At 38.6% G+C, this 62,363-nt stretch overlaps 9 protein-coding genes across 17 annotated transcripts in view; 3 read left to right on the forward strand and 6 right to left on the reverse strand.

The window, feature by feature from the left end:
* Window positions 1-8,343: 8,343 nt before the first annotated feature.
* On the reverse strand, window positions 8,344-9,682 carry LOC116195247. Of its 3 annotated transcripts, none has more exons than XM_031524270.1 (2): window positions 9,424-9,682; window positions 8,344-9,291 (listed from the first exon to the last, which is right to left on the reverse strand). In XM_031524270.1, the coding sequence occupies exon 2, from the start codon at window positions 8,976-8,978 to the stop codon at window positions 8,616-8,618; it is 363 nt and encodes a 120-aa protein (XP_031380130.1). In that variant the 5' UTR covers window positions 8,979-9,291; window positions 9,424-9,682; the 3' UTR covers window positions 8,344-8,615. The 3 variants fall into 3 exon arrangements, with proteins under 3 accessions (XP_031380130.1, XP_031380140.1, XP_031380122.1); XM_031524280.1 differs by having other exon boundaries at window positions 8,344-9,294; XM_031524262.1 differs by having other exon boundaries at window positions 8,344-9,423; window positions 9,546-9,676.
* A 2,446-nt stretch (window positions 9,683-12,128) lies between these two features.
* On the forward strand, window positions 12,129-16,146 carry LOC116192550 (polyadenylate-binding protein-interacting protein 9-like). The gene is made up of 10 exons (XM_031521122.1): window positions 12,129-12,858; window positions 13,817-13,927; window positions 14,042-14,086; window positions 14,511-14,583; window positions 14,838-14,950; window positions 15,044-15,103; window positions 15,203-15,250; window positions 15,368-15,436; window positions 15,722-15,783; window positions 15,869-16,146. The coding sequence occupies exons 1-10, from the start codon at window positions 12,583-12,585 to the stop codon at window positions 15,924-15,926; spliced, it is 915 nt and encodes a 304-aa protein (XP_031376982.1). The 5' UTR covers window positions 12,129-12,582; the 3' UTR covers window positions 15,927-16,146.
* A 160-nt stretch (window positions 16,147-16,306) lies between these two features.
* LOC116192551 (agamous-like MADS-box protein AGL62) lies at window positions 16,307-17,293 on the reverse strand. The gene has a single exon (XM_031521123.1). The coding sequence runs from the start codon at window positions 17,026-17,028 to the stop codon at window positions 16,450-16,452; it is 579 nt and encodes a 192-aa protein (XP_031376983.1). The 5' UTR covers window positions 17,029-17,293; the 3' UTR covers window positions 16,307-16,449.
* Window positions 17,294-24,100: 6,807 nt separating this feature from the next.
* On the forward strand, window positions 24,101-28,580 carry LOC116187961 (E3 ubiquitin-protein ligase DA2). The gene is made up of 9 exons (XM_031517023.1): window positions 24,101-24,594; window positions 24,688-25,153; window positions 25,504-25,555; window positions 25,642-25,687; window positions 25,807-25,888; window positions 25,978-26,122; window positions 26,411-26,510; window positions 26,909-26,975; window positions 27,701-28,580. Exons 2-9 carry the CDS (start codon window positions 24,962-24,964, stop codon window positions 28,259-28,261), a joined length of 1,245 nt encoding a protein of 414 aa, XP_031372883.1. The 5' UTR covers window positions 24,101-24,594; window positions 24,688-24,961; the 3' UTR covers window positions 28,262-28,580.
* Window positions 28,581-32,784: 4,204 nt separating this feature from the next.
* On the forward strand, window positions 32,785-35,869 carry LOC116214013 (interactor of constitutive active ROPs 4-like). Of its 4 annotated transcripts, none has more exons than XM_031549243.1 (3): window positions 32,785-33,016; window positions 34,224-34,312; window positions 34,569-35,869. In XM_031549243.1, exons 2-3 carry the CDS (start codon window positions 34,299-34,301, stop codon window positions 35,701-35,703), a joined length of 1,149 nt encoding a protein of 382 aa, XP_031405103.1. In that variant the 5' UTR covers window positions 32,785-33,016; window positions 34,224-34,298; the 3' UTR covers window positions 35,704-35,869. The 4 variants fall into 4 exon arrangements, with proteins under 4 accessions (XP_031405103.1, XP_031405087.1, XP_031405112.1 ...); XM_031549227.1 differs by having other exon boundaries at window positions 32,786-33,016; window positions 34,238-34,312; XM_031549252.1 differs by lacking the exon at window positions 32,785-33,016 and adding an exon at window positions 33,281-33,304 and having other exon boundaries at window positions 34,238-34,312.
* On the reverse strand, window positions 35,844-38,917 carry LOC116214039 (splicing factor YJU2). Of its 4 annotated transcripts, none has more exons than XM_031549281.1 (9): window positions 38,382-38,917; window positions 38,063-38,212; window positions 37,799-37,933; window positions 37,639-37,704; window positions 37,372-37,425; window positions 37,135-37,236; window positions 36,843-36,939; window positions 36,314-36,536; window positions 35,844-36,038 (listed from the first exon to the last, which is right to left on the reverse strand). In XM_031549281.1, exons 1-9 carry the CDS (start codon window positions 38,577-38,579, stop codon window positions 36,032-36,034), a joined length of 1,032 nt encoding a protein of 343 aa, XP_031405141.1. In that variant the 5' UTR covers window positions 38,580-38,917; the 3' UTR covers window positions 35,844-36,031. The 4 variants fall into 4 exon arrangements, with proteins under 4 accessions (XP_031405141.1, XP_031405133.1, XP_031405125.1 ...); XM_031549273.1 differs by lacking the exon at window positions 35,844-36,038 and adding an exon at window positions 36,046-36,192 and having other exon boundaries at window positions 36,314-36,533; XM_031549265.1 differs by lacking the exon at window positions 35,844-36,038 and adding an exon at window positions 36,046-36,192.
* Window positions 38,918-40,620: 1,703 nt separating this feature from the next.
* Window positions 40,621-42,655, reverse strand: LOC116193110 (gibberellin 2-beta-dioxygenase 1). The gene is made up of 3 exons (XM_031521879.1): window positions 42,130-42,655; window positions 41,663-42,026; window positions 40,621-41,162 (listed from the first exon to the last, which is right to left on the reverse strand). Exons 1-3 carry the CDS (start codon window positions 42,642-42,644, stop codon window positions 40,914-40,916), a joined length of 1,128 nt encoding a protein of 375 aa, XP_031377739.1. The 5' UTR covers window positions 42,645-42,655; the 3' UTR covers window positions 40,621-40,913.
* Window positions 42,656-56,992: 14,337 nt separating this feature from the next.
* LOC116213423 (cationic amino acid transporter 8, vacuolar-like) lies at window positions 56,993-60,183 on the reverse strand. Its single transcript, XM_031548387.1, has 2 exons — window positions 59,498-60,183; window positions 56,993-58,596 (listed from the first exon to the last, which is right to left on the reverse strand). Exons 1-2 carry the CDS (start codon window positions 59,847-59,849, stop codon window positions 57,203-57,205), a joined length of 1,746 nt encoding a protein of 581 aa, XP_031404247.1. The 5' UTR covers window positions 59,850-60,183; the 3' UTR covers window positions 56,993-57,202.
* Window positions 60,184-60,811: 628 nt separating this feature from the next.
* Window positions 60,812-62,363, reverse strand: part of LOC116192942 (cationic amino acid transporter 8, vacuolar-like) — a 2,502-nt gene continuing 950 nt past the window's right edge. The window contains exon 2 of the mRNA XM_031521652.1: window positions 60,812-62,363. This exon is cut by the window's right edge and continues 10 nt beyond it. Within this exon, the coding sequence (XP_031377512.1) occupies window positions 60,980-62,363 (1,384 nt within the window). The 3' untranslated portion in view covers window positions 60,812-60,979.

Here is a 62,363-nt window from a genome sequence, read left to right on the forward strand (position 1 = left end):
TGGGAGCGAGTTTCGTAAAGAATTTCCATTAATTTCCTGACTGAAAGGTCGCTCTCCCGCGCCTTAACAATCTGCCATAATATCTTCTTATCAATCTTCCGAGGCAAAGCTCTTTTCTTTTTTCATGATCGATTGCTTAATTTTAAACATTTTCAGATTGAGGAGACAAATATCCCACATGAACATGTTGAAAAGCTACCGGCACTGATTGAGGAGACTCTGCATTTTTGTGTTGATTATGCCCTTCTGGACCGACCAAAGAAACTCATCTGTTGGGCTTAAGATTTAGATATGTGTGTGTGTGTGTGTGTGTGTACGTAAATTATTATGGCTTATTTTTTTTCCATGCAGATAATAAAGCTAGGGGGTTATAATGCTTTAATTTGATGGGAAGTTTTCTTTGGACTTTTAAGCCTCCACCACTCCATTATCTGAATCTACCTGATGATCCTTTTGGACTTGGACTGGACTACTGCCATCTAAACTTTGAAGAGGAGGGGGGGAGAAGGAAAGAAAGAAGGTTTTTTGCGGAACCGAAACTCGAGCCATCTGTGATCCTCTATGCTACAACGCCCCAATCCTTGTGTTTCCACTTACTTTATAGTGGGATTAGTTCACGGGAGTACGCTTAACGACAAAGAACGATGTTTCTTGATCTCCCAAGGCAATACGGGGTTAAGAAAAATTTGAAAGTGTCTTCCTTACCATCATGATATAATGGTGCATACGAGGTTTATGATTTGGTGAGGGTTGAGGGACTCCAAGATTGAACTTGTATTTTCAACAAAAATATCTTTCCATGTTTCCTTCTATGTTGGCTTACAATGTGCCAAAGTTGTAGTAATAAGAATGAACCATGTTAAGCCCTTTGTCACTGTTGGTAGTCAAATCGCTTGTGTTAGATCCAGCATGTACAGCCAGGGGCGGAGTCAGGATTTTCATTTAGGGAGGCAAAAATGTTACTTGATATAAATAGTACATAAATATTTTTTTCGGGTGGACAAAATACTAATTTTACATTAAAAAAAACTCATAAATAAACGTACTTTTGGGGTAAAATTTTAAAAAATTCAAAGTTTAGGGAGGGCAATTGTCGCCCCTGTGTACAGCCGTTGAGTTTGAACTGTTCACGAAGCAACAAGGCACACGAGGACCGCAACCCCTTCTGACAAAGGAAACATATATCGATCATTTCCGAAAGATTTCATCTATAATGAGATTCACCCATTTTCATTATGGTTAATTACCTAAAAAAACACGAACTTTACATTATTTTTTTTCTAAATATAGCATGACCTTTAGAAAATACCAATAAATGCACGACCTTTGTATTTTTTCTAAATATAGTATAACCTTTTGAGAGAAACACAAAAATGTATGACCTTTGCATTTTCTCTTCTAAATATAGCATAACCTTTAAAAATAACACAAAAGGCACGACTTTCAGGTTTAGTTGCGCATCTAGTACGATGTTAATTGTTCTGTTAGATTGTAAAGATAATAGCTAATGGGGAGTCAACAATGCTACGTGGCTTAGCATGACTGGACGAGTAGATTCACAGATTTTTATTTAATTAAAAAAATAAAAATAATAAAAGAAAAGAAAGGGTGATTCAACTTAATAAGAGGAATGGGGGAGGGTGCCGACAGTGGTGGTTACGTCGGTGGCTACCATTTCCCAATTGAGGTCGTCGGCCGCAGCAAGATCCCAATTATGTGGGTAATGGCCGTAACTGGAGCACTCACCGCCAAAATCGAAAGAACCCTGAAATTTGGGGCTTTTTCATTTTGGCAGTAGGGGCTCGATTGTGCTACACATTGTGCTACGAGGCGTCGATAGTTGTTATCGTCATATTTGACGAATAAATGACGTCGCACTAGAATCGCAGCTAAACTTGAAAGTCGTGCCATGCTATTTTTTAAAGATATTGATATATTTAGGAAAAAAAAAACAAAGATAACGCATTTTTGTGCTACTCTCCAAAAGTCGTGTTATATTTAAGAAAATTACAAAGGTCGTGCATTTATGTGTTCTTTTATATAGGTCGTGTTATATTTTAAAAAAACACGACAATAATTGTTCTTTTCTGAGTAATTAACCCTATTACTATGGTTTCTAACAGGGAGATCTGATGATTGCTAACGCATGTTCCGCAAAGGGAACGGATGTTTCAAATGATCCAGTCATTTCCAATAATTGTATGTGGGCCGTGAAGAATTGAGCTTAGGCCCAATTGGGCCCTTTTTCTTAAAGATTGAATTCCCTTGGATTTTCGATGTAATTGGGCCATAAATTGGGCCCATCTGCTCCAATTTCTGGACCCGGCTAGCTTTGGGCCGTATCGTAAGTTGGTTCCACACCAAGCCTTGGTTTGGGAGTGCTGTTGCTGATGGAAAAGTACTAAAATAAAATTACAGAAAAATAGGTGCTGATTTCAGAATAAATTAAGTGTTTGGAAGAAACTAATTTAAAACTATTGAAAGTAAAAAAGACAATTATTAATATTTGAAACAGAATAAGAAGAAAGCTGATTTCATAAGTACCTATTAATCTAATTGAGAAAATCATGTTCGTAACAGTAATTTTGGCCCAAACCGTCGCTTCAAAAGCCCTCAACAAACACCAAATCTGCTTAAAACTACTAGAAAAAGTGATAATGGAACCTCCCACCGTACTCCAAACGAACTCAAAGACATGGATCACCCTTTGTTCGTCTAATCATCGGTGCGATAACATGTAGATGGTTTAAGGAAACAATGGGGAACTTCTAAAGCGACCATCATCGAAAAGTCCTTACAGCAGCCCATGCATTGTGCTTTGCACGATTAGAGCGGATCGTGCAGCTTCCACTTGCAAGTAATGGTCACTGTAATGTGACAATGGGATATATCGTAATACTGATATCATGGATATAATCAAAGGATTGAACTTGAGCCAGTTCGATTTCTTCGCAGATCGACGCGGCCTAGTGGTTGGTGCAGGCTAAGCATAGACATTGCTATTTTTAATTCCAAATATTTGCGTATTACAAGTAATATAACGATTAGTTCAACCAAATCCCAATTAAAAAGTATATATATATATATATATATATATATAGCACGAGTCTAGAAAGAATTTAATTTTGGAAAGACAGTTTAACTGAAGAAGCAAACGATTGCTTCTCCACGGGAAAGTTTGAGAAGAAGACTTTGAGCTAATTAACCATTTCCCAATCCAAGTACCTCTAAAACATATTATTATATGCCACATGTAAAACGTGAATTAATGGAAACATCAAATTGATGAAGACAAGAGGTACGTAGTTCACGTAGGGTCCAATCCAACAATCAATCGTAGGGCACGGAGCGAGCGGAGTAAACATCACCTGATATTAATAACGAAAAATCTACATCTTCTCTGAAAATTAAGTTGGACCACATTATACTTTGACAGGATTCGTGGAAAATATAGCACGAGTTTCTTATGAAGTTCAACTAATGTTTTAAGATGTTTGTTATTGAACAATGTGGAATGAGACCCTCGATCTACTATACATGTGTAAGGGAATTCACGCCATCAGTTTCAGTATTCAAACTTAATGTATCGGCTCGTATTCAAACCTCTAACCTCACCGACGACTACATACAAAACGAAAACTAACGGTGAAGCAACGAGTCTAATTGGAATGAAGATATATCAATTAATGTTCCGAAGTACTTCTGATTGTTTTTTTGTTGAAGACCATTATCTGAGTGTTTTTCATCTAGTCACTTGAAATAACCAATGTATAAATCATGATTCCTAATTTGGAAGAAATTAATATTAAAGCATATACATATATGATTGGCTTTGGGACCGATGGAAGATTGCATCTGACTATAGCCACAGAGAGGACACGAAAGTACATGATTAAGACATCTATTGGCTTTCAATGGAAGTTGGATTCTTCTTTTTAATCATTGGCTCTATTATTATTAATTTCCTTTTTCCCACAATCGCATTGATTCAATTGAATGTATAATGAGCATTTGCTTGCTTTAGTTAGTGATAATTAATTTTCTATTGATTGGTGCCCCAAAATATAATTAAAAGGGAGCATCTCGGAGGAAGACACTGACATTTGGGATCTATATTGCTTTCTCATGAATAGAATACCCCGGCATAACTCGGTCGAGAGCTTGTCCGAGCCCTTTAAAACACCATTATGACTTGTTGCATAAAATATTTTTGCGGTGAAATTCGCGTTAAAGAAAAAAAAAGGAAATCTTTCGTGACCATGTACGAGTATAAGAGAGACGGTTTCTTATATATATATATTACAAATACTCGTTCAATTTTAGATTCAAATATATATATATATATATATTATATTTAGTGAGAGAAACTGAAATGCCCTAAATATCTTATTTATAATAATTATGTAGAATCACGAAGCCAGCTGAATTTATCGCTTTTTCCTTTTCTGTGAGAATTTATTCCATATTATAACACTTTGATTGTAAAGCGAACGCTTTCGCCTGATAACTAAAAAGATTATAGGTTCACTATTTAATTGAGTGGGACTTTACATATCTTTTTATTAAATATTTAAAATTCATATTTTATTATACTAGGCTTATTAACATACCTTGTAATCGAAAAAAAAATCAGCATGTAAAGGAGAAACTTGCAAATAATGGTGAGATTCCAAATTCACTAGAACCACTTTTCCAAAAGCAGGAGTCTTCCATCTCCCACAAATTTGCTCTGACCATAACCCTATTCTTTTAAAATTGTGGATGGACTCCTCGCAAAAACCTAAACCCTTTCGTTTTGAAGAAGCCTGGACACGGGACACTTCAAGCAAGAACATTATTAAAAATGCCTGGAACACTTTTGTGAAGGGATCAAAGGCTTTCCAACTTTCCTCAAAAATCAAATTGGTAAAAAGAGATCTTAGGAAATGGAATAGAAAGGTGTTCGGCTTTTGCGATACTAACCTTGCAGGGATCATGGGAAAAATTGATGAAATCCAAAGAAAGTCCCCAACGGTGGAGACAAAGGAGCTAGAAGAAAAGCTCTTACTAGAGTTAGAAGAAAACCTCACCAGGAAAGATCTTATATGGCGCCAAAAATCAAGGGAACTATGGCTTAAGGAAGGAGACAGAAACTCGAAATTCTTCCACCTTTCAACAGTCATCCGTCGAAGTTCGAATCATATAGCTGCCATTAAAGACAACAATGGAGAGTGGACTCAAGATCATCAAGGAATTGGAAATTACTTCCTCAGAAACTTCCAAGAGTTGTTCAACACCTCCCATCCTGACATCCTGGATGATTTAGAGGAGCTTGTCAGCCAAGTCATCACGCAATCTGAAAACGATAGCTTAACCCGAACCCCAGAAGACCAGGAAATTCTCACGGCCCTAAATTCAATTCTGAATCTTAAAGCCCCGGGACCGGACGGACTCCCATCTCTCTTCTACAAGCACTATGGAGAGACTGTTAAGCCACTCTTGATATCAGCAGTTAAGAGCTTCTTTCATACAAATCACATTCTCAAATAGTGGAACAACACCTTCATCTGTCTTATCCCAAAGCGTCAAGGAGCAGCTACCTTCAAGGATTTTAGACCCATCAGCCTTTGCAATGTGAGCTACAAAGTTATTTCAAAAATCATTGCAAATCGGCTCAAGCCGCTACTCCACAAGATCATCTCCCCCAACCAAACCGCCTTCATCGAAGGAAGATGGATCAACGAGAATGGCCTTCTAGCCCAGGAGATTCTCCACACGATGCGAAAAACAAAAGCTCGAAGAGGGTGGATTGGAATGAAAATAGACTTTATGAAAGCTTTCGACAAGCTTGAATGGAACTTCATCATCAAAGTTCTACAACAATTGGGTTTTCATCCAACATTTATTTCTTGGATCTATCAGTGCATCTCCACCTCATCCTTCTCCATCTTACTCAACGGATCTCCGCACGGCCACTTCTCACCTTCAAGAGGCCTAAGGCAGGGTGACCTTATCTCGCCTTACCTCTTTGTGATATCAATGGAAATCCTCTCTCGGCTACTATACAAGGCAGAAATGAACAGAGAGATTAAAGGAATTCAAATAAGCAGGGGAGGCTGGCAGATCTCCCATCTAATGTTTGCCGACGACCTTCATATCCTCACAAAAGCAACAGAAGTAAACATAAGGAACACCAGAAGTGTCCTGGATAAATGCTGTGCGTGGTCGGGTCAAGAGGTGAATCATGCTAAATCGGGCCTTTTCTTTTCCAAGAACGCCTCAGTCGGCACGAAAAGATCGGCAAAATCAATTCTCGGCACAAGGAAGCTAAAAGAAGATGCAAGGTACCTAGGCAATCCTTTCTTCATCAAAAGGAAAAAGAGAGAATCATTCCAATTCCTCGTTGACAAGATCAAGAACAAGTTGGCATCTTGGAAATCAAAGGCACTTTCTTGGGCCGGAAGAGCTACACTGATCAAATCAGTTATCAATAGTACTCCAATCTACACCATGTCCTTGTTCCGGTTGCCAAAATCCACATTAAGCAATATCGACAGGATTACAAAACGCTTTTGGTGGGGTACAAGCAAGGAGGTTGGCAACTACTATGCACCGAAGAGTTGGGATTCCATTTGCCAACCAAAACCTATGGGTGGCCTGGGTTTTCGAAGAGCTGAAGATTCAAACAAGGCAATGCTTTCCAAAACTGCATGGCCCTTGACTACATCGAATAACAGTCTTGCGGGCAAGGCCTTCAAAGCTAAATATGGTAACTTTCTCAATTCTTCCAATCGCTCCTGCGCATCTCCAATCTGGAAAGGCCTCCAATGGTGCAAAGATATCGTCCAGAATAGCACGTGCTTCTCAATCGGAAACGGCACATCCATCTCGGTTTGGCACGACCCTTGGATTCCAGGCCTAAATGACCACAAACCATCCCCAAGTGTTGATACACCCAGGGATCCAAACCTGAAGGTCAACGATCTGATGTTGGACCAGCCAAGAAGATGGAACTCACCGCTCCTTTCAAGTCTTTTCGAGCAAGAGACTGTGCGAAATATCCTCAGGATCCACCTCGCCCAAGGCAACCTCGAAGACTCGGCTCACTGGACCCCGAACTCATCAGGGAAGCATTCTGTTAAATCCTTCTACCTCATATATCAGCAGCACAGATTCCAAAATCACAGCGGATCACTGTGGACAAACATCTGGAATCTTAAAATTCACGATCGCCTCAAACTCCACTTGTGGAGAACAGCAAGTGAATGCCTCCCCTGGTTCAGCGAAGAGAACTCCCCCTGTCCTCTTTGCTAAACCAGCTCCGATAAACTAGATCATCTCTACGGAGAGTGTATCTTTTATCGTGTTACTTGGAGGGAATCACCTTGGAATTTCCATTCCAACTCCTTCCCTAACAGCAATGCTGTGGAGCTAATAAATTTTGTTACCCTTCCCCCTTCATCTCTTATGCCAAACGCTCAGGATAGAACCAAGTTTTCGCTATATGCAGCATTAACTCTTTACCATCTATGGATCTCACGAAATAATGCTTTGCATGCAGGTAAATCAACTGATCTTCACGAAACCATCAAGAGGTCTTTTATGGAGCATAGCAGGAGTGGAAGCAGCGATAATCAGAATGGAGGCTCCTGGCCGATACATCCACTGCAGCTTTCAGCTGATCAAGTTCCCACTGGACCAGATTGGAGCATCATTAGCACGGACGCAGCGTGGAACAGTAACAGAGCTTGCCTCTCAGGAATCTTCCAACGACCAGATTGCCCACCGTTTCAATCTTGGTTCCAGATCTCCTCGGAGGAAAAGCCACTCCAAGCAGAAGCTCGAGCCGCCCTCTTAGCCCTCTCAATTGCTGCTGGAAAAGGATTGTCCAAGATTTGGCTGAGAAGCGACGCCTTAATTTTGGTAGATGCCATCTTGCACCCACATAACTCGCCGTGGGAAATTAGAACCTTAGTTGCGGATATTATTTCTAGTCTTAGCCTTTTTTTCGAATTGGTTGTGTTCCTGGATCCCTAGGGAAGAAAATACCCTTGCTTACGACCTATGCCATTTCGGTTCAAAGTCAAATTTTCATTCTCTTTGTATTTTTGAAGGGTATCCCCTGATAGAACCAGTTGACATTGTACCCCCTTTACCTTTTAATGAATTATCTTATTTATCAAAAAAAGAGATTCCAAATTCACTTCTGTAAATAGAGCAAGAATAAAGGAAGCAAAACACAGTATCTTTGACAAAAAGTTTAAAGAAAAGAGAATATGATTCTCCTAATTTCCGGTGATATATAATTGATATATAAACATACAAAGATATATATATATATATATATATATATACACGCGCGCGTATATAAAAAAAATGACTCAAATAATCACAAATTTTACACTTTTCTACATTTTATCACAAACTTTTTGTCTGTAAAAAATACATGAACTCCTCAATCGTCCCATCTGTTCTGTCATACTTGGTGATAGAGCAAACGGAGCTGAGTAGGCTAACAGAGGCTTATGTCCGTTTGTATGTATGAGTGAGTTGGCTTGGTGGGACCCGATAAGACGAAATGACTCGCTCGCCCTCATTCCACCTCTTCCTATCTTGTCCATTTGGGGACAAAATCGTTAACTTGCTCCACCCCCTCTTCGTCTTCTTCCTCCTCCTTTCTCCGACGCCAACTCCCCTGCCGCCAGCATAATCTGGTCGAGGTCGCAGGCGGGATTTCCAGCGCGATCAACCCACTGGCCGTTGTTGTCGCGGAAGAAAGCGCGATCTGCAGTGACGCGGTAGGGGATGGGGATGGCCTGGTTGATGGCGGATGATGATCCGAGATCGATGTCGGGGTCGGAGAGGTTGGAGTTGGAGACGGAGAAGGCGTCAGAAGGGTCGATGAGCTCCCACTGGGAGAAGAGGAGCTCAAAGCCGAAGTCATTGTCTTCTTCCCCGGGGAAGAAGAGTTCCACTGATGATGATGACTTGATCGCCATTGAGGATGATCTCTCTCTTGCTTTGCTTGGTTCTCTGCCTCTTTGAGAAGGGAATGGGAACGGGATGGAAGTTTTCTCTATGGGAGAGGAGTGGGGAGACGAGAAATGGCGGATTTAAGCCAAATCCGCAGGGAAGGGAAGGGAAGGATACGCTCTGAAGTCTGAACCTCGAGTTTGTACAAACTCCCTCTTTCTCTACCTCTGCCCCTTCCTCCCCTTACTTTTTCTTCTTCCTCCTCTGCCTCCCCTGCTAATGTGAAAGCTCGAAGCAGAGCAGCTCGGAGACAGAGCTTCTGGAATTTGATCTAGGAACCTGCTAAAGGACATGCACGCGAGAAGAACGTTGGAGAATCAGAACCAAATCTAGGAATCTGCTAAAGGCCTCACCTTCAGGGTAATCATCCTGCAGGAGGTCAAGATACGGGTCCCATTTGTTCCCAATTACCTTTACAAAAAACACCCACAAGCCGATGAGGCAGAAGTCAACGACAAGGCACAATCTCCCCAGCTAAAACACCAGAGAGTTTCGTTAAAACACCCAAATACTTTGGCCTCCAGCAGCAGTACCTCCAGGGGAAGCCCGACGCCCAAATACTTTCGGGGAGAACAATCCCGAGGCTAAAGAGACGATGGGACAATTGCCGAAGCTCCGAGCAATGGAGAGAGAGGGGGCGGCATGTACAAAGCTTTGTTTTTCTTTTTTCTTTTTCGTTTTTGTTTTTTTTTTCAATTTTCAATTTTTTAAAATTTTTAGAATTATTTTGTAAATAATCGGGGCCACTCGGCTTGTCTTCATAAGCCAACTCAGCTCTATAAGCCGCTATTAGCCAACCGAGCTCCGTCAGTTTGCTACTTCAGGAAATGTGACGGAATGATGGTCGGATGGTAGATGGTGTAATGATTAAGAGTGCGCTTGGATTGAGTTGAGTTTTGATTTTAATTGGTTTGTAATGATTGTATTGTTAAATTATGAGAAAAAAATATGAAAAAGTAATGAATAGTTAAGAGAAAGTAATGATTAAGTAATGATTTTGTTGTTGAATTGTGAAAAAGTAATGAATGATTGAGATAATTTAATATTAAAAATTGAATTGAATAGTATTTTAACAATGAAAAAAAGTAATGTTAAGTTGAACAAAACTTTATAGGGCCTGTTTGGTTTCGCGATAATATTTTAGAATCACAATTCTAACTTAATTATACTCACTACAAAACAAAATAACTCATACAAAGTTAAAAAGTGGGTCCCATTTATATTACTTTTTCCCACAACAAAACAACATAACTCATACAAAGTCAAAGGGTGGGCCACATTTATACCACTCAAAATCAAAATCTGATTTTAAAATTTTACTATGAAACCAAACGCAACCTATGTTTCTGGAAGTTGAACAAAACTTGCTAATGTTAAACTGCATTAATCGAAATTAAATGTGACGTTGCTTATATTAGGACATGTAATCCAAAAAGTATAATCTGGCTTTGTTTGTTCATGACACAGAATTCGACGACAACTCATTCTAGTCTATCTTCTTCTTTTTCTTTTTTTTTTTTTAAATAAAGAGGGGTTTTCAGTTTCGTCCCATAATCCCGCTGTGTACGTGAATATCCAGTAAGTCCGTGAAATAGGTCAGTCTGAACACACAAGCCGTGCAAATGGTCCAATATGAAGTATTTCCCTGCACGATTCATGAGATGATTTGATCTTGAAACTTTCTTAAAAAAGTCACATTTTTTAACTATCATACCAACCATTTTGAACTTTTAATCTATCTTTTTAAGGCATGGGAATAGACAAAACCTATTGCTCAATTTAAGGATTAATGATTAAATGGAGCAAAGTTCTTGAAGTGTTCTCTATCAACTGCATCAAGAACTTATAATAGTAGTATGGAAAAAGGGTTCCTTGTGGTTGGTTCTAATGAGAAACACATCGATTTTTGTTAGAACAAAATTGGGTTTCTTGTCTCATTGAATAATTTGGTCAATATGTAGCTCAAGGGGAATTAGCTGGAATGAGTGAATGTAGTCAACAAATAAATGATACCCTAAGCTATAAGCGGGGTCGTTTGGCACATCGAATTCTCGCCGATTACTACGCCTGGCCTGATGATGCATCAAAGATGTACGTTGTGTTTTGTACAAATTTGTATATTTCTCATAAAATTAGTAATGTTATTCAACATGACTAACCTTTTTTGCCCACTAATTCGTTAATTCGGCAATAATAATAAAAATAAAAAGAGCACTCATGTATGTACAATAATAACGAAGAAAAACAATTGAGATCGCGATTGCAATGCCTCACAAACTCAATTTCTTGGGAAATATAAAATGGCTGCATTTATCATGCAGCCAATAAATATAATAAAATGTATAAATTATTGATAAATATTAAAAATGTATTATTAAAAAAAAACTCGTGACTTGTGAGTGAACGCAGTGGAGAAACGGATGCCTCATCCATATTAAAAAGGCATATCAAAAGCACGCTCCGATGGATTGCAATGAGTAGTAAATTTTTAAAGAGCAAAAAGAGTTTATTTAATAAAAAAGGAAAAAAGAAGTGAGAAAAGGTTAAATAGTACGTGAGATAATAATAGTTAAATATCGGGAAAATGGATGAACAATGGTGAACTAGGGAGAAAGCGCGTGTGTGTCAAATTATCCCAACAAACCCCCGGAGAAATTGCAATTATACGAGTGACCATAACAATTAATTAAGCCCATGAAAAATGAATGGAAAAAGTTTCTCCACATCTCAGTAAATTGAAACGCTTAGCCGACGTGTAATCAAACAAGTCATGGTGATTCTATAATGTTTGCTATATTGTTTATTGAGCGGCACGCGCGATAGATGTAATGCCGGTGCATACGATACTATGAGCACGATATAAATTACTCAGAAAACGGGTGAACTAAATAATTAATAACAAAAAAAAAAAAGAGAGGGAGAGGATGATCAAATGGGGACATCAAGGTCATGGGCTTCGACTTTCACATCACTATTCATCTTCCATATTCGTTCATTCGTGGCACTGGTCATGCCCGTGGAGGGGGGGAGAGAGAGAGTTTCCCTCTGCTTATGTCATATTTACGTTGAACGGAACCAAAAAAAAAATGCCCCTCTCGCCTCTCTCTCTCTCTCTCTCTCTAGACTGTCTCTCGCTCTCTCTCTAGAACTCCACGCGCACTCTCAAAGCCAAAAGCCAAAAAGAAGGGTAGAGAAGGCCAAAGCCGAGCAGCCCACCTGTTCTTCTTCAACGCCCCCGCCCCCCCCCCCCCCCCTCTCCCTCTCTCTCTCTGTGATCATCTCTCTCTCTCTCTCTCTCTCTGCACCCAAAAACCCTACTCTCTCTCATACCATCTCGATACCTCTCCCTCAGCTCTTCTCCATTTGATGGGCATTTACTAGCATTCCTTTTCTGGACAGTGTCACTCCTGCCCAGCTCGAAATTTTGATCCTTTTCGTCCTCCACCCTGTTGCCAATTCCACTGATTCAGCTTGTTTCTGGGGGTCATTGTGTGGTTTCTTCCTCCTCCGAGCTGAAAGTTCTCGAATTTGGGTGGTTTTCCTTGGTGGGTGTTCTTTGTCGGGTTTTGGATGGCTGCGGTTGCTGAAATTCCCAATGAGGCATCAGCAGCTGCTAACAAGATCAAGAATTTGGACTCGAAGCCCAATTTGGGGAATCCCAAGGCGGACACCGAATTCAATGTGCAGAAGCTCGTCGACATGTTCACCAAGTTGAATCCTTCGGCTAAGGAATTCTTCCCTTCTTCCTATTCCCCGACTCGTGATCATCATCATCATCAGCTCCAGCAGGGAACCAATTTCCTGACCAAGAATCTGGGAGCTGATAATTTCCCCAATAACCGGAGGGTACTGATGATTGTTTCCCTTTGATCTCTTCAATTGCCTCCCGTTTTCGGGTTTTATTCGAGTAGTTGATACTGGTGGATTGTGGGTTCCTCCTGATCATTACTTTGTGCCGCTGGGAGAATTGGTGTAGTGTTGCCATTATCGGTTTATTGTTAGTATGAGATCCATGGAGTGTGTATGAAGTGATTGGAGCTCCTGAATAGTGCTAAATTTTTTGTCTTTTTTTTTTTTGGATTCGCCTTTGTCAGTTAATATCATCAGAATTCGTTTTCTGTAAATTGTAATCGAGCGACAAGAATTTTCAAATTGTGGGTTTCTCTCGGAAGTGGGGTACACATGTTTATGTTCATACTGTGTATGTAGGGAAATGGGTTCTCCATGATTGCTTGTTCGTAAGTTGTAAGTACTCTGAATGTTGCTTCTGAGTTGACTACTGTCTGCAATTGTTTGCGTAATGATTCCGTTAATGTTCTTAAGCGTGGCAATTCCAACCGAAAGCTTGAGTTATCTTAGTTTCTATTCTCTATTTATAGCATATACTTTGTACTTTTATAGAGGGACGATCTTGTCATGAATTCGTTTTCTGTGAATTTATATTCAAGCGACAAGAATTTTCAAATTGTGGGTTTCTCTTGGTAGTGGGGCACACATGTTTATGTTCGTGCTGTATATGTAGGGAAATGGGTTCTCCATGATTGCTTGTTCGTAAGTGCTCTGAATGTTGCTTCTGAGTTGACTACTGTCTGCAATTGTTTGCGTAATGATTCAGTTAATGTTCTTAAGCGAGGCAATTCCAACCGAAAGCTTGATTTACCATAGTTTATATTCTCTATTTATAGCGTATGCCTTGTACTATTATAGAGGGACGATCATGTCATGAACGACGTGCTTCCGAGTCATGTGCATTTTTCTTTTATTTTATCTTTTGGGGACTCACTTTTGTGTTTTTGTGATTCAGAGGAGAAATAATTTCAACCAGGGAACAAGAAGGTTGAATGGAAGAGCTTTCCGAGCTCAAAGAGAAGATAGTATCAGGAGAACTGTTTATGTTTCTGATATTGATCAGCATGTAAGTGTCATTTTCAATAGCGTTTTCATCCTCAATGAGCCAAAACACAATTCTTTTGGTCCAACTCTAAAATATTATTGAACTGACAGCTGAAAATTTTTCCTTTGGAATTAGGTGACTGAAGAGCAGCTGGCTACCCTGTTTAGTACTTGTGGACAAGTGAGTTATCACATTCCCCTGTATTGAAGTCCCTAAGTTTTCGGAATTATTCCTGAGAAGTCCGAGCATTTCACATATGGAACTTCTCAGAGTTAGTTTTTGAATTGAATAATGTGTTTGAGCATGAGAAGGCACATCAATTTTTTTTAAGTTCTATGTTGGTCACACTACATTTCATTTAAAATACAATTGAAGCTAAGACACTATCGTTGCATTTCTCTTCCATTCTGGCATATAAAGGAAGGACCACCGATGCTTAGAGTTAGAAGCTTTGATAAAGAAGTTGTTATACTCTCTTTCCTGCTGACACAATGCTGAAACTACAAAAATGCAATTGAAGGCTTCTTCATCGCATATTGTTGATGTAGGTTCAGTCATTAACTTGTGCTGTACAACTTTTTTTTTTTCCTCCCTATTATTGAAGGTTCTTGACTGCCGAGTTTGTGGTGATCCGCACTCAGTTCTGCGCTTCGCATTTGTGGAATTCGCTGACGAATGTAAGTTAATTTTGATTTCATGCACGTTCTTCAGTTGCTGGGTAATATTATAGCATAGACTGGACCAAAAAGATTCTTCAAAAATTGTCGGTCTTTGTGGATCCTATGACAATTGATGTGAAACATGCAGGCTGCAGTACTCAAGGCTTGTAATTGAGTTACCCTAAGAATCCTTTTCCACATTGTGTTTATGTTAGAATTCTCCTTTATCAAATGATTTTCTCATCAAAATATCCTCGGACTTATGTGAACAGATGGAGCTAGAGCGGCTCTAAACCTCGGTGGGACAATGCTAGGGTACTATCCCGTCAGGGTCTTACCTTCAAAGACAGCTATTCTTCCTGTAAATCCCAATTTTCTCCCTAGGGTATGTGATGTGGCTGAATCTGTGCATTGCGACTGCTTGTGATTTGTAAGCTTTTGCCCTTGGGTTCAATATTATGATCTCAATCTATTACAGTCAGAAGATGAACGTGAGATGTGTTCTAGGACAGTCTACTGTACAAATATCGATAAAAAGGTAAATCTTTTTCTCCATTCTATTCTTACCTTCCCGTATTCATGACTATATCTGAAGGTGGTTGGTCTGTTCTCACAGAAGTCTTCTTCCGCACTGCAGGTTTCTCAAGCTGAAGTTAAGAAGTTTTTCGAAAGTGCCTGTGGTGAGGTTAGGCCAGTAGAATACAACGCTCCTTTTCTTTTTTCTCTTGTTGGGCCTTTTTTTGGGTTTGTTTTTTCCTCAGTTTATACTTGATGGCATATTGGTTCGATGTTGAATTTTTAGGTTACTCGTCTGAGGCTTTTGGGAGACCATGTCCATTCTACTCGCATCGCTTTTGTTGAATTTGCTATGGTGAGTGTTTTTCTTTTCACTCGTTTTTTGTAAAGTTAAAGAAGCATCAAAATATGTCATTCAAATGTAAGGAAGTGTACTGGCGAAAAGAAAAGTGTTGGGAATTGCATGAACATTTGCAGTGAATACATTGTTGTTTATTTAACCACACATTTTGTTTATTCAGCTGGAGATCCTTTTGGTTCGCTTTCATTCACAACATCATGCGATTCACGGAGCATAAAATTAGGGAAAGCTCGGCAGAACTTCTCTTATAATTTTTTCTTCTTTTCTGTTTATGAGCAGGCTGAGAGCGCTATTATCGCACTAAATTGCAGCGGGATGGTGTTGGGAACTCAACCAATCAGGTACAGTACCTTCGACTTGATAGTTCTGCGTATGTCATCTTTAAATCTCCCGGTAGAAATTTTTGGTATCGATTCCATTTTGCAGGGTAAGCCCTTCGAAAACACCAGTGAGGCCCCGGGTCACCCGCCCCTCCAACATTTGATAAGTTATTGGAACCGTAACACCTGCTGTTCTGAAGGATTGATGAAAGAACTCCGAACTTGTCGGTTTTTATTTTATCGATCTCTTTATTTTCCATCGCAGCAGTAACTCTTTCTGTGACTAAAACACTTCGTGAGCCTATCACTTCCTTTTAGAAGTGTTTAAACGACCCGATCTTGAACCTTCCGAAGATCTAATTGCATCCCTTCTCTTGACAACTACTCTGGTGCATGGCTTCCTTTTGCAGTGCTCGTGAGTTGCAGCTTTCTCACTATCTAGTTTTTGTATACCGAACAGCTGTTATCGGATAAGTCGTGATAGAAGTTCAGCAATATACGTGATTCTGATGTCGAATGTCAGATATCGAGGTCTGAGCAAAACTTACAAACGAAAAGACTATGATATTACCATAATATTATTTGTAGAAAGAAATGCTTTAAGATTTTTGAGACATCCTAAGATAATTTAAGATAGCCTACTTGCCCAATTAAGATCTATCCCCTTGACGAAGAGTTTTGTATAGTCTACAGAAGTGATTGTTCCCCTGCGGTTCCAATGAACCCTAAGCCCGGTGCCGGTCCTGGCCCTGTGTTCGACCCTTCTTCGATCTTTGCCTGAACGATCTGCATCATCCTCTCCAGGGCATTGTGGTAGTACTCAAGCTCCTCTAGCCCGAGGCCATCCATTGGGGTGTCCCACCAGAACCCTTCAGGCCTGGCCAGCCGAACAGGGCACTTCCCCTTGGCCCTCTCACTCTCCAGCCTCATCGAGGCCTCCAGGTAGAGCTGCTTGGACTCATTCAGGGCCCGGACGTATGCGCCAGAGGGCTCAATCTCGCCCAGGTTTCTCCCATTCAAGTAGCCCTCGAGCATCGCATCGGTCTCGTGATTCCCGAAGCAGAAGGCCTTCCTCCCCTCGGAGAAGGTCACGATCGCGACCTTCGCCCCGCACAGGACGCACAGCTCAGCAGCCTTCTCAAAGAGGCCTTTCCGCCGCTTGCTGAACGTGACTCGGCGGTGATCCACCTTCTCCCGCTTCTTGATCTCGATCTTCTGCCTTCCCTGGGTCGATCTCCGCGGGGGAGCTTTCGGAGTGTCAGCCATCGAATAGTAAATGGATGACAAGGCACTGTGTGCACGCTATAAATATGAGTCTCTCGCGCAGTATCTTAAGAGATTCTCCTAATCGAGACATTGAAGGAAAGCTTTTCGTAAATGTCTCGATGATATATTACAGTGTTGAATCTTTCTAAATTTTAGAACACGATGAATCCTCGAGTGCGACGGAACGTGTCGGATTGTATGCAGCATAACTGGTAATTGCTAATTTCATGAATATTGCATATCTAGGAAGATGCCTAGCAAATGAAGGAAAGTAGAAGCCTCTCGTTAAGTGGACCGGCTAACGCATCGCGTCCTCAGATTGTATCGGCCAACAGCACCGCATCCTCTCTGATCATTATGGATGTGCTTTTCAATACGATCGATTAGGTGGAACGTCGTGGTATGGTCCAATCGGATGGACTTGTTAATGGTTAGTATGTAAATCGGCATGTGGATGGGTTCAACCCCCAGAAATTGGGTGGACCAAACTCCCGTACGACGTTGTGTTTGTTTAGTAAGAGATTTGTTTTAAGATTGGATTGCCCGCACGAGCTTGTGGATTGGGAATTATCAGTCACGTATGTATACATTATTATTACTAGTGAATATACACTAATGCACGTGTAATGTTTTTTGATTAAGTTATAAGACATAATAATTATAAAATGCTAGAACATACATAAAAATCAAATTTCATCCAAAAAAATATATAGTTAATTATATAACATCATTAATAACCTTAATGTTGATTGGAAGATACCAAACCAATAAATATAGTATCGTTAATGTATATTGATAATTTTTTTATCTAGATATAACATAATTTATAATATCAACAATTATAAATAATTAATTCAAATTTTTTTGCTAGAATTAAGTCAATTTTCCTTTTAAAAATTGAGGTCAATATAAGAAGTCAAGGTAACATCTTTTAATATTGCACATTTCCAAACTATTATATATTTGTTGGAATCTTGAAGTAGTTAATTGAAACAAAGAAAGAAAAAAAATTTCAATTCTAACGTTTGATTGAAAAAATTACACTAAATATTCGTTTTGAGTACATTAGTAAGTTAATATTTATCTTGTATTACTCATATAATAAACTTTAAAATGCGCAAAAATAAAACGTGAGCAATAATTAATTAATATAAAAAGCCTAAGTTGAACGCATGATTAAAATCATGATAATCAAGAGCAAAAAGAGTGAACATTGTTAAAGAAAACTAAGAGAAAAACAAAGTATCAAAAAAAAAGACTGTCTAATTGCTTATAATTTTAATTCTTTGTAAAAAAAAACCTCAAAACTAATTAATAATCATTTCTAATCTTGTTTTATCTGTAAAACACATAATTTTAATTTCTTCTCAACTTTCATTTGGAATAAGTGCCAAAAAAGGTAAAAAAATTTGAAACGTATTTTCTTTTAAATCAAAACATTTATCTTTGTATAAACAAGACATAACATTTGTTAATATTTAAATAAAGTCTTTCTAATATTTTGAATTTTTTTTGTTTCAAAAGTTAAACCTAAAATTTGTAAATTCCAACAAATTAGAACAATTATATATATATATATATACACACCCGCACACAAATAGCAAACTTACTGGATTGAAAAACAAAAAAGAAAAGAAATTGGGCTAGTGATGGTTCGTTGAAGGGCACTACAACTAGGGGTGATCGGTTCCGGGTACCCTGTATTTTTTATAATACCTGGATCCTACCCTGTAAGGGACAGGTTCCAAGATTTTGGAACCGGACCCTATCCTGTTGAATCATGGAACCGGAACCTACCCGGAACCTGTATTATACCACAGGTTTCGGGTACCCTGTTGGAACCTGTAAATTTTTTCTTCTCGCTAAATAAAATCGAAAATATCACATACATAATCAATAATTACGCCAAATAGAATATCAACAAAATTTAGATTAATTCACAACAATCAAATAATAATGTGTCTCATCAATCCATCAATAAAATTGAACATTCATAATACGATCTCACAAAACAAAGTGTCTATGTTCTGATTCATTAGAGGAGATAATAACTTTATTCTTTCCTCTCTTTTTTTAATAAATAACTGGTTCCGAGTACCCTGTAGGCAGGAACCGGAACCGGAACCAATTTTCACAGGTTCCTAATTTTAATACCCGGAACCTACCATATTTTCAATACGAGCTATTCGGACCCTACCCGTTAAGGTAGTTTCCAACCGGTTCTGGGTATACTCGATACCCATGCACACCCCTAACTACAACCCCTGATGAGGTTGCCGGCCAAAGGCCCCTACTGCTTAATTTCCTGCTTTCTATGAAAATATGAGCAAGAGTATGGAAAAAAAAAAACTAGAAAGAAAACGTTAAAAGTCAATCAAATAATACATTCAAATAGAAAGGGAAACCTATGATATTATTTTTAAAAAAAGAGTAAAATCTATGAAGAACAATAGACAAAGAGTTACTCGTGAATTATATGTAAATATTATCTATTAAAGATCCATAAAGAATCTATAACTTATAATAATAGATATTTTATAATAGATTACATACCTTTTGAAATATAAGAACACGACCATTGAGATTTTCGGGTAATAACATGGAGAATCTTTTGAGACTTCATAATAAAATTATCGATGAGAAAAGTTTTAGAGAGAGAAGGGAGTTCAAATGATTTTTTCATATGTCTATTTGAAAACTGAAAAGCATGTATAACACAAACAAATGCAATTCTTTGAATAGTCACATTCTTTAAGCAATTACATCCTTTTATTAGAAAATTATTTCACCAAATATAAAATAGTATTTGATGATTAAATTTATCTATACTAATTTAACCATCGAATTTATCTTTATTTTTTCGATCGGATCTTTATAGTTTTTTATTATACTAAGAAAGATATAACTTTCTAATAAAAATAAAAGTTTAAGTGATTTGTGAATTTCATTTAGCTCTAAGGGTGCAATGGTCTCTTGAAATAATGTTTGAAAAGTTATTTCTCACGTATTATTTGAATGAATGGACATTTACCAAAAGGTACAATGATTTCAAGAATTACTTAGTTTTGTTAATTATGTAAATGAGTAAATTTGTACAGTTATTATTGAAGTGAGGGCATAATAGGAAGAATAGTTGGAGAATCACCTCGTATATTTATTTTTGCCATTGAAAGTGTTAAGGGATCCAGGAAACAAAAACTTTGTGAAATCGCTAGGTAACAAGCACATGATACATCAAAGTTTTGAAATTATAAAGTGATATGAAAAAAATATGACAAAACGTATCTACACTATGGACTAACTTTGAAATGGATGTGAGAGGAAAAAATGCCAAAAATTAATAAAAATATAAAGAACCTGAATATAAGAATTGTGAAAGTATGTGACCAAAAGTAACAAGTCTAAAAGGGTACAACGAAAAGTTATGAACATATAAGAGTATTTTTAAAATAATGAAATTTTTTAAAATAATGAAAATTGAAGAAACTCCTCATATTTTTATATATAGCATAGAGGTATAGATTATTATTATTAAGTTATCAGGAAGAATTGTAACTTATAATATAAGAATAGAACAAACACTAAATAAAGTGATACGGAAATCATATTGATGAAAATCGAAACTAAAACTTCAAAGAACTTCTAGCACGAGACTGTGTTCGTGTGACATGCGTGGGAGCCTTGTGATGCGCGTGAGGTCCTGGTAGAGCAGCGTATCCAACGGCTCCCCATGCGGTGTCAATATGACACCAAATCATGCTAGAATTCTCTAAAACCTCATGGTTCTATCTCGGGCACTCACACAACATTACACTTTTGCATGTTTATATTTATGTCCAATATATATACGTTTTATGAATATATATTATTTTAAGCAATCACTTGGGAGGTTAACTTTTATATTGTCATGATGATGATTATTATTATTGTCGTCCTCCTCCGTCCGTCTAATAGATTCTATACCCAAAGACAAGGGTCCTATATATATATATATATAAATCGAAATGATTTTTGGTCAACAAATCGAACGGCTCGGATGGTCCTGTCCTTTCCCATGATGCAAATCTGGACGAAACAGTAGCCATCCGATGGGTCCACGCTTCTCCACTTTTAATGGATTAGACCGTCACCCACACTCGGCCTCATGACGCGTAAGACACACCCTTCTCTTGTAAATAATTATTATATAGTAAATGATATGTACGTGTTTCTTTTTCTTCAATATCATCAGATGCCAAACCGACTTCTCCCTATTATATATTTATCAAAGACTTCTCCTTTTTTTTTTCTGATAGAAGACTTCTCCTTTTTTTGGATTGAACAAATTTTCTTCTTAATATTATACAAAAAGATCATTTAATTTAAAAAATCTGTACTTTATTCTTTCCAAGCAAAAAAAAAATCTGCACTTTATTCTATTTACTAAATATTACAATGGATGAAAATTGTTTCAAATTAAAGAACGTACATTCAAAATTCTTTTGGTTATACCAATTATTTATTTTTCATTTTTTCTCTTAAGTTCTTAATCTTTATCCACTTTTCCGTTATTCTTTTGTTAATTTCCTTAAAAATAAAGACTAAATAATCTCAAGATAATAAAAAGGAAAAGTACATAATGATTGAAGGAGCAAACAGTTACTTAGTTGGTAGGGGTCTACTTTCGGCCACCCAGAATTTGTATTTATCTTTCCGCCATCTCTCAGGACAAATTACCGAATCTCAATGTGGTAGCGAGTAAGAAACCCCCACAACTGCCCGTAGTTTCTCTTCAAGAATCTTCATTTTTATGTTTTTTTTTACTTTTCAATTCGATTTTTTGAATTTTGAGTTATCTATTTTTTATTTTTTTTTTGTAAATTTTTTTAAAAAATTCATCGCCGAAAAAAATCAAAATTTATTTACTAAAAATAACATAAGTTAAGAAGGTTATAAATAAAATAATTTTCAAAATACGTGCTTTAATTCATGATAATTTTCCTTTTTTCATATATTTAAGAAAAATCGTAAAATATATTTTTTTTAAATTAATCCTAAAAATATTACGAGTTATCATTAAATAAATTACAATTCAATTCTCCAATGAGTTTTCATTCAATCTTCAATCGACATTCAAAATCAAGATTAAGATTAGGAGCATTCATTTGGAGGAGTACAATGAAGAACATTGTGGGCCAAGTTGATGGCGAAGTCCTCTTAACGAGCCATAATGGGGAGCTAATGTGAGTTGAAACCTCGAACTGAACTTGATCCAAGTTATATTATTAAAAAATTTCAAAATTCAAAATATATACATATGTTTTATAGTAGTATAATTTAGCTATTACGATTTAGTTTTCAAACGTGTTTGTTTTTATTTTACCTTCAACCAACGTTTAAAATTATGATTAAAATTAGGAACATCCATTTTGAGAAGTACTACGAAGAACAACGTGGACCAAGTTGATGGGATGAGCCACATAAGACTAATTCTAATGGTGTCTCTCTTTTACTATCTTTGATCTGGGCCACATGTTGTCACATAAGCGCCACGTCAAACAGAGACAAACTCAAGAAAAAGAAAGACACCATATTCCAATGCAAGTCTCTAAATTGTCTCTTATCCGGGCCCACATACATGTTATATTAATTAAATGAATATAACTACTATTATATAATTAATGTATATTCTTAATATTTTTAATTAATTAAATTAAATTAACATAATTTTAAAAATAAAAAAAATAAAAAAAAATATTTAAATAAAAATATGTAAATTAATTAAAATTCATTACAATAAAGTAACATTACATGGCGTTAAAAAAAAACACCCCGCTAAAGAAAATTACATGATGAACGACAATTTAAATAAAATTACACCCTGAAGCGGGTATGGTGAAATTGCTATATATGTTCACCAACCCCACATATAGTTTGTGATGAAATTGAAGTGAGGTTTATGTGAGTATTCATAGGAAAAACATTTTGAAAAAAAAATTACCACAAATTTTTTTAAAAAAAATATTGAAGACCAACGAACCAAATTTCAGATTGTCAATGACAACTTTATTTAAAAATAAATAAATAAGGGAAATGCGGCTGCCGCATGGGTCCAACAGTTGCCACGCGATAGCCACCTATCGGAGCACCTCTGCACGGAGAAGCGCAAGTTAAGTGGGACGTGGATGGCTACTCTTCTAGCCGCTCGCAACTCTCCCATTGCCACGTGGCAATGAGAGACAGGTCCAAGAGACCCATTGGAGACCTATATAAAGGGGAGCTTCGTGAGAGCAGACCTTTCAATTCAAGGTGTACTTGATCTAAGCTATACCATTGACTAAAATCAAAATTCAAACTATATACATATCTTTGTAGAAATTAATATATATATTTGCAGTATGGTTTAGTTATAATTACATAGAAATATGGTGCAATAACTGTATCAATTAAGATGTTAAGGCAAAAAATTTACCTAATAATAGCAAGAAAAATGTGTCGGAATCAAAATTTAAATCTCGAGACGATTAAACGTGATACGGAAAATAATTCTTTTTCCATTAATAGGAAAATCTTGTATCATCACATAGGAAAGGAAATAAACTAGGAGTGACAGGGCAAGTGGGGGAAGTCAACTCCACGCGCCAAAGAGAGAGTTGTTGGGGGGGGGGGGGGGGTGAAGAAATCTTAAAAGAAAAACACCCATTTGATGATTCTTTCCTCCTCCCCTACTCTATCGTTCGTGCCTTGCTTGCTTGCTTCTCCCCCATCATCAAATCTCCTTCCGACCGCGCACCACATTCTTCCTATACACTCCGTATTATTCACTTCACGTGAGATATGATATGATACGATACGACACGATGATTAAAAAGTTAAATGCATCGGATATACATTCATCATCTCCGACCCTCGTAGCCAGTTACGTGCAAGAATTACGTGAAATCATCGATGTGGCTCGGTCGGACAGAGAGAACCGAAAGGAACAACAATGGCTTTACAGACATCGGCACACGTAAGACAAGTAGATAAGCAAATAACAACAATAATAATAAAGTAAGAAAAAAAGAAGTATATAAAAATTAAATTTTGGTCTTTTTTTGGGGAGAAAAATTTCCAGAAAGAAGCCGAAGAAGAAGAACACCTTCCCCATCTTTCGCTCCCCCTTCTCTCTCTCTCCCTCTCTCTTTGGGTGAGAGAAAGTTCTGATTTTGTCCCTCTTCTCTGCGGCAAATCTCCTCGATCTCCATTCCCCTTCTCTCGCGAAAGCCCGCCCCACTGTCTGCCGGAGTCCGAGATTTCCCACGTTTCGGCTTACGTTAGCAATCCTTTCTTCCCCTCTTTGCTTCTCCGGTTTGTTGCCCTATGTCGTAAATCATGTCGGCCCCCTTGGTGTCGTGGGTGTTTTGCTTTCCCCGTGGATTTTGTTCCCTGTGAAGAGAGGAGTGATGTCCTGCTGATTCACCTGGTCCCTGTTGCTCAATTTCCTGTCTGTCCTGAATCTTTGCCCCCACGCTTTTTTAGGACCTGGGAGATGTGTCCTTGGGACGAGCTTTAGCCCAATTGGAGTGGACGTCGGGCATTCTCTCGGTAATTCGATGCCCATTGCGCGCAGTGGTTACGAGCTGGATTATGAGTGCGGGACTGTGTGCTTATATTTGGAAACCTTTCATCATATTTCAGGATAAAGGGGATATTTTTACAGCAGCGGTGCGATGTTCGGCTTCGAGCGGAGGGCCATATCTCGAGGTGTCATTTGTTTTGTTAAGTGGACAACTAGGGCTTTCAAATGTCAGATACCTGTCTGTTGAGTTTGTTGTTGGGTTGAACATTGGAGCCCTGTATGGTTCATTGTGCTGTTCTGTAGTTGCTATTTTTGTCCGCGTGTTTAATTTGGTCTTGAAATTTGCGGGATTACGGATAAGAAGAGGAGGATAGATTGCCTGAATAGGATTCGATGGGCAATAAGCTTGGGAGGAGGAGACAAATGGTTGATGAGAAGTATACAAGGCCTCAGGGGCTATACCAACATAAAGATGTTGATATCAAGAAGCTTAGGAAACTAATTCTCGAGTCCAAGCTTGCTCCTTGCTATCCCGGGGATGAAGAATGCACTTACGATCTCGAGGAATGCCCCATTTGCTTCTTGGTCTGCCCCTTTTCTCTTGCTTTCTCGTCAAATTGGTGTTTATAGCATATCTAAATTCTCTTGAGTATCGCTTAGTGCTGGTAGATTGCTCAAAAGCTTGTCAGCTAATGGAAAATGAGTTTTTACATTTAATTTTTTTCTTGAATTGAACCTATTAACCAACAGCAATTCTGTAATCTAGAAGATTGCATTGAAAAGGATTTAATGACGAAATAAATCATACCTGAGAAGGCAATAGTACTATCATGAAATTCTGGCACTTTTTTTCAATCATTTCACTACCCTTTCAGTTGCGGTATAGATGTTTCCAATTGCTCTTTACTTTTTTTCCCCCCCCCTCAAACTGGCAGTATTACCCCAGTCTTAATCGATCGAGATGTTGCACGAAAGGCATATGTACAGGTGAGCATTTCAAGTTTTGGACATTTTCCTTGGCAAACCTTTCTCACTCTCACTTGCCTATGATATGAACTCTTTCTCTGCTGTAGAATGCTTTCTGCAGATGAAGGTTCCTAATTCAACCCGCCCCACACAGTATCCTTTTATGATAGTTCTAGCCGTGTGTAATACTTTAGACCTATTTATACAATTTTCAAGGGGTGTTTGTAATTGGAATCAAAAGTATTTTTTGTTGTATTCCTTAACATAGTGAGGTGTCCATTTTGCAAAACATCAAATTATGCGGTGGAGTATCGTGGTGTCAAGACGAAGGAGGAGAAGGGCATCGAACAAATTGTAAGATATGGGTTCCCATGATTATCCTGATGTGGTGATTATAAAAACAGTAACTTCATGTTTCAAGGAATATTTTTGGAATTATGTAGGAAGAACAACGCGTAATAGAAGCAAAGATCAGGATGAGGCAGAAGGAACTCCAGGATGAAGAAGAGAGGATGCAAAAGAGAGAGGATTTGAGCTCTTCTAGCAGAAGTATGACACTTGGGGATATCGAGTGCAGCTCAGCAGGAGGTATCTCTTTGTTTAACTATAATATTTTTTGTTACGTTTGAATTGTGTCATAACTGTTCTTATGTTCAGAGGCCACAAGTTCATGTCTCGTTTCTTGACATGATAGATTGTCTCTCGTGTTCATTAATTATTTCCTTTTCCATGTTGTTCCCTCGTTTGTGTATATTTAGAGGTTCCAGTTGTACAGTCTTACTATTGCTGCCTCATTAATGATAGCTTACATTTACTATTCAAAAGAAAAAAGTACAAAGTTCACAGATTGATCCTTCCATTTATCATGTCTTGTAGCTCCATCCAGAAGGTCTCATGTTGAAGCAGATGAAATTGTTTCCGAGGCCTCGTGTGCTGCCTCAGTGAGTAGACAGACTCCACTTCCCAGGAGTAACAGGTGACTAGTGTTTCTTAAGTATGTGCTACTTACGATCTTATAATTAGGTGGGGGATTTACATAGTAACCTCTTAGAAGAGCAGTGGCATGACATTGATTTATTTAGTGGGACTGCTAATGTGATTTCTACTTTGTATTGGATGGAGTTCATATATAATAATCTTTGTGAATGGTTGATGGCATGAAGTTAGTTTGAGGAGTGAGATGTGTATTGATGACTATGCTTTATTTGGGACAATTGAATGTGGTATTTTAAGCATAATTTTTTTTTGGGGTGTTGTATTAAGAGTTGTTTTAGCTTTTTTGCTTCCGTATCCATTGGTTTCCACCTTTATTTCCAAATGCACAACATTTTGTGGTTTTGTGCCACGAAACAAATTAAAATATAATATGTGCAGGGATGATGAATTTGATTTGGATCTTGAGGAGATAATGGTCATGGAAGCAATTTGGCGTTCCATTCAGGTAACATTCTCCAGCTTGACAGTTCTAGATATCATTCTGTTGCCAAAATGATTTAGCTTACTATTCAGGAAGGAATGTTTGGCAAAATTCTTCTTTTCCTCTTAAGATGTGTTGGAGTTACATCGATCCAAATTTAAAAATATGATCTACTAGTGCTTATATGACTTATAGAAGCAATGGAATCTGTCTGTCCCATTAATTCAATTTTTACTCTTGTAGGTAGAAAAGTGCTGTAAAGTCCGATTAAACTGAAAGGATAATACATCATTCAGTTTGACTATTATATTATGGTTTTTGCTGGAACCTTTGGAGAATATATTTCCAGTGTCTATAGTGACATTTAGCTCATTGCAGTAATTATAGGTCAGCTGATGAATACTTCCAAATTTTAATGAGGTCTTTGGGTCTTTAGATTTGAGCAGCTTCAAACCACTAAAGGAAAGCTATTTTCACAATCATTGGGAACTTTTAGTGGAGAGAAATTACATCGTTGGAGGATTGTAGCTAGTAGTCTTCTCATTACAGTTTCCTCTTTGCAACAGCTTTTAGATAAATTCGCTGTGAAATATTGATTGCTTGTTGAACCCTGTGAACTGCGTGAAAGTAGGCATGTCTAAATCTGCTAGAAAATCAGAAAAATTCAAGATTACTCAATTACCAAATTTGACTTTTGCTTGTCCTTAATTGGGTCAGACATATATATACTTGTTATTTCATTTTAACAGGAAAGAGGAAAGCAGAGAATTCCATGCTATGGCAGTGAGTCGGATCTTCCAGAACAGTACATGTCCTCCGAAGATCAGTATGTCTCACACGCAACTGCCGCCTCTTCCTCGTCTCCTTCTGGTGGGCTTGCTTGCGCAATTGCAGCCCTTGCTGAGCGCCAGCAAATGAGCGGAGAATCCTCATCCTCCTCCCGTGCCGTAAATGCTAATGAGAACCTACCGACCTACAGTAACCTAAACATGCTCCCAAGCTGCAGCGGTTATTACCCTCCTGGGGGCCCTGCTGTTGAGATCTCCCAAACTGATGGGGAATGGAATGTGGAACGTGGTTCAGAGTTAGCTGAAGCAGGGACAAGTTATCGGAGTTCCAGTTCGACAGAGCAAGGTAGTGGAATCACTGATATGCCCCAACAGGGTGAGGAAGTTGAGGATGAGGGCTTTCAGAGTCTCCCTGCTCCCATTGTCCCGGAGAGCTTCGAGGAGCAGATGATGCTAGCAATGGCGGTTTCTCTCGCTGAGGCCCGGGTAGTGACGAGTGGTCCTGGAGTCACGTGGCACTAGTAGAGGCCCTGTTTGAAAATGTCCCAAGCTACGGGCCATCCATCCTCAGGTAGTAGGTTGATTTGATTGTTGAAATATATCATTCTTAAGCGTCTCTATACAGATGATGCTCTCTCTGTCTTGTCTGCCTCTCTTCTCTGTGCTGTTCGAACGTGTGAGGAGGAGTCACATTTGCATGGTGTAAGCTACGAGCTTCGAAGTTGAAGGTAGTTAGTGTTCCCCATCTGTGTCTCTTCCAATGTTGGTATACAGAAGATGTAAGGAGGAATACTCGTCGTTTTTCAGTGAATGGCAAAAAAAAAGGTTTGACAGTCTATTTCTTCTTCCTGTCCATCAGACGCCTTTTTAGTTCTCATTGAAGCCTCTGTCATCGGATTCGCTGTAGTTTGAATTGTAGAGAATGGTTGACAATGGTCCGGTCTGTCCAAATTTAACCGAAGCTGAGTTTTATCTGTCTCTCTCGCCAAATGTCAATATGTCTAGAGGATTGTTGGACTTTACCTCTATCAACTTCTCCTGTTGAACTCAAACTGTGGCGACGACCCACCGTCTATTCCATATCGCATAGGAATATCGATATCTTCTGATCTGCGGAGGTGGAATCTATGTCGCATAGGAATATTGATGTCTTGTGATCTGGGGAAGTGGAAATTGATCGAGCATAGAAATGCTATGATAAAATTGGGCTTAATTACTCCCAAAAAAGAAAAAGTGTACGATTTTTGCACTTTCTTTTAATATAATACGATCCTCGGAAGATATCATAGAAAGATGCGATATTTGCATTTTTTTCTAAATGTAGCATTGACATTTGGAGAGTGGCATATAGAGGCACGATCTCTGTACTTTTTTTTAAAATATAGCACGGCCTTTAGGTTTAGTTGCGCATTTAGCATAATGTAAATTATTCAGTTAAATCGTAACGATAACAATTAACGTGGAGCGCATTTAGCATAATGTAAATTATTCAGTCAAATTGTAACGATAACAGTTAACGTAGAGCTAATAATGCCATGTGACAGAGCATGATTGAACGAGTAGATCCTACATAATTGGACGATAACAACTAACATGGAGCTAACGGTGCCAAGTGTCACTTGTTCAATTATGTTGTGCCACATTGCATCGTTAACTCCCACTAGTTGTTATGTTTACATTTAACGGAATAATTGACGCCGTGCTAGAATCGCAGCTCAACTTGAAAATCGTGCATTTTATATACTATTTTTTAAAAGTCGTGATATATATAAGGAAAAAGTGTAAATGTTATATGTTACTCTATAAATGTCATGTTATATTTATGAAAAAAAATACAAATATCGTGTATTTTTGCTTTATTTTCTAGAGATCATGCTATATTTAAGAAAAATTACAAACAAAGTGTTTTTTTTAATGTAATTAACTCAATAAAATTGTATCATTCTATTCCTCCATATCAAACGCGTCTGTTAGTTTTCCAGACTGTGTCGCAGAAAGGTCACACCGGTTATCTTATGTTTTCGTGTGTATATATTAGCATTGAGTCGGTTAGTACGGATTGCATTGGTTGTTGGAGGAGGATGAGGCCAAACAATTGTTTTTTGCAATGTGGGTCAACTGATAAATGGGTTGGGGCTGCAGGTGGTTGGAGATGTCAGGACACATTACATTGATATGAAAACATTTTGAATGAACAAAATTCTCCATTTCCCTACCTTACATACTGTTTCTTAATAATAAGAAAGCCCAGATACCTTCCTTTATACGATAACATGCATCATTCCCTTCTCTCGACTCTCGCGACCTTTTTTTTTTTTTTTTTTTTTGCAGAATGAAATGTTAGGTCGGGTTATTAGCCCGCTGTGACTGCACCAACTAATGGAATCTAACCGTAACGAAATGATCATTTCGCCATAGTTCGCTGAGACTTTATTCCCTTCTCTCGACTCTCACGACCTTAAACAATAGAAACTTATATTCATTTATAAATATTTTGATTTACTTAGTATTCTACAATATTACACGGTTCGCCTAGGCATTCTCTAACTCTACCTCTATATTTGCAGATGCCAAAATAGCCATTTTCGCGAGTCGACATGCCTCATTATCCTTTTTTCCTGATCTATGTACCGCACGCATCGAGAACATTTTTCCTTTCGCCTACGAGCGTGGTGTCATTTACCTCAAGGGATATTGAGGCTTATCGACCACGAGTTCCCATTGTGTATAAAGTAATTTGAGTTTCTCTACGATTCGGGATTGTTCGATGGTTCGACTCGAGGAGTATGCCGAACCCCTCGATTACATAATCAACTCTTCCTTTCCATCTTTAGTTTTAGGTGGGAAAAATATAAATCAAGGGTCCACCAATTTATGAGATGGGCCTCTCTCGAGTGGGTTAATCGTTGAAGAGGCCCACGACATCAATTGATTAAATAATTCACCAGAAGAAAATAATAAAGAAGGGCAAATTGTCGCCATCTTGTTTGACCAAATCAGGGCAGGAAAAGATACGATATTAGTGCATAAAAGCATGTGATTCATTGCATTATTGAACCCATTATTATTATCACCTCCGTATGGAGCCAACCACACCCCCCCAAATTATTATGGGCATCGGTCAGAAAAAACGAAAGTCAATTCCTGTCGCAGAGACACAGTCTCGAACGCACTTCTTCGCTCTCGAGAAAAGATAGGAATCCCAGTCCTCGTCGTCCCAGAAGGAAATGTACGAGACAACTAATTATGACCGTAACGAGGGAACTCCGCATCGGACCGGTTCGGTTTGCCGTTATGTTTGGATTCGGTCTCTAAGGATGCAGGCATTATATATATATATATATACACTATATCACTGTATCTAGTATATGCATATGCATCTGTTCGTGTGGATGTAAGTACTACCAACAGCAAAATTTCAAACGAGTGGGAAAACTGAATAGGACCCAAACATGAATAAACAAATGTTTGAACTTTGAAAAGCAGCGGAAGCTGACAACAGTGTCTAGGGACACGTTTGGTTGGATTTCCAAGAATCCATTTTTCTTCCTCCTTTGTTTGTTTGTTTTTTTTTTTTGCAACATATTACTATGACCTTTCTCCGAAATTACATTCTTGTCCTCTCCCTTCCCTCCTCCTCCACCAGTAACCCCTTCCTCTCACAGTGTTTTGTTTTCCCACTGCAGTCACAGTCAGCAGCTTTAATTCAAACTTCAAAATCCTTCCCCCCCCCCCCCCCCCTCCCCCTCCCCCGGGCTCGCTCTCTTCGTCCCAATTTATGCAAGTCGTATCAATCGGATCCTCAAAGAAAATATTATATTAATTCAGTACATGGACAAATTAATTTGGTACATATTTACATTGATTTCATCTATGGTCACATTAATTTGATTTTTGAACGCATTAATTTCGTCATTGATCGCATCAATTTGATCAATTCGCGTCGCATCAATTCAGTATTTCATTAGTCACATCATTTTAATCCTTGTCAACGTCAATTCTTTACGTAAAAAAGTTCCCTCTAATCTTTCCCTCATTTTTACTACCATTGTGTACGAGCCGACTTTGGAACATTCGTTTTCATTGCTTGGATCTCCGATTCTTGTATGTGTTCTTATTGGCTATAGAAATCTTATACAGAGCGCTACTATTTAAGATCAAGTTTCGAGCCAAAAAGCAAATAATCAAGTTAGAAAAATGCGATTGAAATTCGATTTTCACTCACTAGACAGATATTTCGGAGAGCGATATATTTCAAATCGTGGAATGACATTACTAGCCGTCAAGTGCTATAATTATGAGAAATCAATCTATATAAATTTTTTGACGAATATTGACCATATAAGAATTTATCATTAATAACCCATAAAACTTTTTCTCTCTAAAATACGGAAACAAATTTGTATATAGTCAATATTGGTAAAAAAAAATTATATAGACATATTTCTCATATTGGAGGGAAGTTACAACACTTGATGGCTTTTCATTGTAGGATTTGAGAGATATCACTCTTCGAAACTTCTGTCTTGTAAGTAAATATCGAACTTGTTTCTTTGTTTTTTGGCTTGAAACTTGATCGTAAGTATTAGTGCTATGTATAAACTTTCTACAGCCACTAAGAACACAAGAATCAAAGGTCCGAGCAATGAAAACGAATACTCTAAAGTCGATTCGGAGACAAGAATAGTATAAAGGAGGGAGAGACCAGAGAGACATTTTTTATGTAATGAATTAATGTTGATAATGACCAAAACGATGTGACCAAGAAAGAATTGAAGATCAATTGATGTGATCAATAATCAAATTCATATAACCAATGACGAAATTGATGTAATCAAGAACAAAATTGATGTGTCTAATGACTAAATTGATGTGATCATGGACAAAATTAATGTGATTGAGATCAAATTGATATAACATTCTTAGACCCGATTCATGCAACACGCATAAATTAGGAAATTGATCATGTATTCGGTGCTCAAAACAAGCATTCTCATTACTGTTCAGTTTAGTGTTACCTTCTAAATCCCACTGTATTGTCAAAAGGGTTTCTTTTAATTTAAAGCAAGCACCTACCCTCTGCTCTGCATCCTCTCCCTCTCTCTCTCTCTCTCTCTCTCGTTCACACAGGCAAGCTGATGCTGGAGCTAGCTGCATTATCATCTTTGACCCACCGTGTGGTGAGAGCAGAAATGCATTTCTCGGGATAGGTTCTTCCCCAGGTGCTGCTGATCAGTTGACTTGACACTCCTCCACTGCACCCTTCTTCTGCTTAAGGTAGTCTTAAAGCCACAATCTCTCTCTCTCTGCGCTCTCTCGTTTTGAGCTCATCTCTGTATTTTCCTCTCTCCCTTCTCATTTCTTGTGATATGTTCTTGGCAAATTATAAACAGAAAGTCATGATCTTGTTAACAATTTACAACATTCTTAAAGCTTTACTTTAGAGAAGAAAAACATGGTTACTCTATTCAGACATATTCTATACTCTCCTTGTCTTTTGGAGATTTCATTTGTTGGGTGTTGGCATGTGAACTAGAATGTTTGCAAAAAATTCAAGCTTTCTGGGTAAGTAGACGTTTACTCCTGCAGGTAAGATCTTGAGGCATGCATTTGATTTGATCTGCTTCCATTCAGCTTAGTCATCTCTAGATCTAAGCTTTGCTTGGTGTCAGCAGTGCAGCAGAGGGATTAGCCGTTAGTTTTGGTTGAATATTCAATTGAATCAGCCAAAAGTTTCGTAGAGAACATTAAAAGACAAAGGCTTTCTGCCCAAAAAAATGTTACTTTTTTCCATGGTGCCATCTTTTTCTTTTTCTTCGGTGACACCATCGTTTTCTTTTTTCTTCCTTTATTATTATTGTCTACCTTCCTTTTTCACAGGCAAATATATCATGCATTCCTTGCTTTTCAGAAAAGATTTGGGTTCTATTGAATCGTGGGGGAGAGTTCTGGTAAAATGTCTTAGAAAGAGGCAACGCACAAAGCAGCTTTTTTCACCATCCCTTAAAGCAATTCCACTCGGGGAAAGGGAAAAACAAGAATTGCTTCCAACGGTGAAATCGTAAAGAAAAAGTTCTCTTTTTTATTGTTTCATAGATCATCAAAAGTATGAACTTCATGGGCCCTTTTAAGGTCATTGAGCCTTACAAATTGATTGGAGCATCATCTGTGGAACAATAATTCTAAGCTGTCTCATTCTTCATCCATGTAATCACCTTAATCTTGTTTAGCCTTACTCCTCTATGATTCCACAGTTTTTTTTCTGTTCTCTTGATGCCGAAAGCATGGTGTTTCCACTTACGTTCCCACTTTCCAGAAAAAGTTTGGTGAATTATTTTTTTATAGTTTCATTTTCTTCACTACTTGTTTTCTTAGTGGCACATTCGCAGGAATCGGCTAATTTTTCTGTTCACCTGAATGATCCCATTGTAGTATTATAGTACATCAATGAATGTTTGCCTTGCTAGATTTTGACATGTCTTAGTTCTCATTCTGCAGGTCACGTGTTGCTCGGTGACCAAAACGACTTTAGCCTTCTTCGCTTTCAAGTGGACGAAAAATGCCGAGACCAAGGTGAGTGAGAAAGCTTATGATCATTTGAATGGAGTTATATTTGCTTTGTGTGTACGGAGTAAACTTCCGTCGAGCGTTGTTTTACTGAAAGAAATATTTCTGAAAGTTTTGCTGCTCAGACTGAAACAATGAGTTGTTATTATGGCATGCATTAATACATGAAAACAGGAGATGGGGACTGTCTTCTGTTATTATTCACCAAGTTCTTCGAATTAGTTATCAGTGTTCGTATGTTTATGATAAATTTTCATTTCAGTGCAAACAGAGGAGGAGAAATGCGACAAAGGCAGTCTCCAAGGGGCCCACTTCAGCTCAGGACATCGAGCTCCGATTCTGATTCATCTCACCACCGTCCCATTCCTGACAAAAGCCCCAAGATAGGAGATCGGCAGTCCCCACGGAGCGTCCAGTCTGAGCCAGTCAACCAAAGGAAGCTTGGGACACGCATCGCTGACTTAGAGTCTCAGCTCGGGCAAGCCCAAGAAGAGCTGAAGCACTTGAAGCAGCAGCTGGTGACTGCTGAAGCTGCAAAGAAGGAAGCTCAAGCAGAGCTTCACAAGAAAGCGAAGAAAAGGAATGTTTGCGGCCCTCAAAAAGTTTCGAAGGAAGTTGATAAATCGAGCAAGAGCAGGGCCAGGAGCAGCCCATCAGAGGATGTCGCTGATGATATTCAGCGGGAAACTGATGTTTTTGAAGTTCCGATGGAGGAGGAGAAGGTTACCGTAGAGCCTAAGATTGAGAAAGAAAACAGTGAAGTGGCTAAAGCATTAGACAAAGAAAACAAAGATTCTGACATATTGGAACTTGCGGAGCAAGAAAAGCAACCATTGAATGAACTGAAACTTAAGGACGATGAAGTAAATTTGCTGAAATGCAAGTTCGAGGAAAAGGAAAAGGAGCTTGAGGAAGCCAACAAAGAGACGGAATACCTGAAGAAGCAGATCAGTGAAGCAGACGAGGCCATATCCTCTGCTCGGAGCAAAGAAGAAGAGATGTCGCGAACGCTAAATCAAGTGGAAGAGGAACTCAAAGAAAGCCGAGAAAGTAGCAAGAAACTGAAGGAAAAGCTTGAAGCTGTTGGAGGAGCGAAGGAAGAACTAGAAGCAGAGATGAAGAGGATGCGAATTCAGACTGAGCAGTGGAAAAAAGCTGCTGATGCAGCGGCTGCTGTGCTTGCTGCTGGGCCTGACATGAACCATGGGAGGATCCCTGAGCGATGTGGGTCGATGGATAAGCATTTAGGGCCAATGTTCGAGATACCGAGTGGATATACAGGCTTTGTTGGATCGCCTGGGAACACCGATGATGTGGACGACGGATTTGGGGGAGGGAGGAGGAAAGGTGGAATTCGGATGTTCGGGGACCTCTGGAAAAAGAAGGGGCAGAAATGATCTATCTCGCTCGGTTTGGTGTTGTGATAATTATATGCTGTTTTGTGTTTTAATTCTGTCATCTGTCTCGAATGCAAGAAGTTTTTGCGCCTTCCGGGGCGGTAATAGATTAATTATGCCTGTAAATTTGCTCGACTGAATGGATCAACTTTAGATATTTACTAAATGTTTATCAGGTTGGCACCAATTGAATGTCCAGACAGCAAGTTCTACTCGGTAGCATACATTCGAGATGGACTCGAGCTGTGTTGCCTTTATCGAGTTTCTTCAGAGCATAGCAAAAGTCCAGGCGCTTAATTTTGCTTCAGATTGCTCGTCCTTGTGAGTGTCACACGCTGGGCGGAAAAACAAACAGTAAGATGATGGAGCCACTTGCGCCCCAAACAACTCTATTTGACTAAATCTTCTATGTACAACACACTCAATGTCATTCCCTCGAGTCCTGACCCCGATCCTGACCCCGATCGAATGAGAAACTTTGCTTTTTGCCTACAGTGAAATTCACCGTTTCTTGTCACAACAAATCCGTTGTTTGAGTCTGAAAGACTACAAACAACGAAGTTTCTCCAGAGATGTAAGAAGTTCAAATTACTTGGAAATTTCCACTCACTCATCGTCGTCGTCATCGCTTCCGTAGCTTTGACACAGTGATAGTAGCCCAGACTCGGCACTGACGAGCTTGTCCACTCCATCTTTCTTGCTCTCTTCAACTTTTGCAGAATCATTTTGGGCAGAAGTTGGAGCAGGTTTCTTCACAACTGAAACTCGAACAGTTGAAGAACCGAACACAAACTTAGTGTCGCCATTGTCCCGAGAACCATTCGGATTTCCTGCTAACAGAGGCCAAAAGAAACCATAAAGCTCAGTAACCTATCAATACTTGCAGCCCTCGGCACAAATTCTAGTATCACATGAGAAACTGTCCACTTTCTGCAATAATGTGAATTCCAGCAGCTTGTTTACAACATCAAAATTGACGTCATAGTCGAGGGGTAAGATGTGATTGTAGTATTCCGACTTGAAACCTCATATTAGTTCAGCTATCAAAGAAATGATTATTGTCTTCTAGTATTATCATCCTATTTATGAACACTGCGAAGTTGCAAATATGGAGAGGAGAAAAATTAGTTGAGACATACCTTTATTGCTAGAGTTATCATCGATGCTGTCATTAACGCTAGCTTTGGTCAATGAATCTGTAGGATTAGCAGAGAATTCTTGCGAAATCTTTCTCTTCTGCAGGATAGAACAGACAGCATTAGTAACCCTATGATCTGCTATGCATGTCCTATTGGAAACTTGAAAAAGTTGCATGAGAAATTGCCCCGGGAGAGCAAACATTTAAGGTGATTGGGAAGACAAAAGAAAAGAAAGATATGATATTTAGATGATTCATTGAAATTGACATGAAATGTTAGAGAAATCACCCACCTTAGAGCTATCACCATGCGATTCACCTGATGGCTCAGCTTGATCTCCATCATCTTCAGAATCACCATCCTCCTCTATTCTTCTGACAAAGTCTTTTGATCCCTGCAATATATCATCAAGAATCAGAAATATATCCCAACAAGATGACTGAGAAAACCCTCAATTCGAAAGGCAGAATAGGAGTATATGGAACAAAAAGAGAGTAAAATCGGTCAATATGAGAAATCGGACACTTACATGAAACACTATGGACTTTATAAGAGCTTCATCTTCGTCTTCCAATTTCTTTTCCTGCAGCAGCATCATAACGTAAACAGACAATCAATACAACACTTTAAAGGAGATTCCAGTTTGGTACCTAGACAAAGAGCCTAATGCAGTAAGCTGCAGTGCAGTGTAACCAATATCATGATCTTAATGCATTAAGCTCTCAAGCTTCTTCCTAAATACGAATTTCTCAAGACAAATATCGAATCTGATGTAGTAGAGAGCAAAAGATTGTACCTTATCTGCTGATGAGCGCTGTAAGGCAGCCAGCATTTCATCCAAACTCACGGTCGCATGCCGAGACTGGAAATAAACGCTTGGATTAGTTTCACGAGATGTAAATAAGTTTCAAATATTTAAAGAAACAATCCAATGAACCGGAAAAGAATAATAATACCTTCATGGACTTCATCTCATCAAGTGCTGCAAGAATATCCATCTCTCTCTTCGAATCAAGCGTTCTGTTCTCCAACGATTTCATAGCATCACCCATCTCCTCAGCCTCCCTCTTCCTTTTCACATTATCCTCTTCCTTCGGAACAACAACCAGAAAATTCAGAAAATTAATCCCCCTCCCTAGCCTAGACATTATAATTATTATCATTAAAACGAAGCAGAAATCACAAAACGGGAGCCAACCAGCCAGCACGATCTTTGTTACCTCATCTTCAGCACGCCAAGGCTCGAAATTACGCGTCGCACCTGACTCCACAACATAATCTGAGTTCTTGGGATCGGTCTTCATCGTAAGCTCGGCCGAGCACCTCGTGCACTTGAAGTAGAACCTGAATATTTGGATACCTAAATATTTCTTCAAGATATACAGAACCACAGAAACACCCAAATACACAAACATTAGCTCATGAAATCAGAAGAACTCTATGCACGATCTCTCGCAGCTTAGCATTAAATTGAAATCACAGAACGGCGATTCCCACATTGAATCGGAGACACGAAGCAGGAGGAGGAGAAAGACATACCTCGCCTTCTACGTCCTCCTTGCGGGAGTTGAACTTGGTGCCCTTATAGATGTAGTTGCCGCATGTGTTGCAGCGGATGCTCATGGGGAGCATCATCCGCACCTTGATCTGTTGGTTCTTGTCCCTCCGAACCCTAGGCAGCTTCGACGGGTCGAAGTCCGGGGGGTAGTACTTGTTCAGCACCTTCCTCTCTCCCATCTTGTCCTCCTGCTCACCTCACGCTCCGAATCTGAAGGGATCGTCCGACGGCACGAAACTGATCCCCTGCTCCTTCAGCAAGGCGTTCTGCTTATCCCTCCGCCGGCGTTTGTGGAGGTGGAGGGGTCAGGTCGTAGAGGTGCAGGGGTCTGGTAGGGCAGCCGCCGGGAGCAGCGGGGGGTCGGACCGGGTCGGGGAGCTGCCTTTTCTAGGAGGTGGAGGGCTCAGGTCGTCGCCGGACGGGGGAGCCGCAGGTCGGTCGCCACGTTCGCGTTCGGGGATTGCTGTCGGGGTTAGGTTTAGTAACAGAGTCGGGGGGATTGAATTTCGTTTATTTATTTTTCCTCAAAATAATAATATATATAATGATGATGATGAAAATAAATGGGCATAATGGGCTATAAGACATGGACTTGGGCCTAAAAATTAGGAAGTTGCGCTAATAGTATTTGAGTTTAAGATAATCATGTGGGCTTGGCCCGATATTATAATTATAGATTGTAAATAGAAGGAAGCTTGATTAGGCTCGCAAGCCTCTTGAGCCTAATACTGGCGTGCTCGGGCTCGGCTCGAACTCGATAGGTTCGATCCACGTCCGAGTTTTTGATGAATTAAGCTCAAACCATTTGCAAGGCCGAGTAGACTCAACTCGGTTACACCCTTACTCTTTGACGAGTATTCATTATTGACTTTCTTTCGGCCCACTCAAGGCAAAGATCTTGGTCCAACATCAGCTCATGAGGATGAACTAGTTTGGATATGCCACTTAATGCGGTCTAATCAAGCCTTAGCGGGAGGCAATGAGGCGCTGGTCCGAGATATTCGAGCTCTATTCCATTGGGATTGGTCGATATTGACGACCATGCACTAACTTTGCCACTTGGCATAGATTGAATAATTGCCCCCACGGGCTTGAGCTGATTTTGTTTGGGATGTTATAGGGACACCATAGTCTATCGTTGTATTGTTTAGTTTATTTCTTTAATGCACTTTGGGCTTCAACCTTATTGGGAAGGGGATCTTCAATCAAGTCCATAAATCCATGGCGAATTTCTATCCCTCCGTGGGAGATAGAGTAGAGATAAATCATCTTTTTTTAAATCTTTTGGATAACATGCAATTTTTTATATAAAGATAAATACTCACTCAAATCTAATTGCACATTTTCTAAATATAAAGTTTTATAACTTCCTTATTTGAAATGCTTAATTTTTTAGTAACTTCTATTTTATAAGGAAAAATAGAGTTTACGATTAAGCCACTATTTGATTGTATGAACTACGGTTCTCGTAATAACCGCCCCTTATTGCAGATTGGGCCTTGAGAAAGGATAGTTAAGTCCAAGAACCCAAAGGTTGCAAGCGCAACAACAATACATGATGTCCTCTCCTTACTGGGCCGGCCTCATGGTACAAGCCCAGTAACCGTATGAGGCCCAACCAGCGTAGATTCGAAAATTCACCTTTTTTTTTAGATCACGAGGTTTTTTTCCAGCTCAACGGCTTGAGCTGATTCTCGATGTGATATCGGGATTGGCTTCAACAGCGCGTTAGGTTTACGGGTTATTGAAAGGGTTATAATACAAATTTGTATAATAAGCCTTCATAACGAGCTCCTAAATAACCATTCATAACTTGTAATCCAAACAATCCTAAGAGAAACGGAAAATGCGGAGAATTTTACCGTAGGAAAAATGATGTTGTTTTCCGTTCTCAATGAGGTTGGGAAAACCGAAAATCTTGTACTGTGAAGTCAAGTCAGTCTCATGTGAGATTTGACAAGGGATTCTTATGGAAGCGGATGCAGACCACTGATTCAGTGAGCCCACAAAATAATAGGGTTTCATCTTTTCACTATGGGCCCCCACTTAGTTAATTTTGTGGGCTCCTCCCTCTCCCTCTCTTCAGATCTTTTATAATTTACAGGATAATCTCGAATATCTTTTCTTTTTCTTCGCTTCCGGATTAGGATGGACGCATCGGAAATGACGTGGATAGGAGTAGGAAATAAAGGGATATTTGGATATGGAAATTCGTATCGATGAAAATCGAACTCGGAATCCACCGTGATGGTAGGAACTACCACTATTGCACAGTTGACTTTCAAAGTAGTCGAACTTAGCTTTGCACGTTTTGATTTTCTGCTTTACAGACATTAGTTTATAGAAGGAAAACGCCGACGTACCAGTACAAAAGCTGTACCAAGTACCAAACCTAGGGAATCTGACAACACCTTTTGTTTTACTTTTTACCTATGTAGAGCCTTCTAAACCATGTGATCGAAAACACCACGCGTTTCCTAGAATTCTCCGCGATTTCCGGAGGGGACAGCTAACTATGAAGCCGCTATCCTTTGGAAGTGCGCGAGCCTGTTGTCGGAGAGCCTCGTGTTGTATGCAGATTTCTTGTACTCGAACCAGGTGAACTCCTTGTACAGGCTCTCCTTGCCCTTCATGAGGGAGGGCAGGGGGACGATCTTCTCGCTCAGTGGCGGCCCCCCGAAGTAAATCATCGAGACTCGGGACTTCGAGCCGTTGGCCAGGACTCGGTGCTTCACGCTTTTGAACCTCCCATTGGTCATCACCTGGACAATCAAATATAAACAACTTAGCAAATCGCGTAAGCAAAGGCTTCCACGATTCGAATATCAAATATCTAATCGAGTACTATGGAAAATGATATTATTTGCGCCTGGGTTAAAGTCAGCCTGTACTTAAATGCAAAAAGCGACTGCAAATAATTGGTTGACATTTTTATGGCAGGGCATGCCTTTCATTATCATCAATCATATAAATTTAATATCCTCCCCCCCACCCCCCCAAAAAAAAAAAAAAACATTAAATGGGCCAGCAGAAAGAAATACACAAGCATTTTTAAAAACATTAAAAAAAAACATTTATGGTCTACCGAAAAGGAAAAAAAAACATTTATTCACCATTTATCCACGGAAACAGGGGACTTTGACCAATTTGACACACTTGACCTAAACAATGAATGAAACATCTTTCTTTTTTTAATTTATGGAAAATTGGAATTTAATATTTCCTTTTGCCGACTAATATATGCAGAGGTCGGGGAGGGTACCTGTAGAGAGTCACCGACGTTGATGAAGAAGGAGGTCTGGTCGGGCGGAACGGAGATCCAACTCCCGTCTCTGGTAGATATTTGGAGGCCGGACGTGTTGTTTGATCGGAGAACGGAGATGATCTGAGGGTCGGTGTGCTCACCGAAACCGATCAGGTTCCTCTCGCCGCCACCATTGACGGGAGCTTCGTTGAGCTCCGGGCGGGGAGGGTAGTGATTGAGGCGGAAAACAGAGTCGCTCTGCTCGTCCATCAGGAGCTTGCTCAGCACATTCCTCTGCTGAATCTTCAGCCCGTCGGCTATGAGCTCGAGAATCTCGCATGCCATCTTCCGTACCGCCGATATGTAATCCTTCAAGGCAGAGCTGAAACAACAGAACATTCCGATGGAAATTAAAGTTAAGATTTCTATTAAAAATATTGTAGGGTTTTCGACGGAGTAAACGATTGAATGTTCGAAAATCGCACCGGAACTTTTCCGGGTTCTTGCCGAAGCCCGAGGGGAGCTTGTGGAAATTGAAGCGAGGGTCGGTCTTGAGGAGGAGGTACTCGACCCACCCCACATCGCCATTGCGGCCGATGTTCTTGTTGCCGTAGCCGAAGGGGCCGGCGGGGCCGGCCTTCTCCTTCTCGGTCTGGGGCAGGGAGAAGAAGCTGACGGCCTCGGACTCAAGGTGGGAGATGAACTCGAGCGGGACGCCGTGGTTGACGACCTTGAAGAACCCGAACTCCTCGCAGGCCTTGACGATGAGGTGCTTAGCGTCGGGCTGCGAGAGGTCGATGAGGGGGATTTGGGGCTGGGCGGGCAGGCCGGCGTTGGGGCTGAGGATGTAAGGGGATAAGTGCTGCATTGCCGGGTTGGACACCACAACCATTGCTCTGTTCTGTTCCTGCGGGAGAAGCTTTGATGTCTGCTGGTAATGGTCTCTCTGTGTTTTTGCTGCGGGAAAAGAAATGGTATTGCTTTGTACACGGAAGCACATGAGCAAATGGTTTTGCTTCCATGGCTATTTATAGGCTTGAACCAGGGAGAGAGAGAGAGAGAGAGAGAGAGAGAGAGAGGTTTTTCTTTTTTTATTAATTAATGAAAGGGGGAAGTGTTTGATTTAATATGTTATAATTAATTGATTAATGTTGGGTTTGATTTGTTAGTGTGATTTTAAAATTATGATTTTGATTTTAACTCAACACACTACACAACAAAAAATACACGTTTTTCAAGTCAAATTTATAATCTCATCTCATTTGTCCTTTTCCACAATCAAAATCAAAGTTACTTTTAACTCTGAAATCAAACGCACCCTAAAAGTTTGGAAGTGAAATCAAACGACCCCGACCCCGACCCTAACCCCGACCATAACTTAATGAATATGGTCCGTATAGTTCCTCGATGCCATATGTTGACTCTGAGCTAACATTGAAGAATAACAGGATGTAACTTTTACTGGAGATTTTACGTACGACGCTCTTATATCGACCAGGCAAAGATCGTTCACGCTATAGTTCGCTTCCATTGCAGAAGCTTCCAATTCACGGCCTGATTCTATGACCGGACTACATAAAGTGAGAGGTGTCGTCGAATGGTGACGTTCTCGTGAGAAATAATTAGCGGATGCCGCTTGAGATTTTATTGGTCATATGAAAAATTGACATGATGGGTTCATCAAAGATCAACCTCCTCAAAGTTCAAACGGGAAATCAAGAGGTCAATGTCAACTAGATTCCCGGATTCTGTCCATTCATTTCACATTCTCCTCCTCCTGTCAAAAACCTTTTCTTTTCCACAGGCCAAGACACGAAGAAAGGGACCATCCCGTATTGTTATCTCATTACCCGTCAATAGAAAAAGAAAAAAAAAAAAAGAAGAAAACAAAAACAAAAGCCAAAACAAATTTCTCTCTCTTTTAAACAATAAATACTTTTAAGTTCTAATGACGTATAATTTCGAGTTCGTACGCATGGTTTATACCAAATAATATAAACTTATAATTTCAATTTTATGTTAAAGTCAGACGTTGTGACGTAAAAATGGTATAATTTATATTAGTTATTCAAAATTTTATAAACTTATAATTTTTTACATTAATTTTTCATGTTGGACTTTTTTACTCTTAATAATTATTGTAGTTAAACCCTGATTACCAAAAAGTTATAGTTAGCCATTTATTATTCTTAAAAAGTCGAAGAACATAGTTGTTGGCAAAAACTATTAGTTTTTTTTTAACAAAACAACAGGATTTAATTCAGTCAATATTGTCGACGGCAATCAAGAGATCTTGACGTACAATGTGAAGTCGTCATGTCTTCTCTTAATGTTTTTCGATGGTTTTGCTGCACATAAATTAATCGATAACACAAATAATAATCCCCACCAAACAAGAAATGACGTGAAATTACATGACAGTTTGCGAAGTGCAAGACAAATGCCATTCAACTCGTAGCAGTTAACAAAGATCACGTCAGTCCTATATATGAATTAACCAACGCATAATAATATTTTAAAAAAACATAATAATAAAAATAATAATATTAATAAATTAATTTGGGGTGGAAGTTTCTCCTTATCATCACTATTCTTCGACTGCACCTGCACATACCAAGTCGTCGCCGTTATCACCATCACATTAAAGACCAAAGAGCCCACTACCTTTTCCAATCAAACGTGTCGAAACCTGAGCCCTCCACTTGGCAAATCACTGATAGCTCCGGCCTTTTTCTCATTGTCGGTTCATCGAATGAAGTTGCCAGCTCGCCGAAGGCCATCGTTAATTTCGTCGATTCTTCTTACAATATATATACATATGTGCGTGCATGACCAGTGACCATCCTCTGCATTTCTTTCTTGAATTAATCACCTAAAAAGTAAAAACTTACTCCATCTGCACCTTTTTTTTAATACAACACTACTTTTAAAGAATATAATAGAAAAATACGATTTTTACATTTTTTTTAATATTATTCGATTTTTGAAAATTAACACAGAAATACACGATATTTGTAATTTTTCTAAATATAATACGACATTTAAAAATAGCACAAAAGGGCATAGGTTTCAGGTTTAGTTACGCATTTAGTACGATGTCAATTATTCCGTTAGATTGTAATGATAATGGCTAATGTGGAGCTAACGATACTATGTAGCATAACATGATCGAACGAATAGACCATACGGGTTTTTATTTAATTAAAAAAATTTTAAAAGTCAAAAGAAAAGAAATGGGTCAACAATGATGGCTACGTCGGTGACTATCATCTTTCAATTAGGATCGTGCCACAGGAGGATTCCAATTATGTTGGTGGTGGTCGTAATTAGGACACTCACCGTTAGAATTGAAAGAGTCCGGAAACTAGGGACTTTTTCATTTTGCCGGGTGGAGGGGAGGGGGGAGCGATTGCATCCCTCGCAATCTACGATCCGTTCGTTTCTTTTTTTTAGAAAAAAATCTTTTTATATTTTCTAATTCTTAGAATTATTTTTTAATTAAATTAAAATATATGGGATCCACTTATCCAATCATGTAAGGCGTCATTAGCTGTTACCGTTACATTAAATGAATAATTGACGTCATGCTAGAATCACAGCTAAACTTGAATTTCGTGCCATTCTATGCCATTTTATAAAGATCATGCTATATTTACAGAAAAAAAGGCAAAGTCGTTTATTTCTATGCTACTCTTAAAATATCGTGCTATATTTAGGAAAAATGCAAAGATCGTGTGTTTCTGTACTATTTTCTAAAGATCATACTATATTCATAAAAAAGTGCCAACATCATGTTGTTCTTGATAATTAACCGTTATTTCTTCGATATTTGCTTTTCCCAATTCGATCTATCTATCTATTACCACTGTCCCCAATGTCAATAGCTTTCACTCACGGACCCCAGCAATCAAGAATTAATCATGAAATCATAGATACATACAGCTCGGAATTGATTGAGGATAGGACCTCAAAGGAGTGAACGAGGGCGCCGATACATGTAAGGAAGAAATGAACCTCCCTCATAATATAGGAAAGTTATTCGTCCAATTTATCAAGATATGTCGGATGTCAAATCTTCCACCAGTTGAACTGCACGCTAAATGTAAAAATTTACCGCTGATTTTTCCTCTGTATATCTGACTTATCGCAAAAAGTGCATTCCATTCATATTCCTCGATATAAGCAAGTAGAACAGCCCTGATGACCACCGAAGCCTGGCGGCCTGGAGGAGTTGTCTTGATGTCACGAGTTCGATTCTCCCCCGTGCAACTACGGTTCTCCTAAGGTAAGAGTCTTGTAGGTTGCTCGAATTGTTTGTTGGGAGCTTGCTTGGCCCATGAGAATCCAAGTAATCTCTGCCCTGCTGACCACTAGTGCTTTGGTGGGGGTTGCATCGTGTGAGAGTTGTCGTGCCGATCAACAGAGTCAGAGTCCGGGAGTGTGATTGTCCACTATACCAAATCCCCCTTTTTTTTCATAAAAAAGAATAGCCCTTACGCCTTCCAAAAGCAATTACTCGTCGGGATCCGTTGCTCAACAAACCATATCAGGTAATCGGGTCTTCTCTTAATCGATCATGCAATTCAACTAAGATTGATATTATTACATGTCATACATTTTTGTCCCACTTATGGAGGTCATAGTATCAGCCAATGTACAGGTTTTCAGGTCGCGGATCCATCCCAATTATCATATGATCACTTCTCGTAACCATTTCAACTTGGTTTGTATATAGATTAGCGACATGTTGCTGATATTATATACATTTATATTAAAAGTAAGTGTAGTATATTGTGGTCGGAACAAGTAAACGCATGAATCGATATTAATCTCAATAAATAGACGGATGGCACTTCGTAATATCATGAAAAAGAAAAAGGGTAAAATAGATTTGCAGCATCGACAGGTCACTGGTGGCCTTCCAAGGCGTATATAATTGGTGGTCTTGTCTGGAACCACGCGCCAAGTCGGCGGACAACTTGCGCAAACTTTCTGTTATTTTTTTTCTCACTATTTACTTGCACGTGGTTATAGAGCGAATCTTACAACACCAAAATTAAGATTCGAACCGAGGGAGATCTCAAGCTATTAATTGCTTTTCATCGATGCATATCTATATGGCGGGCCACGTTACCCCACCTCGTACTATCTAACTAAATTTAATGAAATCTGTGGTATTCGGTCCCGTATTTCAATGAAAAGAATTAAGATTGTTGATCTCATGATGTTATTATGTACTCATTTCTAACTGTTCAAGCTCATTATGAATCTTCCTTTGCTTTCGATAATAACGAGAAATAAAAAGATATATATATATATATATCTAATGATCTTAGGGGAGATATATTTGGGTTCTTTTGTTGAATAGGAATATGTATCATGTGACCGTGGCCATGGGCGTCAACTTGCAAGGGGTGGGGGTTTATTCGCTTTATTTCAAACTTCAACTTGATAAGATTGCGCGTGATGAAGGGTCCAATGACGATCGTTCATGCATATCATATATATAGAGATGAGGTAGATATATAGCTAGGCTTTTGTAGGGAAATAGGGATATGTGGAGAAGAGGAAAGTGTTGAATTCTATTATTGCAAGAACCCCAAGCATGTCCATTAACATTGATTGGTTTAAACGATTTAAATTATATTCTCCTTAAGTAAGGTATCGTATATGAGTATTGTGAATTGAGAAAATTCATGTTAGGAGAATTTTACTCCCTTATTTGCTGACCAGGCTCGAAGTAAACTACTCGTTAAGCTTCCGGATATCGGAATACACACTCATAAAAAAACCCTAAGCATATCTCTCTTTATGAAAATATTTCACTCGAAATCAACGTTTGATAAATAAGAATAATCTGTGACAACTCAATGTTGATCTTATGATATAGCTAATGATGATGATTGATTTGATGTAAATTAGGATGACCTTTTTTACAAATTCCTGGGAACAAGATTCCTTTCTTCTCTAATTTCACGAGTTCCCTGAAACCCGAGCCTTCGTTCAATCGGTATTGCGGAAACGTATCCTCAAGACACAATATTCCCCCGACGTCTTTCCTTTTCCTTATCGATCAGCAATACCCGATGGTTTCTGGATTAAAGGATAGTCTTGCAAGTAGGGTGTCATAAAATTTCCACAATCTTCATATGTAATTATATATCAATATATTTTTGTTTATGTACATATATATTGGTATAATATGTAAGCAAAGTACATTTCCCTTGAGTGCCTATGATCCATATCCATTATCCAACAGAAGGGACGTATTCTTTTCATGAAAAGTGAAGCAAATCCTTACAATTTTTAGGTCAACATGTCGGAATATAAAAATTGCAGAAAATTGTAGCCTTAGTACTTCGTGAATTATTTATTATAGGCACTGTGTTCTCTATATAGCTAGGTGGGACTTGTATTACCTCTAGTCCAAAGAAACCTAATTTAATTTCGGGTGAAAACACGATATGTCATCAATTTAGTAACTGAGATAGAGATGTACTTAAATTCTATCATGGTCACATTGTATTTTTAGTAAGCTCCAAACTTCTGCATTGCAAATAAGATTTTTCTATGCAATACAAATAAGATTTTTTATGCAGCACGCACAACATTTATGATTCAATATTAAGTTTACACGTAAGTTGCTGTAGACCAGTCAATTTGACAAGGGTTATATCATCAATTCAAGATCCAGGTGGAGACACGTCTATTGGACGGAAACGGCTCAATTATATGTGCATCGATTTCTGTTAGATTTGGGGCTCTGTTGTTGTCAAAACCTACGGGCTAGTGCAGTTGGTTTCCTGACATACATCAGTGTTTTGGTCTCTTGGCGTCAACCCAACAATGATGCATCAATCCATTAAATTAAATGGAAAAGTACGTGTTTATTTGTTTATATAATTAAATTTTATTTAATTTTACTTTTTTATTAATTTAATAATATAATTATTACTTTTTTATCTTTTTAAAATTTTTTCATATCTTTATTTATCTATTATCACAATTAAATTTTTAATATTAAATTATCCAAATTATTTAATAATTTTCCTCAATTTTTTGACATTTTTTCTCAATTTAACAACATAATCATTACTTTTTGATTTTTTTTCAAATTCTCTCACGTACTTTTCTCAATTACATTTTTCGTCATCTCTTTAAATAAAATTAAATCGAATTAAATTAAACTTAACTTGTTACCAATCGCAATGTACATTAATTAATGCATGGTAAGTCGGAAAAGGAACCCAAAGCTACCAATAATGTATGTATTTATACATTGCTCGAAGCTTCCCCAAGTAAATAAACATTATTAATGGCCACGTCCCAAATTTGCCAGACAAAAAAAAGATTCATGTACATATCAGTATATCACTATGGACAAGAAATTCATGATGAGTTTTCTAATTTTCATTTTTCACACATATACATCATGCATATACTTTTGTCAACGCGACAAGATTTGGTTTGCAACGCATCAGTAGAGGCTAATCAAATACGATATCGCAAAGTAGATGCTAATTGAAACTACGTATATGGTATGGCAAATGCCGATTCCATTTGCGCGGACACGATCAATTACCCGGCTAATTAGGGTTTTTCAGGTATATCAAGGTTTCCTAATTTGGGTAAGTAATCTTGAGGAAAAAATCCCATATGTGGTGTGGTCCTAGAAATGGAGAAGATTCAAGATCGAGGCTGACGCCCCCACAGAAAAGGACCATATCTATGAGTTAAAAAATAATAATAATAATAGTACTAAACATTAATTTTTCTATGACAAATCAATGGTTTATTTCTTCGGGCCTCACCGAACTTCACATTTCACAACTCATGAGACCCGATGTACATCTTCACCTGCCTAGTCATCGGACATTTCTTAATAGTGCCACGAAATGTATGGATTGCCTATAAAGTTGCTCCGCGAGCATAAGTGGCATGTTAATTTCTAACCTACAAAAATCTTTAAATTTACAATTGTGGTCTTTGTGTGTTCAATTATGTAATGGATCACTTGACAGTATTTGGTAGATATGCGCTCTAGATTTTTGTAGAGTTTAATATCACAATAATTATCGCTAGATAAGAAGAATCTAAGATTACGCGTATTGGGACCCATATGATATAAGAAGGTGTTTTAGAAAGTGGGACTCCTCGCGGGTGACCCAATTCGTAGCTATAGCCAATTGGGGCTCTGCAGGATCGAGAAGTGACCACCTCGAATTATTTTATAATGTGATTGAGGTGTTAGGAATGGCTGAAAAAGAAGGAAAAAGGACATGATAAGAATCACATATTGATTTGTTTATTTAAAAAATATATTTTACTTAACTTAAATTAACTTTAATTTTTTCTCAATTAAATAATAAAATCATTACTCTTTTATCTTTTTTTTCAAATTATTTCGTATATTTTTGGGTAAATTACACTGGTGGTCCAAAAAGTTTTAATAATGTATCAGATTGGTCTAAAATTTTTTTTTGCTATTTGATGGTACAAAATGTTTCAAAGTTGTAATATGATAGTACAAACCGTTATCTCACCATTGACGCCCTCAAGCGAAGCTGACGTGACCCAAACGTAACCGACACGTGGCTCTGATATGTTTTTAGGAGTTGGTGGAACGTTACATGATGGTTCAAACTCTTTTGAAATTGTCACTTAATGGTCCAAAATGTTTTACAGATGTAACATAATGGCACAAAATGTTTCTTTAATTAACTTAAAAGTCCACCTATGTCAATGGTAATATGACGGCGTCAATGGCGAGATGACGGTTTGTACTATCATGTTACACTTTTGAAACATTTTGTACCATCAAGTAGCAAAAAAACTTTTTGGACCAACTTGATACATTATTAAAACTTTTTGGACAATCGGTGTAATTTACCCTATATTTTTTTTATCTATTATTACAAATAACTTTTTAATATTAAATTCTCTCAACTATTTAACATATTTTCTGAATTTTAATACTTTTTCCTCAATTCAACAATATAATCATTACTTTTTTATCTTTTTTTTCAAATTCTTTCATATGTTTTTCTTAATTACTTTTGTTTTCATCTTCTCAAATCAAAATAAAATAAATTAAATCATACTTAAATTCGTTATCAAAAGCTATGATAATCTCTCAATCGTATAATTGGTAACCCCACGAACATAATTGTGGGAGGTTACGGACCTAGAGATTTGGATTTTGCAAGAATAGGTCCCCATTCCCGTTTTAATTATTAACTTCCCCAATTATTAGACTACCTCTCTTAGCCTCTTTATATTACTATCATTATTTTTTTCAATCACATCAAATAGGTGCTCTCAACTTATTTGATAAGACTACCTTATATCCATTTGAACATTGACTTGACGTATGATATAATTATACTTCCCGTGAATTTCTGAACCCTCTATACTACATAAAGTGGAGTTTATCAATTGCAACCGCATCTTCTATTGAGCTTCATTTACATAATTATTTGTATCTCTCGTTATCTGACCTTTAAGCCCATCACATCTCCATCTCTCGCATGCATGCGAAATGATTGCTCTATTAGCCCTACAAATACCTATGATTGCACTTTCACGAGATATGGATAGATAATTGACCTCATGCAGAGGTGATTGTCTCATATTTATTTCCGCATGTGAAGACATCTATCCCTTAACTGTGCTAGTACTTCGATGACCCCATACACGTCCTCTAGGATTCATTTCACCGAGGGGAAAGTCGAATCAAAGCCGAAGAGACAGATATATATCAATAATAAGTTAGCGAACACGAAAGATTCTATCCGAGAGCGATTCATACTTGATGAATGAATTCTTTTGGAAAGTCGGGTATTCCTAGGGCACCCGATAATTATTGTTATCACTTCAAGCCCTTTCAAGAAGATGTATCTCTCCGTACTCCCTTTTTTTTTCCCCAAACCCCGCACTCTGGGGCCTATGCGTCAATTTGGGGGAACCGGTCATTGTCAAGTATGGGTGAGATAATTGGTTGTACCGAAGATTGGCAAAATTACACTCCGGGAAAAAAAAATGGCAAAATTACACGATAGAATATAAACTGCGAGGGCTCATGGGAAGACCATTATCAACTTAATAAGTTTGTCTTCCTCATTTTCGATTTGTATTTTCGTATTTGAAAATCCAATATTGGTCTTCGATTAATTCAATTTTAGCCGATCACTCCATTAAAGGGTAAAACTCTCCATTAAAGTGTAAAGCTCTATTCAAACAGTTGATATTATGGTTATGATGGTGTAGATTTCTATTGGTGTATATTATTTTTTTAGTACTCCTAGTGTAGATATTTTTTAGTTGCAAGACTAAAACCTAAGACCTTATTAAGGAGAATATATGTCAAACCATTTTAACTAACCCACGTTTATATATCTGTCTCCTCAAATTTTGATATTTTTAGACAAAGTTACTCTCGACATTTTTGTTAAAAAACAAAAGAGCATACCAAAATTAAAACTTTGTTCCAACAATATGCTATTTCACTAGATCGAACCGCCTCTGAATTAACTATATATATATATATATATATATATATCGCGTAATCTAGCCCAACTAAACGATGTGAGATTTGGTGACACGACTACTCACGCCTTAGATTGGGTTCACTAAATGCGGCATCCCAATGGAATTGCTTGTTTGTTAACCGCCCCGGGAACTGCAAGGCATTCATAAGCGATAGTTCGGCGTCTTAGAGGAATTTACAAAAATTTAAAGCGTGGGAGAGGTACTAACATGAACTGCATTTTTGACTACTCTTAGTATTAAGCTTGGCATAATGTGAATTCACATGGCGCGCGACAGCATAATCCACTTTAATACGATATAAAATTTTTACTGGGCCTATTCGGCAATTTTGTTAAGGCCTCCATACATTGTCTTTGTTGTTCTTAATTTTCTGTCTTGCCTCGCAATTCTACCAAAAAAAGAAGAAGCAAAAAAGCAGGTAACTTATCCCATAATGATCTCGCATATTGCCGCTTACAAGAATTTTGACTGGTTATTATTTATTCAAACATTCAATTAATATTTCATCCCAAAAAGGAAGCCTACGCGAGGGGGCCGGCGGTCAAGGTCGGTCTGATTGGTTCCTGTTCACACAGACAGCCCACATCTACAGAGCGGCGCTATGTCTCTGATGACTTCGTAAAAGAAAAATATAAATTCCGTATCATGACCTTTACAGGACCCTAAAAATAAGCACGCGACAGAATACTGTACACGTATGTCTAACTAACAATAGTCTATGTCTGTATATGTACGTACAGTATATTTATTTTTTCACACCACCTAATACTTAGAAATTAATACTTTATTTGGTTTTTAAATAAAATTCAACTCAATTCATTTTCAAATTTAATAATATAATCATTATTATTTTACATTTTTCGACTTAATAAATTATCACTCATAATTTTTCATAATTATTTTTAAATTAATATTTTAATAATAAATTCTCCACATATATTCATATATATATATATATATATATATATATATATTCTCACACATTAATATATTTATCAACACTTACAATTATTGTATAAAATCAAGTTGAGTTGGATAATCGAAAACCAAACGTAAACTAATTGATTATGATCAATCCAACTTTAAGTAGGATTGGATAAAATTCTTTTATTAGGAGTATGTTAGGGATATATGTTATTATAGCTTCAGATTTGTTGTATCTCGACGAAATATGTAATATTTCTCATTATATATATATATATACACAATTCACGGCAATCCTAATGGATCATCGCCTCTCAAACTCGTATCTCTCAATTGTGAGTTTTTTCTCCGTCCATAAAACTCGAGATAGAAATTTTTCTTAAGAAAATAAGTGTTGATTCACCTCAATTTACGTAGATATATTATATATTGCAGAAATAGGAGCATCAATCACATGGGGGTTATGGGAATATGACGGTTCACGGGCGTGCATGCAATGAAAACCATGCGGGCGACAAACAAATGAATAAAAAAATAAAATTGGAGAGGGTCGGGGACACCGTCGTGGGGTCAACAAGGAATCAGTTAACAGTATTGTTCCAAAAGAGCTACGTTGAACGATATATATAATAATTTCTTATTTATATTCATTTATTATCGAGAAGATTGTGCCGCATCATTAATAAGTTTGTCGGGGAAAAAGATTCCGCCGAACATATTATGTAAATCTACTTTACAAGTTTAGCCGAACTCCTCGAAGAAGATATGATATGGGGATGTATGCATACGTGCATATGATCGAGTTTTTCGGTTTAATTCAAGAGGTGTGGAACTTTGTGTACAACGAGAGCGGGGAAGTATTTAGAGAGTATTATAAAGTATCGTATAAAACTTAATCAATAAACGATAGTGTGAAGGTGAAAATCATAATACTCGGCCCATAAAATTTTTCTTTTTATCTTTACACGTGTCAGTTGTTAGTTAAGTTTTACATAGTCGCGTGATTATATAATACTCGCTGAATATCATTTTCATATATATTATATGCTCTTGAGTGCATGACCCGCGCAATCAGATACTAGTGTACGATGCACTAATTACTTGCGATATTTCCTCCCTGGCTCAGCTGGAGCCATATATATATATACACGGACACGTGTATTTTATTTTTGGGTAATTAAAAGATGACGGGACCGGAGTCACAAAAAAAATTAAAAGGAACAAACGCGGGCGTAACGGCCTCATAAATATTGCCCAACACGTACTTTGGTAGTTTGATGGAGTTGGGGTCAATCGAAGTAAGGAAATAATAATTTGGTTGGAAAATAAATTAGGAAATGGGCCGGTCACATTGAAAAGAGAGAGGGAATGTGGTTGAAGATGAAGGTATTCATTGCCCGTCTTCATAGCTTTTTGTGGATCAATTTGGTAAAAATTCTATAATACACACATCTCTAAAATGCATATATGATACATATAAATTTATTTTAAAAAATTCAAATAAATTACCTATAATTTAAGTAAATTATGTAAAAAAAGAGAGTAAATTACGCGAAATCAAATATTTACTAGTAATTTACTTGCGTGTATAGTATATGAATTTTTAGTCAAATATACAGTAGACCAATTGTCAATTTAATGGGATGTCATGTTCCACCCAATATCTCATAAATATGAGGATTTTTTTATTACGCTTTTCAATGTGGAATTTTGAGGTCGTAGGACTGCTAACTCACTGAGCAATGAGGAGTTGGGATTATTTTTAAATCAAAAGTTGGAACCCATAGTTTGTGACATCCATTTACTTATAATTCCAAAATTTTATTTAAAATTTTTAATATGGATTAACTTTTTATTATTGACTCTCAACACTGGATGAAACATGCCATATCCTCTTGTGTTTAAACGAGTAAAACTCCTTTATTCTTTTATCTTATTTGTTATGTACGGGTGTAATCACGTCTATACAGTGAAGATTTATATATAATATATACATATATATGTACATGCATCATATTTACAAGGCCAACATGAAAAAGGCAGAAGAAAAGGGGATATATATGAATATGTGTATGCGCGATGTAGGTCGACTATTTTAAAGAGATTCCGGAAGTTAGGAGGCGGTAGGCTCCCCATAATGGTTCTCGAAACCATCATGGACTGACCATACATGAATTATCAACCTCCACCTAAATAATTCATCAATATATATATTCTCAAAGCTTTTGAGGTCGGCGTATCTAAACACATAACCGGTAATACAGGCCATATATAATCGCATATTTAACATAAAACGGCTCGCATTTTATTATCTTTTTAGAGGATCACGAGAGAAAATCGCATAAATTTCACGCTGGCACAGTATCATTTGACCGACAGTAAGTCTGTGCACGGTTGACATGTGTAATGAGCTTACAATAGCGAAGATGTGTCATTGATAAAACGAACGACTGGAACATGTCGGAATTAGATGGATGGATGGATGATAGGATAGAGTCGACGTCCGCGGTGAAAGAGACGGGGCAAGTCAAAAGGCCTGTTCCAATAGCCGCGGGAGCACATGTTTGTGCTGTGCTATTGCCTTCGATTCTCTCTCTCTCTCTCTCTCTCTCTTCCCCTGCAGCTTCTTCTGCAATCTTCGACTCTCTCTCTCTCTCTCTGTCTCTGTCTCTGTCTCTGTCTCTGTAAGGTCTTATCCAATCCAGCACACTTTAAATGGTAAGGCATATTCGGCTGCGCTGAATGGCCATTGCCATGCCTTCCCATCATCCCATGCGTCATGAAAACCCGTTTTTCTTGGTTGAATGCATGATGAAGACCTCCTTTTCCTTGCACGTGTCTGTTTAGACCATTGATTGACTTGATCAAAAAGACCTGTTCTTATTTCATTGTACAACCGGGAAAAAAAATGTTGTTTTAATACCAAATAATGATTGATTCAAATGATTCAAACTATTCGACTATTGGTGAAATTTTTTTATATGAGAGTTTTATCTCTTAGTAGACCAACTCGGCTCGAATTGAATCAGTCGGAATCCGTAAAATTTATGTATGTCATGGTATACACAGAGAAGCTTTATTTATAATCATTTAAAATATCATACTTGATGATAATTATTTAAATATTATATAACAATTTGAAAAGGAAACACTTAGACAGTTGATTGCTGTCTAATGGATGGCTCGATTGCTTTGTGAAGATTCCTTGCGGCCAACAATTTGCAGCTAATACTGTTCTAATCGATTATATTAATCTCATGGGGTTACATTTTGTCAAGATTCTGTCTCATCTTATAGTAATCGGTCGGCTCTTACCTTTTCCCTGTTCCTTCTTCCCCCTCCCCCCCATATATAATTTTTTTAGTTAATCTTTTCATTTAAATTATTTGATGAAATTATCGAAGTATTATTATGCTTTCTTTTTTCGGTGAGTACCTTGATATCCAGAAATCTAACCGACCTCTAGTTCTAGTCGGATCGGCCCACTAAGGAGTAAAGCTCTTCTAATCAAAGATTTTCTTCATTCACAATACTCGAACTCAATATCTTACTTAATATAAATAAGTGTCGAATCGCTTGAACTAACAAATATTAGTTAATATTATTATGCCTTCGGAACAGGGTTTGGCGCTTTTCCAATGGGTGGGCCTGGCCCAAAATGTCCAGCCCAACAATTCAGTCAGGCCTTTGCAGGAATGATGCTCGGCCCATGATCAAGTCTGCGAGAAAAATATACCTTCATTTACAGCGATTCGTTTTACGTGCAAATGTAGTGAAACAGAATTACGAATTGGCTTTAAAGTTGTACAACTCAGAATTTCGATTACAATTCTTTGATCGATAATGCAGGAAAGATGCTAGGCCCATGATCAAGTCTGCGAGAAAACGATACCTTCATTTACAGTGATTCATTTTACGTGCAAATGTAGTGAAACAGAATTACGACTTGGCTTTAAAGTTGTACAACTCAGAGTTTCGATTACAATTCTTCGATCGATAATGCAAAGCACCGAATATACCATCTTGACTGTTCAAAGAGCAAATGGAGCCACTAAAAGTCTAAAATGCATTCCTACAATCTACAGGTCACATCCTTGCTTCTGCTTTCGATTCTGGAGGGGTCGGGTGGGCCACGTCATATGTTGCATGGACCCCGACTAATAGGTAGTATAATATCATCACCACAGTGCAGATAAGGAACCTCCAGAGGGCCTCGGGGCCCAGTGAACCGAGGAGAAACAGGTTCATCCCTATTGACAGAGAGGGTAGCCACGGGACCAAAGGAATACCCCACTTTTTGGGCGCTCGCTGCTTTGGTAGCAGCTGTAAGCCTAGAGTCCCTAGGAACCAACATGAGCACGCGATCACGTAACCTGGCCACCGCCCGTTTTTCCCATTCCAAACTGCGGTCCCTCCGATGCATGAAGTGATGATGACGACCAGACAAGCTATAAGCTTGTTAAGTTGATTTGTCGGAGTGGAATCCCTATCATAGTATCTCCTCACGAGCAAGGCAACGGCCATGAGCATAAAGATGAACAGCGTACTGAATGATAAGACAGTCGAGAGAACATCAAGGCTAGAGAAGAAGGCCGCGATGCTGCTGAAAACTGCTACCAGTAGAGTGGCATATATCGGAGTCCCGGTTTTTGGGTGTACAAGAGAGAACCACGGCGGGATCATGTGGGCCCTTGCGATCTGCGTCATGTACCGGGCTTGGCCCATAGCATTGACGAGCAGGCTCGAAGTCATTCCCTTAAGCGCACACAGGCTGACAATGTACTTGGCCCAATTCATCCCTATGCTGGCAAAGGCAACCGAATAGGCGGCGTTCCGATCTATCTCCGTATATTTCACCATCATGGTCAGTGCTAGACACATTATACAGTAAACCACTGTGATCAGAGACATAGACCCTGCGAGCCCAATGGGTATGTCTCTCGAGGGCTTCTTTGTCTCCTCGGCCAAGGTTGCCACCATGTCGAAGCCCGTGTATGACCAGTACACAACAGCCGCAGCCCGAAAGACTCCACCAGCTCCAAAAGGAAAGAATGGAACCAAATTTGATGTATTTGCGTGCGTGAATGCTACTACTGTGATGAACACAATGAGTCCAGCACTTACCACGGAACCGATCCAATTCAGAGTGGAGGCCTGCCGTGTTCCGTAAATTGCGATGCTGTTAGCGATCCAGATGACCACCATACCCAAAGGGTCAAGCATATTGAAACCTTCCGGTAGCCCCGGCACGTAGATTCTCAAGAAATCGGGATTGTTATTGAACATGCTCGTGAAGTAGGACGTCCAAGCCCTGCCTAACCCCGCAGCCCCCACTATTGCCTCCAACAGGATGTTACCTGCCGTTATGAAGGCAACAAAATCGCCAAGCTCGATCCGAAGGAACGAGAAAGAGCCCCCAGCAACCGGGATTTCTACGGAGAATTCAGTGTAACAGAATACGGAGAGTAGTGCAGATAGACCTGATCACAGCATCACGGTATGGCAATGAGACAGATAACAAGACACACGGCATAGTACGGGTACTAATTTGTCGATTAACAGACGACCCCCATCACATAATAAACTCCATTGAAAAAAAAAATTATTCTACTATTATTTTACAATCACTGTAAAAATATAATTATTTTTATAATTTTAAAATATATACAATTTTTATATAAAGATTAGAAAAGATTTTTATGGGATTAAGAGTTAAGAAATGAAATTAATAATGAAAAAAAAAGGAAATTGTGAAGTGAAAATAGAGGGGAGAGAAAGGGAGAGAATAGTTGTATTTCTATGATTCCTTTTCTATGCTTTCGATTTATAAAAAAAATGGTTGTATTTCTCTAATTTTAAATAAAACATATAACGAAAAATTTATTATTCCTTCGCGCAAAAAATATATTAATGATTTAGTATTCTTCAACTTATCATATTTTTCCATGAGTTCCAAATTAGTTTTAGCAAGATTCCTTTTTGGACAAAAACTCAGGTCTATTTCCTTCTAGAAAAAAAGGCCTTAGCATTGCCACGGATTAATTTCATAAAAATTATATTTCAAATTGTTGTTTCGATTGCATTAAATTCAAATTATTATATTTTTCTTAATTTTTGTAACTTAATATTTATTATATAAAATTTACAGAAATTTCTCAAACTCAAATTATCAAATATGTGGATCATATTATGTTATATGAAAATGCAATGAAATTAAATTAGTTATATATATATATATATTTTTTTGGAAATAGAGAGAATGGGGATTGACCATAAAGTTGACTGGAAATCTGAAAAAATACCATAATATAAAATATTTGTTCTAGTGCATGGGTATATAATTTTGGGAAGATATTGAGATGGGGGAGAGTTGAATGGAACCGGAAATGGCGTAGGAGAGGATGATGGCAGGGCCGGCATTGTCGTGGGCCTCCTGGCCGGTGATGACGAAGATGCCGGAGCCGACAACGGAGCCGAAGCAGAGCCAGACGAGGTCCCACCAGTTGAGGCAGCGCTTCATCTCATGCTCGCTCTCCCGCCGGGCCGACACCATCTCCATCTCCTGGGTGGAGCGGCTGAGGAACCGCTCCTTGAGGCGGTAACCGGTCTGGGAGAAGGCGGTCCTGTAAGAGGCGAGGTTCTCGAACGACTGCTCCGGGAAGAAGTCCTCCTTGCTCCATCTCCAGTAGCTCCTCCTCTCCTCCGCCGCCTGCTTGGCCTCCAGTGATTCCATGGCGGCGGAAAATCGGAGGAAATTAATCGGCCGAGGGAGGGAGAGGGAACTGCCCGAGGATTGATTCCTGACATTGGACTGATTAAAGTAAAGGAAAGTCGCGGCCGAGCGGATCCTGCGGGCAAGCACCGGCGGAGGGAAATCTGCCACCGCCTGGGTCAAAAATAGGCAGAAATTAGAAATTCTTATATTTATTTTATTTAAAATTACAGATTTATGATAACCCAAATGTCAGTTTATTTTTCCACTTGAAGGGAGAATGTCTGACTTCAGCTACCCCATGAATGCTATTTATATATTTCCATTTCATAATTCTTTATCGATTTTTAGCATTTTTTTTATGCATTTATCTTTATCTCTGCCATGATGAAGGCCGAAGAAAAATTTTCAACATAATTTTTACTTCTCAAAAGTACCTCTAGTAAAATGATAAATTACGTATCAAATCGTGAAGTTTCATATTTGTCTTTAAATATATCGTAGACTTCTTTTTTAACTATAAAAACGTGAGCTTCCAATCACATCTCAAATCTATCATACCATCTATTTTTTATGATTTTTATGCCACATCACAAAATATTTAAAGAAAAGGACAAAAATTAAAATTAAAAAATAAAAAATAAAAGAAAAAATTAATTGCAAAAAAGAAACCCTAACGCCACCCGACGAAGCTAGGCCTTCCGAGTCATGACCTTAGTCTACTTACGCTTGCTCTCTTCAAACTTAAATATCGTTCCTTTTTTTTCGGTAGAATAAATATTTGTCCTAAATAACGGTCTAAAGTTTTGGTTTTTCTTGTGCCGGACGTGATTATAAGCTACACCTTCAATTCAAATTATATTCCTTCTCGCAACTCGTATATCCTACACGACCTAAATGTATGTTCTGATTCACGCTTAAGCCGGGTTAATTAAGCCGGGATCAAGAATGAACACATCTCGGCCCATGATATGCTGCAAGAATGAAAGCTGGAAAGGAAACGGAATCACGAATTGGCTAAAGACGTAAAAAGAAGTCCAAATACAATTCTTTGATCGGAAGCGGCAATCCATCCAATACCAACCCCCCAATCTCTACTGTTCATATAACTAACCAACAGAGCCACTAAAAGCATACCTACTATGTACAATTCACAACCCTGCTTCTGCTCTTGAATCGGGAGCAGTCGAGTGGGTCACGTCATAAGTTGCATGGACCCCGACAAAAATGTAGTATAGTATCATCACTGCAGTGCAGATAAGGAACCTCCAGAATGCTTCGGTGCCCAGTGAACCGAGAAGAAACAGGTTCATCCCGATCGACAGAGACGGAAGCCACGGGACGAAGGGGATACCCCACTTCTTGGGGGTCCGCTGCTTCGGGAGCAGCTGTAAGCCTAGTGTCCCTAGGAACCAAAAGGAGCATGCCATCACGTAACCTGGCCACCACCCGTTTTTCAGGTTCCAAACTGCAGTCCCTCCGATGCACGATGCAATTATGACGATCACACAAGCTAAAAACTTGCTGAGATGATTTGTCGGAGTAGAATCTTTGACATAGTATCTCCTGGTGAGCAGAGCAATGGCCATGAGCATGAAGATGAACAGAGTACTGAAGGATAAGACACTCGAGAGAACATCGAGGCTTGAGAAGAAGGCTGTGACGCTGCTGAGAACTGTCACCAGTAGAGTGGCGTATATCGGAGTCCCGGTTTTTGGGTGCACAAGAGAAAACCAAGGTGGGATCATGTGGGCCCTTGCAATCTGTGTCATATACCGTGCTTGGCCCAGAGCCCCGACAAGCAAGCTCGAAGTCATTCCCTTGAGTGCACACAGGCTGACAACATACTTGGCCCAATTCATCCCTATGCCAGCGAAGGCAACCGAAAAGGCAGCATTCCTATCTATCTCAGTATATTTCACCATCATGGTCAGAGCCAAACACATGAGACAGTAGACCACAGTGATCAGAGACATAGATCCTGCGAGCCCGATGGGTATGTCTCTTGATGGCTTCTTTGTCTCCTCGGCCAAAGTTGCTACCATGTCGAAGCCCGTGTAAGACCAGTACACAACAGCTGCAGCTCGAAAGACTCCACCAGCTCCGAAAGGAAAGAATGGAACCAAATTCGATGTATTTGCATGCGTGAATGCTACTACTATGATGAACACAATGAGCCCAGCACTGACCACGGAAGCGATCCAATTAAGAACAGAGGACTGTCGTGTTCCGTACATCGCAATGCTGTTAGCAATCCAGAGAACGACCACAGCGATAGGGTCAAGCAGATTGAAACCTTCCGGTAGCCCCGTCGCATCGATTCTCAAGAAATCGGTGTTGTTATTGAACATGCTCGTTAAGTAGGACGTCCAGGACCTGCCTAACCCAGCAGCACCCACTATGGCCTCCAACAGGATGTTACCTGCAGTTATGAAGGCGACAAAATCGCCCAGCTCGATCCGGAGGAATGAGAAAGAACCCCCAGCAACCGGGATTTCAACTGAAAATTCGGTGTAACAAAACACAGAGAGCAAT

Source organism: Punica granatum, chromosome 1, assembly GCF_007655135.1.
Source record: "Punica granatum isolate Tunisia-2019 chromosome 1, ASM765513v2, whole genome shotgun sequence".
NCBI classification, from domain to species: domain Eukaryota; kingdom Viridiplantae; phylum Streptophyta; class Magnoliopsida; order Myrtales; family Lythraceae; genus Punica; species Punica granatum.

What these genes read in the sequence shown, in the direction of transcription:
- LOC116195247 (XM_031524270.1), bottom strand. Translation starts at nt 8,978, where the DNA reads ATGGCGATCAAGTCATCATCATCAGTGGAACTCTTCTTCCCCGGGGAA.
- LOC116192550 (XM_031521122.1), top strand. Translation starts at nt 12,583, where the DNA reads ATGGCTGCGGTTGCTGAAATTCCCAATGAGGCATCAGCAGCTGCTAAC. An exon ending in TTTCTGATATTGATCAGCAT is followed by an intron (nt 13,928 to 14,041) that starts GTAAGTGTCATT and finishes CTTTGGAATTAG; the next exon opens with GTGACTGAAGAGCAGCTGGC. An exon ending in GTACAAATATCGATAAAAAG is followed by an intron (nt 15,104 to 15,202) that starts GTAAATCTTTTT and finishes TCCGCACTGCAG; the next exon opens with GTTTCTCAAGCTGAAGTTAA.
- LOC116192551 (XM_031521123.1), bottom strand. Translation starts at nt 17,028, where the DNA reads ATGGCTGACACTCCGAAAGCTCCCCCGCGGAGATCGACCCAGGGAAGG.
- LOC116187961 (XM_031517023.1), top strand. Translation starts at nt 24,962, where the DNA reads ATGGGCAATAAGCTTGGGAGGAGGAGACAAATGGTTGATGAGAAGTAT. An exon ending in AATGCCCCATTTGCTTCTTG is followed by an intron (nt 25,154 to 25,503) that starts GTCTGCCCCTTT and finishes TCAAACTGGCAG; the next exon opens with TATTACCCCAGTCTTAATCG. An exon ending in CACGAAAGGCATATGTACAG is followed by an intron (nt 25,556 to 25,641) that starts GTGAGCATTTCA and finishes TCTCTGCTGTAG; the next exon opens with AATGCTTTCTGCAGATGAAG.
- LOC116214039 (XM_031549265.1), bottom strand. Translation starts at nt 38,579, where the DNA reads ATGGGAGAGAGGAAGGTGCTGAACAAGTACTACCCCCCGGACTTCGAC. An exon ending in ATGAGATGAAGTCCATGAAG is followed by an intron (nt 37,705 to 37,798) that starts GTATTATTATTC and finishes GTTTATTTCCAG; the next exon opens with TCTCGGCATGCGACCGTGAG. An exon ending in TGATAACTCTAGCAATAAAG is followed by an intron (nt 36,537 to 36,842) that starts GTATGTCTCAAC and finishes GGCCTCTGTTAG; the next exon opens with CAGGAAATCCGAATGGTTCT.
- LOC116193110 (XM_031521879.1), bottom strand. Translation starts at nt 42,644, where the DNA reads ATGTGCTTCCGTGTACAAAGCAATACCATTTCTTTTCCCGCAGCAAAA. An exon ending in AAGAACCCGGAAAAGTTCCG is followed by an intron (nt 42,027 to 42,129) that starts GTGCGATTTTCG and finishes CTGTTGTTTCAG; the next exon opens with CTCTGCCTTGAAGGATTACA. An exon ending in ACGTCGGTGACTCTCTACAG is followed by an intron (nt 41,163 to 41,662) that starts GTACCCTCCCCG and finishes TTGATTGTCCAG; the next exon opens with GTGATGACCAATGGGAGGTT.
- LOC116213423 (XM_031548387.1), bottom strand. Translation starts at nt 59,849, where the DNA reads ATGGAATCACTGGAGGCCAAGCAGGCGGCGGAGGAGAGGAGGAGCTAC. An exon ending in CCTCTCCTACGCCATTTCCG is followed by an intron (nt 58,597 to 59,497) that starts GTTCCATTCAAC and finishes TGCTGTGATCAG; the next exon opens with GTCTATCTGCACTACTCTCC.